We start from the raw sequence: 72,089 nt of genomic DNA on the forward strand, positions 1-72,089 counted from the left end.
GTACAAAGTGTGATTCCATAGATTAGAATCATTTTCACATTTTACCCTAAAGTAACTAAGATTGGGAATTTGTAAAAACATTGTAGTTACTTTGTATCATTCATTATACATTTAATGAGGAGAGGATTGCCCTATCATACCTGTTCGGCTAACGACCCTCCGCCAATCAAGCAAGCGATGGGTGTGAGTGTACACCCATTAAGCGCCATTTTATAGGCAGCAACCTTATACCCACCTTATAGACCGGCTTCGTGAATGAGACCTACTAACGGTAAGACTAGCACTTTAAGTTATACATACATACATACATACATACATATATATATATATATATATATATATATATATATATATATATATATATTAATTAAGCTTGTAATAATATAATAGTATAGGGTTGAGTTTTAAACTTGTAAAATTCTAAGGGTTTGAAATTTAAATTACTCAAAATTAAACTTTTAATCATAAAATTTAAATTTCAAAACTTGAGGACAAGTTTTGAACTTTTCAAAACAAAAGTGATCAAATAACAAATAATATAAATTACAATTAATTTCATAATTATCTATATTTGACCTAATTCCAATTTTAGTCATAAGATAATTACCAAATAATTTAAATAATCCATATTTATCATATAAAAAACTAATATTTAAAAGATTTGAAATTATCTATTGTTTTGGCAGGGATAATCATGCAAATATTATAAAATTCAGATTTTATACTTCAAAAATGATTTAGGCATTAATCCCATGACAAAACAACAACAAAATCACGAAATATCCTCTGCCAGACGCATAGACTTGCCGAGTCAGACCTGGACTCGCCGAGTAGGCCAACTCGCCGAGTCCAGATACTGACTCGCCGAGTTGAGTCGGGCAGAGGCAAGAAAACACGTTTTTCAGCAAGCAAACAGTTAAAGCATCACATACAACTTAAACCAATCATGGCTCTGATGCCACCGATGGGTTTCATGCATAAGAACAATCCTATGTGCTTATACAAACCTTAATGCTTAGATCTAGGTTTATCTATTGTACATGCATTGAATCCAAGACTTGCAACCCTAGATCTATCATATATAATTCGAAAATAACATCATAAAACAGATCTAAGTGTTTTACCTCTTTCAAATGGCTTAAAATCCTTGTAGTCTTCTTAATCATGAGCTTAGAGTCACAATCGTAACTCCTCTAATGGTTCACAAACCCCACAAGCAAGAAGTCAATATGAGAGAGGATGAGAGATGCTAAAATCGGCCCTAGGGTTCCCTTGGAATCAAGTGTAGCCAATTTTCATAGCCTAGGGGTCATATTTATATTGTAGGTTGTTAGGGTTAGGCTGCTAGGGTTTGAGTCTAAACCCTAATGGATAGCTTAGCCACTAAGCAGCCCAAGGAACCTTCTGGAATTGAGGCCTTGGACGAAAATATGATGATCCTTCATCATAATTTCGTTCCCCCTTAGTCCATTAGGTTTCCTAGCCTAAAACTCAACTATCACACATTTGATAGTTTATGTCCCTTTATTTAATTAATCTCTTTTAGTCCCGAAATTAATTCCTAATTAATTTATGACTAATACTAATTAAATAAACATGGTTTTTCCTTTAATATATTATTCTTATAATATATTAATAAACCATAATATTCTCTCTCTCCTTAAGTTACCTTGTCAAGTTGCTTTGGTGAAGGCAACCCAAAAGGACCATGCACAACCGGGTCAAGTACATACCAAATATAGTTACGGGCTTCGACATTAATCCAACAGAATGTGAGTCTTGTTTACTAGGCAACATGACTAAGGTACCTATCAATAGAACATTTGAAAGAGGTGAAGGATTATTGTACCTCATCCATAAGGATGTGTATGGGCAATTCTAATCCACCACAATAGATGCTAATAGATACTACGTTACATTTACAGATGATTATAACAGATATGGTTATATATACTTAATCAAACATAAATCAAAAGCCTTTCAAAAGTTGAAAGAGTTTAACAACAAGGTCGAGAATCAATTAGGCCGGAAGATAAAGATTCTCAGATCTGACAAAGGTGGTGAGTATCTTAGTATCGAGTTTCACGACTATCTTAAAGAATGTGGAATTGTTTCACAATTGACTCCTCCCAGAACAACACAATTGAATAGTGTAGCTGAGAGGCGTAATCCAACCTTACTAGATATGGTTTGTTCCATGATGAGTCGAGCTTCTCTTATTTTTCATTTCTAGGGGTAGACAGTCACCCATATCATGAATCTTGTCCCAACAAAGAAGGTTTCCAAAACACATCATGAGATGTGGACATGGAAAGTCCCATCGCTCGCACAAATCAAGGTCCGGGGTTGTGAAGCACTCGTAAGAAGAGAAACTCATGATAAACATGAACCTAGATCCAAGAAGTTTTTATTTCATTGGCTAACCACAGAATTCCTTTTGACACTTGTTTTATAAACCATTGAGAATGTGGTCTTCATTGCTCGAATAGGAGTCTTTCACAAGAGAGAGAGAGAGAGAGAGAGAGATCATATTGAAAGAGAACAGTAGGAGTGTTATTGGTCTTGAATAAATTAAAGAATCATCCAATGAAGGAACCTCACACAACAATAGCACTCGACATGAAGAAGAAATTCCAGTTGAGTCGGTTGACAACTCATTACCCCTTTATCGTTCCAGTATGGTTAGCATGTCATCTGAGTTCTATGGTTTCCATATTACTACAGATGGTGACACGTTTCTCAGTGATCATACGTTGGTAAATTTAGATGAAGCTGCTAACTACAAGGAAGCAATGGCAGGTCATGTAGCTGCTAAATGGAAGGAGGTGATGGGCAATGAGATTCAGTCCATGTATGATAACCAACTATGGAACCTAGTTTATCATGTACCTAGTTGAAATATAGTTGGGTGCAAATGGATCTTCAAGAAGAAGACCAACATTAATAGGAAAGTACACAAATGTAAAGCTAGGCAGGTTGCGAAGAGCTTTACTCAAACCCAAGGGATTGAATATGATGAGACCTTCTCGACAGCAGCTAAGATAAAGTCTATTAAGATTATGCTTTCCATAGTTGCATTTTATGAATATGAAATATGGCAGATGGATGTTAAAACTATTTTCCTTAATGGGAAGTTATCTGAGGAATTCTATATGATTCAACCAGAGGATTATGTACATGCCAAGTTTCTTGATAAAGAGTGTAAGCTAGAGAAATCCATTTGAGTATTGAAACAAGCATTTCATAACTAGAATCTTTGCTTCCATGAGAATTTTAAAGAGTTTGGATTCTCTAGAATTGATGATGAGTCTTGTGTATATATCAAAGCTAGTGGGAGTATAGTGACCTTCCTAGTCATGTATGTTGATGCCATACTGCTTATAGGAAACAACATTCCAACTTTGCAAGAAGTTAAGTATTGGCTTAGAAAGTGTATTTAAGCATTACAGGCCATTTTATAAATTAGAATTAGAGTGGAGATCATTTAAAAAAGATTGGGATATAACGGTAATACTAAACCCTGTAAATTAGGTTATGATTTATGGTGAATAGTTTAATGCAATGACTCACTCGTTAAATTTTAGTGGATCGTGTTATGCAATATCTGAATATTTGTTGATTTTGTCAAACATCACATTTCTCATTGCTAACATATATCGTATGGTTGTTCAATATTTGAGAAAAGAAGGTTCTACAATGTGGTTTCCACTTTGGTATGGCCCGCAAGACATCATAAATCATACATCTATTATGATCATTCATGTTCACAGTAACCATTATGTGATGGTTGATTTATAAGGAGCATATCCAATGCCTACTGCTTTTTCATATTGGCATACGTACAAATCAGAACATTCTGTTAAATGGGAAACCTTTTATAATACTTGATTGAATGCTTATGTTCCTCATAATACACATAATCCATCACACAATTGTAATACTCATACTTTTTACATATCTGATGATTATAAAAACAAACTTTGCTTTATTATTATTAGACAAAACTGCAATAATGGTCCCTGTGGTATACATTTTTTCTGGAAAAAGGTCCAAACACAATAATTTTGGATTGGTGGTCCTTTTTAGTAAGTTTGCTTGCGTTTTTTCGTCCATCCCCGTATTAAAAACACTATTATTCCTTTCTTCCAGTTTTAATATTTTTTTTAATATTTAGTAAATATTAAAAAAATGGGCTCACATCTCTCTCTATCTATCTATCTATCTATCTATCTCTCTTTCTCTCTCTCTCTCTCTTTCTTTCTTTCTCTCTCTCTCTCTCCCTCTCTCTTTAAAAACACACTCTAGAAACACAGACATTATCCACATATGTTATCTTGTTTCCTCCACTACCTTTTCCAACCACTCGACATTTTCAGGCTCATAACTTGAATCTTTATGGGTTAATGGGCTTAAACTTAGTGAAAAGATGGATTTGATAGAAAACATGACATTCTTGAAAGAGATTTGGTTGCATTGCAATTTGTTTTCAGGTCCATTGCTTATTTTTTGGCTTGAAAGGATTAGAGGTCTTGAATCTTGGGGACAATTCATTCACATGTCATATTCTTGTGTCTTTAACAAATCTATTTTGAAATATGTTTTGGAGGTCTTAAAATCTGTTTTAGAATTACGTGCAACAATGGCAACATCACCATTGTTAACTTTTAGAGAAAGGAGCTCACAAGTTCGAATTCCCTTAAGTTTTCTACTTTGAAATCACTTCAAAGACTCTTTCATGCTAAAAATAATCTCATTGGAATGATTACCGTAAAGCTCACCACTCTTCCTGCTCTTACGAAATTAAATCTCGCAAAGAACTATATCTTTGGAAAAATCCTAGTTTTCAATAGTAATTTGGATTTAAAAACAGCTGGAAGTCCAATTATCGGAAAGGTAATCACCAATTCCAACGATCAAAATCCACCCACTTTAGTTGACCTACATCAACTTGGACTTGATAATCATCTTTCCACCAACATCCCCATTCATTAGATCATATATACAATCTTTCTCGCTCACACACACAGACACACAATCGTTTTTTCTCTCTAGAATTATGGATGAAGTGGGGGAGATGAAGGATAAGTGAAAATTATAGAGAGAGAAAGAGAATAACATATTTATTTGAGGGTAGTGAGTTGGAAGGTATGGTCGGACATGCCCAATAACTTGACAGTGATTAAGTTGCATCGTACTCCTCGGTGGTGGCGATGGTAGCCTTTGTGTCGGCGGCAGGGTAGTTGATGGTATAGAGGTTGATATCTTTCCAACCCCCTCTATTTTTTCGATGATGTTTGGACTCCTAAATTGGTTCATGGATAAATGAGTTAAAAATGGCAGGTGGTTCGATGAGGTAGTGGAGGAAAAAAGATTACATTTGTGGGTAGCGTGTGTATTTCTAGAGTATGTTAGAGAGAGAGAGAGAGAGGAAGAGTGAGAGAGATGAGGAGCTATTTATTTTTAAAAAAAATAAAAAGTAAGAATGATATTATAGTTTTTTGAATTTGGGGAGGGACCAAAAACGCAACCAAACTTGCTAAAAATGACCACCAATCCAAAAGTTTAGTGGTTTGGACTTTTTTTCCTGAAAAATACATACTACAGGGACCACTTTTGTAGTTTTATCTTACTATTATTTATATTATTGTTATTTATAATAATAATAATAATAATAATAATAATAATAATAATAATAATAATAAATCAAATAATTCAAGTAATATTAATAAAATATAATAAAATACAACAAAATACAAAATAGACTAAAAATAAGAAATAGACAATAAAAAATAATAAATTAAATGGGGGTACAATTAAGGTATAAGGAGTGGTCCACTAGATTCTTACTCAAAAAGTATGTCACCTCATTGACACGCCAGCTCCACTATAACCTTACTCATCTTAAGAAATACTCAGCACTTCACATCAACGTTTTTATATAAGTAAAATAAATAAATTTTAAGAGAGAGAGAGAGAGAGAGAGAGAGAGAAAGGTAGACAAGGAAAGATAGAATGAGCAAGTGACAGATTGTGGAGCTCTATAGGTCCACTCACTAGAAGTCACCTACATAATTTTTTTACTCTCGTAGAGAAATGGTGTTCACTATGAGATAACATTGTCACATAAGTCATAAAGTTACTACTCTACACCTACTCATTAGCGCCTTAGTTTTATCTTACTATTATTTATATTATTGTTATTTATAATAATAATAATAATAATAATAATAATAAATCAAATAATTCAAGTAATAGTAATAAAATATAATAAAATACAACAGAATACAAAATAGACTAAAAATAAGAAATAGACAATAAAAAATAATAAATTAAATGGGGGTACAATTAAGGTATAAGAAGTGGTCTACTAGATTCTTACTCAAAAAGTATGTCACCTCATTGACACGCCAGCTCCATTATAACCTTACTCATCTTAAGAAATACTCAGCACTTCACATCAACGTTTTTATATAAGTAAAATAAATAAATTTTAAGAGAGAGAGAGAGAGAGAGAGAGAGAGAGAGAGAGAAAGGTAGACAAGGAAAGATAGAATGAGCAAGTGACAGATTGTGGAGCTCTATAGGTCCACTCACTAGAAGTCACCTACATAAATTTTTTACTCTCGTAGAGAAATGGTGTTCACTATGAGATAACATTGCCACATAAGTCATAAAGTTACTACTCTACACCTACTCATTAGCGCCTTAGTTTTATCTTACTATTATTTATATTATTGTTATTTATAATAATAATAATAATAATAATAATAATAATAATAATAATAAATCAAATAATTCAAGTAATAGTAATAAAATATAATAAAATACAACAGAATACAAAATAGACTAAAAATAAGAAATAGACAATAAAAAATAATAAATTAAATGGGGGTACAATTAAGGTATAAGAAGTGGTCTACTAGATTCTTACTCAAAAATATGTCACCTCATTGACACGCCAGCTCCATTATAACCTTACTCATCTTAAGAAATACTCAGCACTTCACATCAACGTTTTTATATAAGTAAAATAAATAAATTTTAAGAGAGAGAGAGAGAGAGAAAGGTAGACAAGGAAAGATAGAATGAGCAAGTGACAGATTGTGGAGCTCTGTAGGTCCATTCACTAGAAGTCACCAACATAAATTTTTTACTCTCGTAGAGAAATGGTGTTCACTATGAGATAACATTGCCACGTAAGTCATAAAGTTACTACTCTACACCTACTCATTAGCGCCTTAGTGATCAAAGAGGTTCATATAGACTTACCTTTAGACTAAAAGGAATGGGTGGAGGATTCTTACACATAAAGAGATGGCTACATCATCCAATATCAATTGCACTACGTTCTCACCAGCCTTAGGAAACGATGTTCCATTAGTAAGTTGCTAGTAAGTGGGGAGAAGAAAAGAGAGATAGAGATAGAAGCAGGAATAAGAGAGATTATGAGCAAGTATATCCTCACTCACAGATGGATACAAAGTTACAAGGCAGGGGTGGTGTTCCACTAGTAAATTGATAGTGAGTGGGCTTCCATGTCATCATATGTGTAAGAAATCCCTCCTCTTCGTATAGTCTTCTTAATATAAGTTTTACTTATTGTACCCCCCCCCCCCCCATTTGTTAGAATTTTGTCATTTTGCTGTTTTTTTGTATTTTATTGCCTTTATTAGTATTATTATTATTATTATTATTATTATTATTATTATTATTATTATTATAATATTTACTATTATTATTATTATTATTATTATTATTATTATTATAGTAAAATTTGGACGAATTTATCCAATGAGTTATTACCACACACAAAAGACCTTTCAAATTTATCAAATAAATCAAGGGAAATAGACTTATAAGGTAATTAACTTTTCGGTTTGTTCACATTTAGGTAACTATTTTTTTTGTACACATCTAGGTAAGGAACTTTTTAGAAGTGTTCACATATGAGCCTTATGACCGGTTGTAGCAGGTTACATCCGGTCATAACCAATCATAATGGTCATATGTGAACACTTCCAAAAAGTTTGTTACCTAGATGTGTGCCAAAAAAAAAAGATAGTTACCCAAATGTAAACAAACTAAAAATGTAAGAGTAAATTACACGAATGGTCTCTGTGGTTTCAGTAACTTATGTGTTTGGTCCCTAACTTCTTTTTTAAATCAGATGATCTCTACTGTTTATTTTGATGTGCGTTTGGTCTCTGTCTTACATCAAAAGTCTATTATGCCATTTTTAATTTATTTTTTCATTAATTTTCTTATTTATGTATTTATTTTTTATATATTTAAAAAAAATTAATAGACCCCACATATCTGTATCTCATCACCCTAAACCTGAAACTACATTTGAAAATTTTAAGTTGGGTCCCACCAGTCACCATCTCATCTCTCATCCTCATCGACTTCCATTTTCTTTCCATATGTAGTGACATATGTAGTAACATCTAGGGGTGAGCATTTGGACCGGTGGACCGGACCGGACCGGTGAACCGGACCGGACCGTTTTTTTGGACCCTCGGGCCGGTTCTCGGTTCTAAGATTTCTCTCCGGTCCGGTCCGGTTTTTTTCCCGGTTCGGTCCGGTTTTTACCGGGTTTAGAACCGGTTGGACATGTTTAAGATTTTTGTGACGTTTTTTAAACACCCATAACTCATTCGTTTTATGTCGGATTGACCTGCGGTTTTTTCCAACATTTAGTTTACAGTTTGTAGATGAATTTAGACTATAATTTTGTTTATTTTGGTATTATATTCACTGAGTTACAATCCTTCAAAGTAGAGCTATCAAAGCTGAAAAAATTCAGCATTTCAACAAGATTTTGTAATCTGTGACGTTTTTTAAACACCCATAACTCATTCGTTTTAAGTCGGATTGACCTCCGGTTTTTTCCAACATTTAGTTTACAGTTTCTAGATGAATTTAGACTAGAATTTTGTTTATTTTGGTATTATATTCACTGAGTTACAATCCTTCAAAGTAAAGCTATCAAAGCTGAAATATTTAAACTTTTTAACTATTATTTTAGACTATAATTCTGAATTTTATGTATCTTTGACAGATAAATCATATGAAAGGGATCTTGGTGAACTTGATTTTGTATGTTAGTTCCTTTTACTTGGAAAATTAATTTTGTAAGTTATAATATTATAACATCAATGTAGATTAGTTATGCATGAAACATAAATATAATCATTTTTATAAGTTGTACCGTACCAAACCCAATAACATATTCGTTTTAATGAGTTCTATCAAACCCAAAAACTTATTTTAACGATTTGTACTCTATGCAATTAAAGTTGTACCGGTCCAAATGGGTCCAAGAACCGGAAAACCCGGACCCGGACACGGACACGACTCATCCGGTCCGGTCCACGGTCCAGAATATTCTCCAAAACCGGTCCGATCCAAATGCTCACCCCTAGTAACATCGACGTCATCACCATCCGATGAACCAACACCACAACCCGATGTGTCTTCATTGACTAAAGACAAAAAAAATGATAAAAAGCAAAGTTGACTAAAGGCAAAAAAAACAGAAACAATAAAAAAAAACAATTAATATAGAGGTATAATTAGTAATCAATGATACATATAAACTCACATTTTCTTTTATTGTGTAGATATAATTTTATTTATTCCTTTCATACATGGAAATCATGACTCTACATTCTTTTAGGCTTACATTAACTACTGAAGGGAACACGGTTTTGGTATTTTGTTATACTAAGCATATACAATTTGGGGATTGGTTATGAATGTTTATTTACATTATGAAATGGTATCTCGATGATGCGCCTTCACTAGTTCTTGGACAAATGTAAGTGAAATGTATATGAAAACTTTTCAATTTCAGCAAAATGATAATTTTAGCAATTAACACGTTATGATATACTATATAAAGTAGAAAAGTCCATATTTTTGTCAATTATTTTTTTATTTTTATCAATCAAGTCCAAGTATACAAGAATTACTATCCATGTTAATTCTATTGCAAGTTGACATTAAAAAATTTTCGATCTGAGTCCTTGAGAGATTGATTTTATCTTTATGAGTGTTGAATGATCAATGGATTATGAAAGACATGGATTCTTACAAAGTCTTAAGGCTGCGTTTAATTCGTAGAATGTTGTGTTTTACTATTGTTTTATACAATTTTCGATTGTTCTTCATCTCTGTGTGTATAACATAATATATTCACATTTTGTGCTGTTGTACTAATTTCTTTGGGTAAAGTAACAAGATTTCTATTTACATGTATACGTATAAATTTTTGGTTTGAATTTCTTGTTGGGGATGTGTAATAACTGCTTTTATATATATATATATATATATATATATATATATATATATATATATATATATATATATATATATATATATATATATATATATATATATATATATACCGCCTGTTTTGTACTTTTGTCGCTGTGGTATTCTTTTTTATTTGCCTTCATATTCTTTTTTGTGTTCAATACTTTTACCGCTTATGGTTAATTTCTTGGAGATTATAAGATAAAAGTCCATAAATTGCTCTAAAAGATAATTAATAACCACTAAATGCATAAAATGAAGTTTAACAGATAGTAACTTTTATACTTTCGTGTAGATTTCTACTTGATAAATTTGCTTTTTTAAAACAACCATTTAATTCATTTTTATACTAATAGATGGTAATAACTAATTGCAACGGAACTTGCAACAAATCAAATTTGTTAATGATCCAATTTCACAATATTATCAACTACGGAGTATTATGTATTTGAAGTGTAAAATTTTCCTGGAAGATTAGCACGAAACGGCTAGACTTAATCTAACTAGAAATAAAGATAGATAAATGATAATTAAGGTACAAAATATTGTTCAAAAAAATGCTGTAATTGTATAAACTTCATCATGTTTATTAAAAAATATAATTAAGTTACAAAAAATCACTAAATGGTATTTTGTCATATTACAAAATTCATTTTCCAATTCTTTTGGTAAATTAACAAACCAAACAGAAAACATATTATATTCCGTATCAACCAAAGGCATTTAAGTTTCTAATCAATTCCTTTAAAAGTTTCATTCCTATGAAAAACATTCTACCAACCAAATGCAGCGTTATTAAGTTATTATACACACGAATAACACGAGGGTGGACTTGACATGCACACAAGTAAGAAATAGTGTGTGATTTCCACTCGCCCTCTTTAGTACTTTCTTATAAATTCCCACAGCAAATTTTCTATGCACACACTTCCCTAGTCAAAAAACTATGGCATCCGGTATCCACGAATCTCAGTCCACCACCATTGCCAATGGTGTCGAATCACTGAAGATATCCAAACGCAAAGTAGCCTTGATTACCGGAATCACTGGCCAAGATGGCTCTTACCTTACCGAATTCCTTCTTGATAAAGGATATGAAGTCCACGGTCTGATTCGTTGGTGTTCGAACTTCAACACCCAACGGATCAAACACATCTACTTCGACCCTCACAACGTTCAAAACGCACGTATGAAACTTCACTACGCGGATCTCACGGATGCCTCTTCCCTCTGCCACTGGATGAACACCATTTCCCCCGACGAGATCTACAACCTCGCTGCACAATCACACGTCGCTGTTTCCTTTGAGATCCCTGATTACACTGCTGATGTCGTCGCTACTGGATCTCTACGCCTTCTAGAAGCCCTAAGGTGTCACATCGCCACTACAGGTCGGTGTCATGTCAAGTACTATCAGGCGGGTTCGTCTGAGATGTTCGGATCAACTCCGCCACCACAGTCGGAAGATACTCCTTTTCATCCAAGATCGCCTTATGCTGCTTCCAAATGCGCTGCTCATTGGTAACAACACTTCTTCCGTTTAAATTATGTAAGAGAATTTGTAGCGTTGGACCTCATGCATGCATGATGTAGAGGTTCATAACAGTGGCACGTCATGCCACATCAGTAGATCAGCGGTACACACAATTTTCATAAACCTCCGACCTGGCTCAGGGCAATGTGGGGTGTGATATTGGACCACAGTCTCGACTTAATTATATAGAAATGGTTTTGATAACTAAATCAAAGGTTATTGCAGATGAAATGCTAAACGAGCTGCATATTATCTTGGAGCTTAGTTTTCCATTTCTCTTGCAACCGAAGCATAGTTTTGACCAACTTAATTAGGGTATGAGTCATCTTTAAATCGTCTTAAAAAAAGGTCTCATAGTTTTCTAGATCAAAAGGCATTATAGTCCAACTGTCACACACTTTGCAGTATTTATGGTTTGTGAGTTGTTCAATACCACCAAAGGCTTTAGTCTATTGTTGATGTCTTTTTTCTTTGAAGTTGAGATTTCAAAGTTCTTTAGAAGGATATTATATTTGTTTTTCAAAAAAAAGTTGTTCAGGAAAAAGGAAAAAAAAATGGTCAAATTGTTGGTTTTTGTGGATGTGGTTTAAAATGTTCTATTTTTGATAAAACTATTTTTTTAATAGTGTTTTATGTGAAATTGGTCGTATACTTAAATTCTCTTTGCTAACATGTTATCTATGTAAATGTATTAAAATAAGTAATTGTGTTTCTATGGTTTCTATTAGACTTTATTTTATATTAGTTACTAGTTTATAACCCGTGTGAATCACGAGTTATAAAATTAATTAAATTTTTATAAATATATAATTATTAATCAATTATTATAAATAAATCATTTTAAATAAATTTATTAATTAAGAGATATATATCAAAATTTTAAAGTTATTATAACTTCAAATTTAACATATAATTAGAAAACGTAAATTTGAATTTTAAAAATGAATTGTCTAATATTTCTATACGACACTTGGGAAAAAGAGATTAAAATTATTCACTTACTAGTCATAAGACTCGTGTATTACATGGGTTTATTAAAAAAAATTAATATCAACTTATGAAATTAAAAAATTATTAATGTAATATTTTTACATAAATAAGTATGTAACTGGCATCAAAGTACTAGAAATTATTAATAGCATATTCTAAATAATTATTATAAATCATAAATTGCCAAATATTTCTTAAAATAGAACATTAAATGTGTTATTGGTAATGTCACCGTCATTATCTAAAATTAATATTTTAGATAATTTTATTTTAAAAAAATGTGATATAATTTAAAATTTGAAAGACAAAACAGAAAAATATAAGTACAATATTGAAACTTGTATGCTACACGGTTGATAAATTAAAATAACATTGATAATAACATATTCAAACACAAACACACACATAAACACATTGAAAACACCAATAGTTAACATTCTATATATATATATATATATATATATATATATATATATATATATATATATATATATTTGAAGGACAAAACACAAGAATATAAGTACAATATTGAAAATAACACTTTTAAAATATGAAAGAGAAATTATAGTAACTAAACTCTCCTATTGTGATGATGCAAGAAGTCAAGTTAGTGGGGTAGCCGTGTGCCAATACATTTGAAGAAGTTTAGGCATATTTATTTAGGAATAGGACCTCTAACATAAGTCTCCATGTTTTGTGCATACAATAATCAGGAAAATTAATCATAATATACGAATTTCATATTTGATTATAAGACTCCATTACCACAAAATATACGAAGTTCATATGCCCTGCTCTTTTCAAGGGCTAAAGGATTTGAAGGCCACTACTACATTTTTTTGAAAGGCAATATATTAAAAATAAAATTAATTGACCAACTGGTGGATGGAACAATACAAAGAATTGGTACACATAAACATAAAAGGTAAAAAAGTAACAATTAATATCAACAAACCAAAGCACAAAGCACAAAAAAAAAAGACAGTGTTTGCTCATTGATCAACAAACATGAGATAAGAACTAAAGTGTTGAATCCAAACATCACAAGGAAAATCAATAAACCTTGATATCTTTGCATAACAAGTATGTAAGGTTCTTGTGAAGTCTCGGTTTGTAAACATGGGAAGCACCTGATTAATTTCACCAAAGCCACAAAGCAACACCAGGGGCAATATGGTCAAGTATAGGATCAAACAGCCTTCTCTCGTCAAGGGAACTTTTCGCTTAACAAATATGTAGAGTAACTCTGGGTCTTTAGTTAAAACCATATCAATACCAAAATTGGAGAAAAATACCATAAAAATTTAAACACAATATGTTGATATCAATTTTAAAAATACCATAAAAATTGAAACACAATAGAGAAACAATTATGTTAGGTTCGACATGCCCCTTGTAGAATTCAAACCAATTACCGATGCTTATAACCCGATTGAAGTTTATAAGAAAATCATTTTTCCCCTTAAAATCTTAGATCGAACCCATAAGAGGACTAATCAAAAATCCAAAAGTGATTCATAACCACAAAACAATATACTGACCTTGACCTAATTGGGTTCTAGGACTACATTGGCTTTGTGAGGAAGATGAAGAATCTTGATTGGAGAGAAATTGAAGTGTTAAGTGTTTGTAGATGGTGGTGGCAGAGGTGTATTAGTAATCCATTAAAAGCAGGAATTGAGCCCTACCTGTAGATTCAATTTTGGATACGATTTGGTCATTGATTTCTGGAGATGTAGAGAGAAATTGACCCAACTGCATAGACATATCAATTAAAAACTTCAAAAGTAGTATAACGATTGAGTGCCAAATTGATTACCCCCATACCACCATATCAGTAATGTGCCATCAATTTGAGGTTATTCATGGTGGGGATTAGGGTTCGATTAAAAACCCTATAAAATTCAAATACCAAAAAAATTTAAGAATCATGAGGAATGTAGAAAAAAGAGGTGGTTTCTCTTATAAGAAGGATTCATGGAAAAAAAGGATCAAAATTGGACTGATAATCAGAGATTCAGAGAGATTTCATGAATCTCAAAATCAAAAAAGTTTTATGGATAGAAAACAGAAGGAATTCCAAAATCAAAATTAATATAGATGGAGAGAAAATACATACCTACTCCTGAAGTCCATAACCAGTAGAAAGATCTACAAAAATATAAAATAAAAGAAGACTGTAGTGATCGAAGTTTGTGGTCATTGTAGAAAAAAATGAAGATTTCAAAAGAGGATGACAGCATTAATATAGCTAGCTATGGCTTGGCGTATATAATGGAGATTTGGTTTCCAAAACCGAAGGAGAAATTAGAGGAGGAAGAAGCATGATAAGGGGTGATTGAAGAATGATTTAAGTATTTTTTTTATTTGAGTTTTGAATTTCAATAGAAAGAGAAGACGAAATCAAAGTGGAATGATCAGGAAAAAAGGAAGCTAAGATGACAGAAGGATACTTTCGATCTCAAGGGTAAAGTCGGAAATTCACATTGGTTATTTGAGCGGGAAAATTAGATTGGGGTGCGGGGGTGTTTCTCAGTGATTGCGATTGTCACGTGGCAATTTTGTACTTATTTATTAAATTAGAGGATTTGAATAAGGATAGGGATTAGTTAGTGATCAATATAAACATATGTTAACATGCTAAATAACAATTTTGTTTTTCTATGTTGTTTCTGTTACACTTTATTTTATATTAATTATTGGTTATTAATGATTATTTTAATAATATAAGGCTTAAGGGAGTGGGAGGTGCTAAGCCTCAACACCACCCTCGATAGGCATGCGCTATACCGCCCCTATCTTGCGCTAAGCAGCTCGCCAAGAAGGGTAGCGAGAGGAGAGAGGAGAGAGAAAGTGGAGATATGGGTTCTTATTAGTTGTATCTTTTTTCTTTTCTTTTTTTAATTTTTTTTTTCAAAATAAATTTTATTAAAATAACACACCATCGCTCCCTATCTTTTTACAACATGGATATTGCCACTTCATTCGGTATATGTGCATATGTTGCTTCAAAAAATCTCAAATGGCTTCAAAAAATCTTATGTGGTAATGTGCTAAGAGTGATACCAGTATGGATGGCAATGAGTACGGGTATACTGGGTTTCGTGTTCATCATCCACATACTCGAATCCCCATCCTCATACCCACCGCATCCCCATCGGGGGATTAAAAGTCTATCATTATCCACATCCCCAATGGGGAACGAGGATCCCCAACGGGGAACGGGGATCCCCAACGGGTAATCGGGGATTTTTCTCCGTTACAAAGTTTTGAACTTTTATGAAAACTAACTCATAATTATATATTAACCAACAATACATGAACTAATAAAATTAATATAAAGCACTAGAATCACAGAATGTCTTCAAACACGAGCAATAACATTCAAGTTTACAAATTAAACCATTTTTTTGCAAAAAACAAAAACAAAAACAAAAAACAAAAAACAAAAAAAGTCTTCCCAAAATTAAACGTTTGATTGTTATAAAACTTTACTTTGTCTAGTGAACTTTTTCTTATATATTATTAAAAATAAAAACATATATATATATATATATATATATATATATATATATATATATATATATATATATATATATATATCGGGTACCCATCGGGGCAATTTTGGGTACAGGTATGGGTACCCAACAGGTAAAACCATCTCCATCCTCATCTCCGCTTTATACATTCGGGTAATACCCATCCCCGTCCCCGTGTTTAGTCAACTCGGGGATTTACCCAGTCAACTCGGGTTAGGGTTTCGGGTACCCATCAGGTACGGGTTTTTATTCCATCTCTGGATACCACTCTCACCAACCTAACAACTTTTATGCTACCATTCTTTTTTATCATGTGTGCCTTCAAAAAATTCTAGGTGGTATCATGTTAAGCATTTTATCACTCCATCCAGCCTAATAATTAACCCTAAAAAGAATTGCAAACTCACACCTATCCCATTTTTTCACCCGGCGACGATAACCCTAACTCCGATAATTATCATTGCTACCCATCCCATGGACCTCTCAATTCAACTACCATTTCATCATCACAACTACAATCGGCCGCTATGAAAAAACAAACACCATAGATATTTCCATCTCTACTCCACCAGAAAACTCAAACTTTTTTCACTAAGGAAATACAATTGGAGATCATCTTGGTCGCGATACTAAAGTTGTAAATCTCTTCACTGTATATATATTTAATACATGTGATACATGGTGTATGTATATTTAGACAAAAAATACACTAAACCTTATGGCTTATAACCCATGTATATCATAAGGCATGGTCCATCTACACTAGTTTTATAGGCTGCTGCTAGCAGGGGCGGAGCTTCAATATATGATTTTGGGGCAGAAAATATAATATGTATAAAAATCGGTGATCAGGGGGGGCCACCGCCAAAATTCTATATTTTTTGGTTTAATATGTATAAAATAAAAGTATAGGGGCTATTTGTAACAAAAACAATCAAGGCGGGCCACCCCCCCCCCCCCAATTGCCCTAATAAAGCTATGCCCATGGCTGTTAGCGAAGGGTGGGAACAACTAAGTGCAGGCATCAAAAGTCACCGCAATTACCGCGTAGCTTATCTCTAAAAATGTCGTTATTAGTGTCATCGTTATTGCTTGTCGTCACTAATACTCCAACGTCGCCGATAATGAGTCATCAACGTAATCCGATCACCAGTAACACCATCTTCAACGATGAAGACGTTGTTGATAATGCTCTCTTGTCGCCCCTAGCTATTGATGTTGTTAATGTCTATTTTTTTTTAAAAAAAAAATTATGCATGCAAATGAATTGTTTATATAAATGCTATAAATAATACTAATCTCGAAACTGCATTACATACATATAATAACTATAAAATCAACAAAATCTATAATATGTATTTTAATCCATGTTTACATAATACTCCATCCATCCCATATTAATAGTCTATGTTTTATTTTTGGTTTCTCCCAAAATAATAGCCTACTTCTAAAAATAAATATTCATTTTATCAAAATACCCAGCATTATTAGTTAAACTATCATTAAAGTAAATACAACTATCATAAAGTTAAATGTAACAAAATGGTACAACTGTCATTCAATTTAATAAAATTGGTGGTAATTCCCACCATGTCATTTTGGTTGGCTTGACTAGTAAAAGATTAAATCAAATATCCCAATGTTGCTAGAAACGTCGGGTTTTAAAGATAAATATTAACGTCCCAAAATTCAAACCAAACTTTTCATTTTCAAATATGATATAAAGTCAACATCGTCTCCAAAAGTAATATAAAAGACCCATTTTTCAACACTATAAAGATGTGGTTTCCAAATGATATGGTCCAACCATAGTCTTTCATATAAGTGTTGTGGTCCAACCGTAGTCTTTCATACAAAAGTCACAAAGACAATTTAACATACTATGATACCTAGTGTCCTACAATGTATAGTGAGAAGACTTAGCTAAATCAAAGAACCGAATCCAACTACTCAAAGTCACACATGATTAGCTATACGAACTGCCTAAACCAATCATAGGCTAAACCTTAGTCTATAGCTCAAAACCCTAAATTTGACCAAAAGTCAAATTGGTAGAAAATTCAACTGTTAAGTCAACGGTTATCACGCCGTGACCAACCCTTGGTCGCGTCGTGAACACACATCAACAAAATAGTCACAATCACATTTATCCATGATGGTGCAATCTGTCCAAGGTCGCATTGCAATTTTCGCCCAAAGTCTCGTTTTTCTATTAAGCACTTAATCCTTCCATATCAAGGCTCATAACTTCATATATGAATCTCTCAGGGGAATTAATGGATAAATTTTCCAACTTTATCCATTTAGACAACTCCAAAATGCAATATCTTAAACCCTAGGTCCATTAATCTCTATAAAGGTCATAGCTTTGTACATTTGCTCAAGAAAACTCATGCATGGTCCTTTTCTCACTTAACAAAATTCGAACAAGCTAAAAAGTGCCACAATAAGCTTTAGAGTTCCTAAAAATCCAAGAGCATCCATTAAAAGGGACCAAATCCACCTATTAAGCCAATATCGAACAGAAGATGCATAAAGATAGGGACTTTATGACTTACCCAACTCTAGAATCCCAAGAGCACTCTTTCCTTCCTTCTTCACCAAGAAAAAGAGAACACACTCATATATACACACGCAAGGGGACTAGGGTTAGGGTAAGTGATGAATTCTGAGGATGGAGGCTATCAAATGAGGCAAACCCTATAGGGCCTAAAGGCCAAGAATTAGGGTTTCTCAACTCAGCGAGGTCTCACCGCAAGGAAGAGTCATCTCATCGCGACATGCATTAAAGTGTAGCATCACGAAAAGCCCTAGGTTGTGTTGTGCATCCGTCAAACCCTTAAAACTTAAGCATTTTTTAAAATTGGATGTTACACTACAAAGTAAGTAAATACATTAAAACAACAAACTAAGAATAACCAAAGTAGTACTTAACAATTAAGTCACAAATGCATTAAGTCCTTAACAATTTAACAAACTATGAAATGACCAAATTCATAACAAATGAATTAAGTCATTAACAATTTAAAACAACAAACTAAGAATAACCAAAGTAGTACTTAACAATTTAGTCCTTAACAATTTAACAAACTATCAAATGAGCAAACTCATAACAAGTGAATTAAGTCATTAACAATTTAACAAAGTACCAAACTACCAAATTTATAAAAAATGCGTTAAGTGTTTAACAAGTTAGCAAAGTACCAAATTACCAAATTCACAAAAAATAAACTAAGTCCTTAACAAATTAGCAAAACACCAAACTACCAAATTCATAATAAAATTCATTCTCCTTAAAAATTTAGCAAAATACCAAACTACCAAATTTATAACAAATGGATTAATCTCTTAACCAGTTAGCAAAGTACCAAACTAGCACACTTATAACAAAGGTATTAAGCCTTTTACAATTTAGCAAAGTAACAAGCTATAAAATTCAAAATAAAATGCATTAAGTCCTTAATAATTTAGCAAAGTATCAAACTACCAAGATCATACAGAATGAGTTAACCCCTTAACAATGGAGCAAATTACCAAAGTATTCAATTACCAAATTAATATAGTAAGTACCTAAGCGATGCTTGTGACTATAACTGCCACTAAGAGGGAGCACTAGTACCCGCTGCGGAAGGATGTTTACACCAGATGCCTCTCACGTGTCCTTTTCAAGGACCGAAGATCTTCCCAAATGTGGCTATGACTTTAAGCTGGGTTGGATTAATAGAGGTGGCTAAGATTTGAGTTTGTATAGCAAGCTCATAAACTAAAGCATTTTGTATTTTACAAGGATCATTAATATACTTCTAATTTAAAGCTAAAAAAATAGTAATCTAATTCACTTTTAAGTAATAAAAAACTTATATGTTGGTCTTGAACTAATGAGTCAACGAATGTCCCTTGGCATTATGATATGCTTTGAGTCTACTCACATGTTATTTAACATTACAAATTATATACTTTAATAAACACTTATATATATATATATATATATATATATATATATATATATATATATATATATATATATATATATATATATATATATATATGGTCCGGTTTCAGTGAGAACTCGTAAAGAAATTATAAAATTTAGAAAAAAAATTGAAAAAAGATATACAACTCATAAGATCGAGCATAATGCTATATCGGAGAGAAAAGAATTTTCCAATATTTTTTTTCTCTCTGATATAGTACTATGCTCGATCTTATGATTTTTATTTTTATTTTTTTTCAATATTTTTAAGATGTCCTCACCAAAAAAAGAGTCCTCTCTCTCTCTCTCTCTCTCTCTCTCTCTCTCTCTCTCTCTCTCTCTCTCTCTCTCTCTCTCTCTCTCTCTCTATATATATATATATATATATATATATATATATATATATATATATATATATATATATATATATATATATATATATATATATATATATATACTCTTTATCGTAACATACTTCCTTGAAACAAGCCCTACTATAGGTGCTCGTCCCTAAGTGATCTATATTATTTTCTTTTTACAACATTCTATCTTTTCGTTAGAACTTTTATTATGTTTCTCCATTAATAAATGGTCAACAGAAACATTCAAATTTCAAGGATCCATATGCTTAATCGGTTGAGCAATTTCTCTCTCCACATTTGCATACCCTTTTATCTCATTAAAAAAGGCGTTTGCATTAATTTTGCGTCTTCTATACCACATACATGTTTGAGCGTTAAGGGACGCCCATAACTGTGGGGCCTCGGGATCATCTGAAAGACTGAAACTTGTTAAACTCAAATCAATGCTAAAAAAATAGAAAGTGATGACTAAAGCATTGTCCTAATCGAAAGCAATGTCCCGCCATAAATAGTTGTCAACCTCATGAATGAAATACTCATATACAAAACCAACTGTAAGTAGCAGCCCTTTGAAACACAAGCTGGAGAGGATACTTCTTGTTTTCATTTTATTCCTTGTGCAATTTCTGGTTTTTTTTTCTCTCCCTCTTCATTTTATCGGTACAAAGGCATTAGTAAACATAGGTCACGATAATTTATAATAAATAAATAATTACAGTAAATAAATGTATCGGAATATATGTTAATTACTTTCAAGCTTACAGGCACTAGGACCTTTACTAAATGGACGTAATGATTCCTCATCATTGTCACCGCCATGGCCTTGACCCACCACAACAGCCATGAGGTGCAACAGAACAATCCAACAAAAGGGCATACCTGAAAACAATATATATATATATATATATATATATATATATATATATATATATATATATATATATATATATATATATATATATATATATATATATGATACAATAAAATTTTAGTTATAAAACTTTCTATTTTAACGAGTCTAAAATGATTATTATAAATACAACCCTTATATTAAAAGTCAAATGTAAGGATTTGTTAATCGTTCTCGCTCTGGGACACTTTAGTGTCGGCTTCAGACACAACTCTAGACACATCACTATGATAATCATGATCATCATCATCATAATTGGTCTCACCCTTAGACACATTACTCATGATACCCGTTGGCAGACTAACTTCAATTTTGTCAACCAATTCGGAATTTGAAAGTATTATCTAATTCAATTACATGTTTTTCATTTTCGTTGGCAACCACCACCACAACCGCTATTCTCATTGGAAACCATTGCCATAAACTGTCATTCTCTTTCTCTCCACTACATTTCTCTTTTTCTCCACCGTCTCTCTCCTTCTCTGGTGTCGCCTACCAAAAACCACATCCACAAACACCATTCTTTCTCTGACCAAGCCATTTATTTGTTTGTAGATCTGGAGCGCCACCATCATTAAGTCGCCACGGGAACTCGGCTTTCAGAGTCACGACTACTAGGTTTTTCATATTCTGCTTGAACACAACAAAACTATGGTTTAGATCTAGAGAGAATAAGAAACAAGATCCCCAAATTTTATCTCCAGAAACCCCTTGGTGTCAATCTCGATTAATGATTTCACCGTCAGTATTGTTTGAAGATTACATCGTAGATTTGAAACATCGTCTCCATTGTCGTAAATCGAAAACCTAACCCTAGCGTCGTTGTTTAAAAACCCTAGATCTCTAGCAACACCGTCGGTGAGATCTGAAACCCTAGCTCGTGGTTTTAAATATGTGTGTGTGTGAAAGATATATATATATATATATATATATATATATATATATATATATATATATATATATATATATATATATAGAGAGAGAGAGAGAGAGATAGATAGATAGATAAATAGATAGATAGGTAGACATATAAAGATAATGAGAGAAAGTGAGTGAGATATATATATATATATATATATATATATATATATATATATATATATATATATATATATATAGAGAGAGAGAGAGAGAGAGAGAGAGAAAAGGATATGGGTTTCATTCTTTCAAGGAAGTGGTGTTCCAAAGAGGAAGGCGACGTTTCCACGAGGTGGGCGACGGCTTTGACCGGTCTAGTGGTGTTAACTAATGGTGGTGATATCTTCTATGTGTGAAAAGAAAATGAGACAGATAATATATATATATAGGATCAAAAATATTTTATAGCTTATCTTATATCGAAAAAAACATCTAAAAATATGTAAATTCATCATTTTTCAACCTTTTTTCATATTAGTATTTGAAAAAATATATATGAAAAATATGCACCATATGCATATTTTTCGTCAAAAAACTCATTTTTAAAAAAAAAAAAAAGTCAATGAATCACCTTCAATATTAATATCTTAGACAATTAAGACATTTTGAAAAACAAAATATTTAGAAAAAGTTTAAAAAAAATGTGCATATACGCACAAACTCAGATGTGCATGATTTTTCAACCTTGGTTTTAGAACTTATCTTATATAAAAAAAAATAACTAAAAATACGTAAATTTATCATTTATTAACATCTTTCAATATTGATATTTGGAAGAAAAAAATTACATAAAATGTGCACCATATGCACATATACACAAAATAAAAATACGCATATATCAAGATCTGCATATATGCACACTAATGTACAAATGAGAAAACAACTTAATAAGTTAAGACACTGCTATAGAAAGTGATTTTTTGAAGAAAAAAAAACAAAATCAAAACAAACGGTTTTCTACTTATTTGCACATATGTGCATATGATGCACATTTTACATCATATGCAACAAAAAAAATCAAATATAAGTATGGGTAGAAGTTTAAATATGATAAATTTACAAATTTTAGTTTCTTTTTAATAGAAAATAAGCTCTAAAAAATATTTTTACAGCATATGCATGTGATACATAGGGAATGTGATGCACATGTTATAGATTTTTTTTTGGAAGTTCAATATAAAAAAAGGTTAAAAATGATGAGTATATATATATATATATATATATATATATATATATATATATATATATATATATATATATAAAATAAGTTTAAAATGAGGGTTAAAATAGTGATCATAATAAATCCAACCTATATATATATATATATATATATATATATATATATATATATATATATATATATATAGACATCTTATCGTATTTTTTAATGTATTTCTAATGATTTTCTAGGGTTACTAGGTTTATACGTTTTCTATTGAACTTCACACTATATATATATATATATATATATATATATATATATATATATATATATATATATATATATATATATATCCATTTTTATGTTTCTAAAGTAAAAAAAATAAATATCTCAAAGTATTTTTTTTTTTTTTTTTCTATATACTTCTATTGATTTTCTATGTTTCTAAGGTTTATGCATTTTCTGTTGAACCCTCTCATATATATATATATATATATATATATATATATATATATATATATATATATATATATATATATATATATATATATAATTTTTTACTAAAATGTTATAGAATATTATACATGAAATACACATAAAATAGAATAAAAACATGTAATATGACTTCGCTAAAATTGTATAATATAAAAAAAACAAATAATAAATAGCAGTAATAATGATATGAAAAACACATAAAAATGTATAACAAAAATATTATTGCATAATAGATTTCAATTTGTTATACGATTATATATGGAAAATAAAATATGTATAATAAGATGCTAGGATTTAAGTATATTAATACTAAATAATACATATATGTACTAATGGTATAAAAATTCTATAAAATGGTATGAAAAAAAATGTCTAAAGTCCTTAGGTTGTACAAGAAAATCGAGTTTTAACCAAAATGAAACACAAAATGTTGACATGGCTGTAGTAAATCTTATATGGATCACAAGACCTGATTGGAACAAAATCGGAGTCTTATAAAACCTTTTTTCTTATCTCAAACAGGTATACAATTAATTATAGGGAAGCATACGGGATCTTTGCTTGCAATGGCATTCTCTTCAACCACGAGTCACCTCGAAGAGGTGAAAACTTTGTGACTAGGAAGATCACAAGGGCAGTGGCCCGGATCAAGATTGGTCTTCAGAGAAAACTGTTCTTAGGTAATTTACATGCTTCAAGAGACTGGGGGTTTGCAGGAGACTACGTGGAGGCAATGTGGCTTATGCTACAACAAGAAAAGCCAGATGACTACGTTGTGGCAACTGAGGAATCACACACAGTGGAGGAATTTATTGAGAAGGCATTTGTGTGTGTAGGTTTGAACTGGAAAGATCATGTTGTAATTGATAAGCAGTATTTTAGGCCTGCAGAAGTTGATAATTTGAAAGGTGATTCCAGTAAGGCAAGAAAGGTTCTTGGATGGAAACCTAAAGTTGGGTTTGAGCAGTTGGTGAAGATGATGGTTGATGAAGATGTCCAGTTGGCAAAAAGGGAAAAAGTTCTTGTTGATGCAGGGTACATGGATGTCAGCCTTGATCTTGATTTGGTATGAAATGAAATCTACTAGCTATACCCCATCTTTTGTTGTTGGTTTTTGCTTGACATTTTTTGTTATAGTTATTCAATTGTAATTCTTGTTTTCATTACTTTTAGATGTTGGTTTAATGTGGGGGTTGTGAGCATGATCTCTTATTTATAGTTAAAAACCCCATAGATTTGATGAGGATTTATAGAGAAAGAAATCAATAGATGTGGTGGTTGTGGGTCATGTAATGTTATGCAAAACAATATACGCTTTAGTATTCAAAATAAATAGTATTTTTTGAACATTTTAGTTTGTAGTAATTAGGATGACAATTGATTTATTCACTAAAATGGTCATAAAACCACTTTTTTCTAGAATTTAAGAAAATGACTACCATATTGGCAAAATGTGCATTGTGCATTACCAATAACATAAAACAAATCTGTTAAATGTTGGCGTTAACATCGTGAGACACATTTATAGGCAATACAATTTTATAAAAATTACGGGAAATTAACCTACCTGATTTATATTTTTTCACGAGTGTTAGCAGTGAGTTTTACTTACGGTTTGTCTATTTAGTCCCTAAAAAATTTTTGATGCTTTATAGGGGAACAAAATAGATTTTGACATGTTCATTTGGTCACCTAACCTAATACAACCGTTTATGTATGCCACGTAACCATTTCTGTTTGTTGAACAGCCTAATCACATGATGATGTGATTTTTTTTAATAAAAAAAATTAAAGAAAAATCAAATAAACCCACCCTACTTATTATTCTTCTCCACCCACAAGCTATTCCATCATGTTTTTAAAACCTTCACGAATTCTCTTGGATTTAATTATTCCATCATAGTTGTTTGTATATCGATAATTTTTGAGTCTCTTGGATTGAAGTCATCTTCTTCCCCCAATCTCACCGTCAACACACCGTCACCGGAAAACCATAATTGCAGCAACAAAGGGGAAGACAATGATTACAAACATACATTTCAAATAAAGCAATACCCACAAAATCTTAGCTTTAATTGAAACATCAGTGTGTATTGTTAATCAGAATCGAACCCGTTAAACACATGATTTCATCACCATAACCAAATTCAACAAATTAGGTATGCTATGTTTATCAGAAAATTCCTATTTCTTAGAAATGGCTACTTATATGTGACAGTGAAGGAGCTCTAATCAGCAATCATTCATTTTATTGATTGATTTAGATGCTACAATGGTGTCCTGAATATATACATTAGGGATGAAATTGCATCCAACTTTTAACCAAAATCTACGTTTATTCTACTTATCCAGCACCACCGCTACAAATTCTGACGAGAGAAACTGAAAAGCGACAAAGAGAACAAACAAAGGTCATCCCTTCATCACCATTAGAGGACAATGGTTGTGGTGGTGGTAAAACCCTACCATCAGCGAAATTATCATCCGTATTCATCAGTGTTTCACCATCAAACAATGCCTATTCCCCAAACCGTTGTTCGACCTCCAGAAATTCCCCTAGCGACAACGGGTTTAAATGCTCACCACTGCACAACCATCACCACTGAAATCTTCATCAACATCACGGACGTTATCCTTATCCCAATCTAAGACCGTATCTTATGTTATGACAAAAAGTAATCAAAACACAAAATCTAAAAAACAGACACAATTAAATAAAAAATATATAAAAGAATCATAACAGAAAACATACTTGGATGTTGATGGTTACAACAGAAACACAAATACGAAATTATGTAGACTGAGGCATGCGAATTGCAATGTCCTAAGAAAGAAATTTCCCTGGTAGGGATCTGTCTAGAGGATACAACAATCAATCCAAGAAGTGATCTTGAATCTATCGAAATTTCTATGTTCCCTTCATCTTCAAGAAAAAACGGATTTGCAAGAGAATTTGTGGTGTAATATGAATTTTGTAACCCTCCACAAATGACTGAAAGCATGTATATATAGGTATTGATTATGACAGTTGGAAACTGCCAAAACCGAAAATAACTGCCATAATACCTGTCATTCAATAATTACGAATTTAATAAAAATAAAAATTAATTTCGTAATTAAAAATATTTAAATAACAAGGAAGACTCCAAGAGCCCCAAGGCCCAATGCCCATCTTTTGACCATTAAATATTCTGTTGATATTAGCCTATTTTGAGTCCAATTAGGCTAGTCCAACACTACAAACCAAGCCCGTCAATCTTAGCCCAATGCTTTATACATATTGATAAACTTATGAGGCTTAGGGCGCATTTGGTAAGGGGTAATTAAGGCAGGAAAAGAATAAAGCATTCAAATGGAATGGCAAGACGTGTGTTTGGTTGGAGTAAGGAAAGGATATCTTCATTCAAAAGAGAATCCCATTCCCTCTGAACACGGTGTTTTCATTCAAGGGGGTACCCCTGATTTTTTTTCATTCCATTCAAGCGCTATTACACATCTTCCCATTTTGCCCCTGGAATATATCATGAACGCAGAAAAATCAGCTAGATATCAATCGATTTCCCTCCAAATCTGAAACAAATTAGCAACCAAAATCTCATAAAATCAGCCACGAATGGCAGCATATCGTCTCTATATAGGGTTTCATCCGACCATTCTTATTACTGGTAATCCCCTTTTTAAGATTTCTTTCAAGTTGGTCTGAAGTTATACTCATCAAGAAATATCATTTGTGAAGGTTAGCATCTCTCTGCATTTATTTTTGTTTATCTAATTTTTGTTCTATTCATTGTGTGTTCTTCTTTCTGTGTGCTAATTATATCATATAATCAGAGTTGTAAATTATTGTTTGTTTGCTGTATAAATATGATAAGAAAACTTGATTTTTGTAAAAGGGGGGATGAACATATGTTGTGTATATGATAAGCCCCCATCCTTGTTCTTCTATCAAAGGAGGACCAAGAAAGGCAAAAAGAATCAGGAACCATGAAGTTGTACGTTATTTATATGGCTTTTTATGATATTGCAGTTTTTTAAGTTATGAAAAGTATGATAATTTTTATTTTTTAGGGTTGGTTAGACATTGATATGGTTTTATGAGATAGATTTTTTAATTATAAATAAAAGTTCTTATTTATATAAACCATTTAGAATAGAAACTATAATTTCCAGATAGATAATGTTGAATTTTATTGAATTCTATGAATTTTGTGTTGTAAGGGTATTTTTGTCATTGAAAATTATTTTTATTCCATTACCTTCTCTTTTTTGTACATACCAAACAACATAGATGAATGAGTCATTTCATTCCATCACATAACCAAACATGACAATGGAAAGGTAATGAAGCATTCCATTAGCTCATCCATTCCATTACTTAGTCAATTCCATTCCTTTGTCATTCCATTCCACCCAACCAAACACATCCTTAGACTTATAAGGATGAGCTTTCTCTTTCTTGCTTCTAATGTGGGACAAGTCCCACAAAGTAAATTAATAAACAAAGTTCCAACAATACCCCACATTTTCTATAACTCAAAGAATACCCCACATTTGAATAGAGAATAAGTGAATTTTGATATTAAAATAAGGGAAGTAAGATATGACATGCATCTGAATAGGTTTTGTAAAACTTGAATATTTCATAGTGAGTACTACTTGGATCTACTTGGTGGGTAGTGAACTCGAGTCTTGAACTAACCACTTTGTATAGTAGAATAAAAAAAAAGCATCACACATATCATATTTAAACATAGATCATTTCTTACCATTGTGTTCATTTCGGTCGTGAACAATCCTTTCTTCATGAGACTTTTAGAGAGCTTTGACATATCAGCTCCCAAAGACGCGACCTCACATCCATCTCACATAAGTAATGCTAATCTGGAACAATACGTACTATTCCACTATAAAAGCTATCAGCATTACTAAGAATAAAGAATTCATCCCTATATCATCAATGGAAAACAGAAGATAAATATCATAGGAGTGAGCATACCTTTGTATTGGTGCTTCTTTGAGTCTTCCCCAACTAGTTGTCCTATTAAACCTAGACCATTGGATCTCCAATGTTGCTAGGTTAGGTTTCCGCCAGGTGGTGACTCATTATGTTGGCTTTAAGCCCATTCCCCTCGATGTGAAGAGAACTTGCTCTCTAATAAGGCCTTTTGTCAATGGATCAGCTATATTTTCCTTTGACTTTATGTAACTAATGGAAATGATTCCATTCTTCAACAAGTCTCTTGTTGTAATATATATGCGCCTAATGTGTCTCGACTTGCCATTGTATATCTAACTTTGTGTTCTAGTAAGAGCAGTCATACTATCACAATGTATGCCAATGGCAGTAACAGGTTGAGGCCACAGAGGAATACCTTCTAGAAAGCTTTTAAGCCATTCAGCTTCTTCGGCAGCTTTGTCTAAAGCAACAAACTCTGCTTCCATTGTACAATGAGTATTCATAGTTTGCTTAGATGATTTCCAAGAGATAGTAGCTCCACCAATAGTGAACACATATCCACTTGTGGATTTTGCCTCTAAAATATTGGAAATCTAATTTGCATCAGAATACCCTTCAAGAACAGGAGGATATCTCATGTAATGCAATCCATAATTCATTATATGCTTTAAATATCTAAGCACTCTCACTAATGCATACCAATGATCTGTCCCAGGATTGTGGGAGTAACGGCTCAATCTACTTACACTATAAGCCAAGTCCAATCTAGTACAATTCATAATATACATTATGATGGATTTTAGCCATAAGAACATCCTATGTGCTCATACAAACCCTAATGCTTGGATCTAGGTTACTCTATTGTACATGCAATTCATCCAAGACTATAAACCCTAGATCTAGTATATGATAATCAATATAACATATAAATTAGGGTTTAGATCATACCTTGATTGTTATGTAGCAATAACAATCCCAAATCCTTCTTGTATTGACTTTAGAAAGCTTAGAGTCACAAATGTCACTCCTCTAATGGTTCACAAACACCAAGAGCAAGAGGATGAAGAAGAGAAGAGAAGTAGGCTCTCAAAAACATGTGGAAACCCTAGAGAACAAGTTCACCCCGTTTTTGGAGCATAAGGGTTCTATATATAGGGAGGCTATTAGGGTTATCTAACAAGGAAACCCTAATTTGGATGCTTAAGCCCTAAGCAACCCATGGACTCCTTTCCTTAAAGGCCTAGGACGATTTCTAATGGGTTTCCCCATAGAATTCGTCCAACCTTATAATATAAGGCAATCCATAGCCCAATTGCAATTATCTTATAATTACAATTCCAGTCCCTTAAGTTTAATTAATCTCTTTTAGTCATAAACTTAATTCTTATTAATTCTTGACTAATATTAATTAACCAATATGATTTCTCCTTTAATATATTATTCTCATAATATATTAATAAATCATATTTAATCCTTTCTCTCCATAATTCATCCTATCAAGTTGCTTTGGTGAAGGCAACCCAAAAGGACCATGCACCATCGGGTCAAGTACATACCAAAATAGTTATGGACTTAGACACTAATCCAACACATTAAGCTACCAAGAACTTGAGTATAGTCTAATTGAGCTACACTATCACCTTTATTCTTCTTAAGATGACTTGAAGGATTAAAGGGGGTGACTACCGGCTTGTCATCATAGTGTCCAAACTTCTTGAGTAAACTCTCGATATAATGGGATTGAGTAAGAGTATAACCATCTGGTCTTCTTTGAACTCTTACACCAATGATCGCATCTACTACTCCCAATTCCTTCATGGAAAAGGAAGAGTGTAGCATTTTCTTGGTTTGATTGACCATATCCAAATTAGTACCAATTATAAGCATATCATCCACATACAACCATATGATGACACATGCATTCTTGTATTGTTTGACATAAACACATTTATCACATTCATTAATTCTAAATCCATTACAAAGTAATGTGTTGTCAAACTTCTCATACCATTGCTTTGGAGCCTATTTTAGTCCATAAAGTGATCTAACTGACTTATAGACTTTGTTTTCTTGACCTTTAACCACAAACCCTTCAGGTTAATTCATATATATCTCTTCATCTAGTTCACCATACAAGAAGGCAGTTTTCACATCCATTTGGTGTATTTCCAAATTGTCAATGGCTGCAATTGCTACTAATGTGTGAATTGATTTGATTCTTGTAACAGGTTAATAGGTGTCAAAGAAGTCTTGGCCCTCCTTTTGACGATACCCTTTAGCTACTAAACGAGCTTTCTACTTCTCAATGGTACCATCAGGTCTAAACTACTTCTTGAATATCCATTTGTGCCCAATTGGTTTTTACCTAGGTGGAAAATCTACCAATTTCCCAGTATTATTCTGCACAATGGACTCAATCCCACTTTTGATTGCCTCTTTCCAAAAGGGAGCTTCAGAAGAATCCATAGCATCCTTATAAGTTTGTGGCTCTTTATTCACTACATAGGTCATGTAATCAGGTCCAAAATCTTTGGCTATTTTGCCCCGTTTGCTTCTTCTAGGTTCTAATTTATCTTCTTTAACCTTTGAAGAACTCTCCTCATTTGATTGCAAACTTTTGTCAAGAATGGTCTCATTCAGTCCATCATCTAGAGGTCTTTTCCTAGAGAAGTTAACCTCTTTCCCTTTATCATTAAAAGAAAAATTATTTTCAAAGAATTCAGCCTCTGCTGATTCCATGATGGTTTGGTTATGGATATCATCAACATGTGATTTATACACAAGAAACCTATATGCTGCACTATTCATGGAAGGGCCAAGATAGATGCAATCTATGGTTTTTGGTCCAAGTTTAGTTCTCTTAGGAAGAGGTACTTGTACCATAAGAAGGCAACCCCACACTTTCATCCTTTTATAAGAGGGTAACCTCCCTTTCCACAAATGATAGGGTGATTTATCACTCTTTTTATGAGGAATTCTATTAAGTATTGAATTTGCTGCAAGACATGCTTCTCCCCACATATTATGTGGTGCTCCAAAAGTAATTAGCATTGAATTAATCATGTTTTTCAATGTTCTATTCTTTCTTTATGCCACTCCATTTTGTTGAGGAGTATATGGAGCAGTTTTTTGATGTATAATACTATTATAAAGAACAAAATTCAGCAAAGTCTTTGGATTCATATTCTCCTCCTCGATCAGACCTTAGAATTTTGATCTTTTTGTCAAGTTGATTTTCAACTTCGGCCTTGAAATTCTTAAAAGGATTCAAGGCTTCATCCTTGTATTTAACAAATAAATATAGCAATACTTGTTGCAATCATCAATAAAAGAAATATAATAATTCTTTCCTCCTCTTGTAGGTGTTGCTCTAAAATCACATAAATCAGAGTGGATTAAGCCAAGTATTTCATTAGATTTGTCAACAGATTTATGAGGATGTTGTGAAAATTTTCATTCAACACAAACTTCACATTTTTTTGTTTTTATCTAATGAACATTTTGGTAACATGCCAAGTTTTTTCATTCTTTGAATATAACTAAAATTGACATGTCCTAACGAGAATGCCACAAAAATGAAGGATCATGCATGTACATAGAAAAGGGGCTAGTAGTGCCTATTATTGCATTAGCATTAACATTGGTTACATCATTGTTTGGTGTTTCAACACCATAGTACAAAGGTAAGATACTGAGTTTGAAGAGACCCTCACTAAGGTATCCCTTTACAATATACATCCCACCTTTGGTGAGAACAAACTTATCAGACTGAAATACAAGTTTGAATCCCTTGTTACTAAGAATAGGACTAGAAATCAGATTCTTAGTAATTTCAGGAACATGCAAGACATCACTTAAAACAAGTTCTTTTTCAGAAGTCAGTTGTAGCTTCACTTTTCCCTTTCCTTCAACTTTTGCAGTAGATCCATTCCCCCATAAACATTGGTTCAGAATCCAAGACTTTCTGGTATGTAAAAAAAACATGGTTCGGGGGTTGGAAATGTGCCTTGTGGCTCAAGTATCAATCCACTAATCCATACAATTGCTAGCCATGTTGGTTTGAATCATAGCAACAAACTGATTTGGTGATTCAACAATGTTGGCTTGACCATAATTTCCTCCACCAGAATTACCACCATTTTTTCCATTGTTTCCTCCTTGACCCCTCCTGAATCTTCCATCTTTGGCCTTGTGTCTAGTTTTACCACAAACATAGCATGGACCAGAATTCTTCTTGAAATTCTTCTTGTCTAGGCCATGATTTTTGCCATCTTTGGAAGAGTTTTTAAAGCCTTGCTTCCCTTTCTTGTTGTTGTGCTTTGTCCTTGAGGTACTTGCTTCTCCAACAGAGTTTGCACTTGGTTACAAGGAATTTGAATCTGCATTCTCATTCAATTTGTTATCTTCTTCCACACGAATTCTCAACACAAGTTGCTCAAAACTCGTGTCATCAGTTAAGTGCTTAAGATATAGTTTGAAATTCTTCCAAGAAGGAGGACGTTTTTCAATGATCAAACCAACAAGAAAGTTAGAGTTTATACACATACCTTCAACTTCAAGATCATGTGCAATGACTTGAATTTCCTCCACTTGCTTTCAGACAAATTTGGTATCCACCATCTTGAAATTCATGAACTTTCCAATCACGGATTTCTTGGAACATGCCACTTCTATTTTGTATTTCTTTTCTAGTGATTCCCATATCTCTCTTGCAGTAGTGATGGTAGAGTAGATATCATAGAGGGAATCATCCAAGGCATTTAGAATATAATCTTTGCAATTATATTCATTTGTGTTCCAAGTTTCCACAGCCCTTTGTTGTTCTGCCAATTGGGCTGCAATGGGTGGTGTTGTTCCTTCTGCAGTGGTTGCACCTGTAGGATGAGAGGGAGAATCATCGGTGAGAACATTGGAAACATGAAGAGTTGTTAGATAAAACAACATCTTCTGTTGCCATCTCCAAAAATCTGAGCCTTTGAATTTCTCAAGCTTTTCCACATGTTTTGATGATGGAATTTTGATCCATTCTTCACCTTTTAATTTATGTCTTAGATTGTTATGACAAAGTAATCAAAACACAAAATCTAACAAACGGACACAGTTAAATCAAAAATATATAAAAGAATCATAACAGAAAACATACTTAAATGTTGATGTTTACAACAGAAACACAAATACGAAATTATGTAGATTGAGGCCTGCAAATTGCAGTGTCCTAAGACAGAAATTTCCCTAGTAGGGATCTATCTAGAGGATACAACAATCAATCAAAGAAGTGATCTTGAATCTGTCAAAATTTCTATGTTCCCTTCATCTACAAGAAAAAATGGATTTGCAAGAGAATTTGTGGTGTAATATGATTTCTATAACCCTCCACAAATGACTGAAAGCATGTATATATAGGTATTGATCATGACAGTTGGAAACTGTCAAAACCGGAAATAACTGCCATAATATTTGTCATTCAGTAATTACGAATTTAATAAAAACAAAAATTAATTAATCAGGAAGACTCCAAGAGCCCCAAGGCCCATCTTTTGACCATTAAATATTCTCTTGATATTAGCTTATTTTGAGTCCAATTAGGCTAGTCCAATACCACAAACCAAGACCATCAATCTTAGCCCAATGCTTTATCCATATTGATAAACTTATGAGGCTTAGACTTATAAGGAGGTGTTTTTTCTTTCTTGCTTCCAATGTGGGACAAGTCCCACAAAGTAAATTAGTAAAGAAAGTTCCAACATCTTAGTCCATCTTGCTGGATCCATCACCAGAAAACCCTCCTGCATCACAATGCTTCAAAGAATTAGAACCGGAATCATCATTTTAGCAATTGTCGGGTCAAACAATTGAAAACCATAGAGGAATATAACTTATTAGATAACACTAGAAACCGTTCCAATGAAAATTTAGTGGATATTATCTCAATATTTTTTTACCAGAGGTGCTGATGTGTTCACGATTGGTGGATTTATAAGAGTTCTTCTATGATCAGGTGCCGACAGAGTCAAATGAGTCAACATGTCTATGTGGCAAGGGGTAATCGGTTTACCCCTTCATTTTGTGCAAAGTTACATAATAGACCCGACAAAAACAAGTTTGTTGCCCCATAAAGCACCAAAAACAATTTAGGGACTAAATGGACCAACCCTAGAAAGTTCATAGGGCATTATTGTCATTTTCCCAACTCCAATTGCATATCCGTCAACTCTACATGCATTTCAATGAGAAAATCGTTATAGATTTGTAGAGTTAGTTCCTCGTCTATCTGTTTAAAATGTTTACAGCCTTTTCTCTCATCTTGTCCAACAAACCATATTTATAAATTCAGCGAAAAAAAGTTCCAACACTACTTACGTGGACATTTAGAGAAAAACCTTGAAATTAGGACATCACAAAATCCTTACCCGAGTTCATGACGTAAACAATGATGAAGATGCCGTTAAGGCAATAAGAAAAAGAGGATAAGAAATAGCCAACTAGGTATAAAAATTGTGAATGGTGAAAACACCTATGAGGGTCTAATTACTTGAATTTATTGAACATTAACGAATTGCTTGTATCGAGTGAGTATATTTGAGGTATCACCATTTTCACATGCATTATTGGTTATTTCTAAAACTTTATTATCATACATACTTATAAAGCTAGCATTTTTTCTTGAATCTCATGCATTTGAAACCCTCATTCTTTTTTCCTTTCACCACATTCATTTGAAACTCTCATGACTTTTCAATTTCTTTATAATAATAATTATAATTTGGTAATTAGGTTAAATAAATATCAAATCTAAAGGGTAATCATATATAAACTAAATTTCAATATTAAAATAATATCTTTAATTCTTCTTATAAAATTATAGATTTTTAACTTTTAACATATCATACTTAATTTATTAGTTTTAATATATTGTTGGATGTAAACCATTATCATTTTAAATGTATAATTTTTGAACAATTTGTATAAGATACTTAAATTACTAATTAAAATATAACATTATAGGCTCAACTTAAATATAAATTTTATTTAATTTAACAACCCAAAGATTATTTTATAAATAGTTAAAAGTGATAAATTGTAGTGTCTTTCTAATAATGATTGTAAGTTGGTCAATAAGGTTAAATAAATATCAAACCTAAAGTGTAATCATAAATAGACTAAATTTCAATTTTAAAATAATATATTTACTTCTATTTATAAAGTTATTTCTTTAAATTTTAACATATTATACTTAATTTATTATATTTAATATGTTGTTGCATGTAAACCATTATCAGTTTAAAGCTACAACTTTTGAACAGTTTGGACAAAATACTTCAATTGTTAATTTAAATATAACATTACAGTGTCAACTTAAATATAAATTTCAGTTCCACTAAAAAAACCAAATAATATTTTGTAAATAGTTAAAAGTGATAAATTATAGTGATAAATGCAAAAACCAAATTGTAATATCAGTTTAACTAAAATATTTCCTAAATATATTTATATAATCGTTAAGAATTTTCAAATAAATAGCTTAAAATAACTTATAATAACAATATTTAAAAATAACTCTATATAAATGATTATATTGTTACCTTTAAAATCAAAAAATAATGTTTGATGTTTTAAATAATTATAATGATAGAAATTAAAACATTGAACAAATAAATTTTAAAAAATTAGTTAAAAATAACAACAACTATAAATAGTATTAAACCATATATAATATTTAATTTATTGATGTCTAACTCGCGAGTAGAAGTCATTCAAACAATTGAGATTATGACGTTATAATAGATGTATATTCATATAATTCAAAATAATCAATATATTATATCAAATTAATATACGAATTATTATATCAAATTTAACAACAATGTTAGTGTTATATTTTAAAAAATATATATATATATATATATATATATATATATATATATATATATATATATATTTGTAAAGACTTCAACTATATAAGTGTTTCTGCGCATTATAATATCAACTCAAATATAAATTTCAGTTCCATTTAAAAAAAAACTAAAGAATATTTTGTAAATAGTTAAAATTGATAAATTGTAGTGATAAAAGCACAAACTAAATTGTAATCTCAATTTAACTAAAATATTTTTTAAATATATTTTTATAATCGTTAAAAGTTTTCAAATAAGTAGCTTAAAATAACTTACAATAACAATAGTTAAAAACAACTCTATATAAATAATTATATTGTTAGCTTTAAAATAAAAATACAATGTTTGATGTTTTAAATAATTATAATGATAGAAATTAAAACATTAAGCAAATAAATTTTAAAAAATTAACTAACAATAAAAACAACTATAAATAACATCAAATCATATATTATATTTAATTTTATTCATGTGTAACTCACGGGTAGAAGTCATTCAAACGATTGAGATTATGAAGTTATAATAAATGTATACATTATCATATAATTCAAAATAATGAATATATTATATCAATTTAGTATATACAAATTAATTATTATATCAAATTTAACAACAACGTTATTGTTATATTTAAAAAATTATATTTTATAAAAACTTCAACTATATAGGTGTTTCTGCGCAACGCGCGGGCATTCGCCTAGTTTGATCAATAAAAAAAACAAATAGAGATTGGTTGATAAATCTTCAACTTTTTTGGAAACAGCGAATATTCATTCAAAGGGCAGTGCTAGCAAGTAGCTGAGAGAGCAAAGGAACAGTACACAGGAAATAAGAGAAAGAACCAAAAATTATAGCAGAAAATGAGAGAATGGTGAAATACTCCGTTTGACCCAATCTTCGCATCCAAGATTACCATGGTGTTACACAAGATATATGATAAAGAAATGATGTTAGTAATTTTCGACAAGGGCACACCAATTTTTTTGAAAACCTTGTTATTCATTTTCATCCAAATGTTTCGGATAAAATAGTAGAACACCATATTTAGGATCAATTTCTTCCTAGGTAGTTTTCCCAAGCAGCCACGTAATCAATGAATTCTTAATTAATATTTGAGAAATTCATGTTTTAAATACCACACCATTTAAATATCCAATCTCTTACAACCCGAGTATACCCACATGTAATGAGTAGATTAATGGTTGTTTTTACCCATTGAGGCTCTCCAAATAATTACTTTTAGAGGGATCAACTTTAACCAACAAATTGATTGCCCATTGTATAAAATCAATTTTGACTCAATTATCTTTCTCATGGATTGGACAGTGTATTGCCCATTGGAGTTTAGATTGAATGTAACCTCAAACTTGGAATTTCTCGCATTTGTCAATTCACCAATATCATTGTACAATTGTAGAAGCTCACTTAGTTCAGCTGTTGCACCTTTATGTTCAAACTTCCACATCCACGAGAAACCATTGGTTGAAAACCGATCCTCTAATGTTGCACCACACGTCATTTGCAGTTTTCCTAGCTATGTAGAATATCGGTTTGTTGTTCAAGTTGTGTATGCTCGTAATGACAGCTTTCCATAAACTTTCTTTCTAATTCATCAATTGTCACTGCCATTTAACTATGAGTGATGTATTTTGAGCTAGAAGAGTTCCCACTCCAAGACCACCAACAGATTTTGGGGCGATGACTTTCGACCAATCCACCCAGTGGATTTTCTTTTTAAGTTCTCCATCCCAATTTGGCCACAACTTTATACATACACCGTATGAGACTAATTGGGTGATAATAACCCAATTTGAGCACGTTGGATACTTTCGATACAAGGGTGATAAACAATGAGTTGCATCCAGATGTGAGAGAATCTGTTGCTTTAAAGTGCTTGTAAAATCTTATGATATCACCTTTAAATGTTTCCCATTTCGCTTTAATGAGTTTGAAAGTGTAACCATCGGGGCCCAACGCTTTCTCCCCACCACAACTCTAAACAGCACTTTTAGTTTCTTGAATTGTAAAAGAAGATTCCATGAAGGAAGATTGGTCCAAGAAGAGTTGCTTATAGTGGGGTTAATAAATTTAGGTCTACTGGGCCATTGCTCTTGAAATTTGGCAGCATAAAAATCGTAAGCTCGTGAATTCTATTTTCTCAATTCTTGTTATTGAGATCTAGTGCCATGAAAAAACCGGGTGTTTTCATGACCCATTGATTTTAGCCTTCTGTTGCAAGTCGATCTTAGGGAAGCCCTCAAGCTAAGTGATTTTAAGTTTATTATCCTACTTACAAATCCGTTCTGAATCCGAGAGCACTTGAGATTCAACAATTTTATCCAAGTTCACAACCTTACTTTTGAGTTATATCAGTTCTGCTTGTTCCTTGATTAATTCCTTTTGTCTCGATTCTCTAATAGTGTTTTTTACAAATTTACTTTTGGCTGCAAGGTAACTGTCTGGTGCACCAAACCCATGAAAAGACTCCGAAGCATTGTAGAAAATCTCGTTTAAGTCGTCTCTCATTAACCATGAATTAAAGAAACGAAATGGGGAGTGGCCAAAATCCTCATAGGATAGTTTTAGGATTAATGTAAGCCAATGAAATAAATTTTGTGTACTCGTTTTAACTTCCCAATCCAGACGACTTTGTGATACAATGGCCACATTTACCTTGGTGATACAATGGCCACATCTCACACGATTTAAAGAGTTTAATAGCACCTGAACATATTTTACGCCTTCATATTTGATGAAGGAAAAGTATGAGCCCCCTTTGTCTTTCCTCCCTGGTATATAGATATTCACAAGCCTTCCTAATTTTTGAAAAGCATCGTTTAGCATGGCATTGGTAGTGTCTGGTTGTATGTTTGATAATAAAATGATGTGATTGTCTTCTCTGTGTGTTGCTTATTCCAGTAAACCTTCGTCCATTCGCCAGCCTTGCACTCCTGACCATCCGTCTCCCTAGAGAGCATCCTCACGCCTACACACTTTTTTTATAAATCTTCAACTTGTTCCATTATATATAGTCTAAAGATTTAATATGCATCATGAACTTACGCCTTGTTCTTAGCTAAGTCTCTGGTCAAGATAGACATAAAGCATGTCAAAAATTGTCAAGATTTAGCAAGCTAACTTTATTGGAAAATCTGTCATCATGGTTCGCAGACTGAGTTTAGACTGAACGGTGTGGGCAACCCCCACATGTTGTTGTTCTGACGTGGCGGCCCCTCAACACTGTTACCACGCCCCCCCCCCCCCCCCCCCCTCCCCCCTGCTATTCGTTTTCGTCCGTTATGAGGCTACTCGTTGCCATCGTAACATTTCATGACGCGTTTAACGATCAAAATTTCGACTAATATGTTAAAAAAAATTAACCTTTTTTATTTTATCTATACATCCAAACATAAAATTTTACCAAAAAAACTTTTCTCATCTTCTATCTACTTTCAACTTTCAAAAAAAACTCATTTTTCCTTTCAACCAACTATGGAGCAAAACCCGAACACCCCGTCTCCAAACACAAACACATCCATCCCAATGGGTTTCGCACAATACGGAAGTTATATGAACCTGCTCACCTCAAACTCACCCCCAATGCAATTTCCTACATCCCCTTACATGCAGCAAAACCCAAATCTTCAACAAAACATTTTTAGTGCTTTCAGTTCCATGCAACCACCACCCACACAACCACCACCAGAAATTGTTCCGAAAACACAAGCGGGAGGCCGTCAGAAAGGGAAAGGGAAAGGGAAAGGGAAAGGAAAAGGAAAGCAGTCGCGGATACGGAAGAAGAGCCTCCACTTTGGTTGACACCGAAGGAGGAGTATGCTTTGGTTGTGGCGTGGTGCGGGACTTCAAAGAATCCAACCATAGGAAATGATATGTGGAGAGTTGGGTTTTTGGAAGTCGTGCTCGGCAAATTCCACATGATTATGAAGAAACAACTATATCGGAATATCGACATGCTTAGCAGCAAATAGACTCCGATCAGTCACTGCTGCATAAAGTTTAATGGGATTTTCATGAGACTAGAATCGCAAAGGCAAAGTGGTGCGAATGATTTTGATGTTTACAAAGTCGTGAGGAAACAATATCAAGTGGAAATGGGGCATGCTTTTAAGTTTCAAAAAATATGGGAGATTGTTAGGCTAGACCCAAAATGGAATAAGACGCTGACATCGGGGGAGGCACAATCAAAGAGGTCCCGCAATTCTAGTTCGTTTGACGTTTTCGACGCACAAACGAACGTCGACCTTAACACAGACACGGATGATATCCCTGATGACATCGAAGAGATCTCCCCCCACGTCAATCGGTCGGACGCAACAAAGCGAAACGTGTTCAACGTCACGCAGACGAAATTGATAGAAGAGCACAAGAGTTGGCGGAAATAAAAGCAAAGTTCGACCAACACAATCTGATTGTCCAACAAAAGGTTGATGTACAATGTGAGCACTTGAAGTTTCTTCGTAAGCAGACTGAGAAAGATCAAATGGTGAAGGATTTAGCAATTCTCCAGACCAGTTAAGCAAATATGGGACCACGAGAAGCGCTAGTGCTCCGGAAGATAAAGGAGAAAATCAAAAGACAATATTTGGATGACTAGTTGATCGGTTTTTAGTTTTTAGGACGATTGGGTTTTTTTTTCGTTCAACGTTGTGTTTTTTTTTGGTGTGTGATGTTTTTTTTAGTTTTTAATGTTATGGTTAATCTAGGAGTTAATTAAATTGCATGTTTTTTTTTATTAATCCAATATGATTAAAAAAATATAATGAAAAAAAAAATCAAAAATAAATAAATTGGAAAAAACAAAAAAAACAAAAAAAAAACAGAAAAAATAAATATAGAAATGATGGCAAAATATAATGAAAAAAAATCAAAAATAAATAAATTGGAAAAGACAAAAAAAAATAAAATATAAAAATAAAAATAAAAATAATGACATGAAAAGTTAAAGATGTTATAACAAATTATCCATTTCCTTCATTTGGTGTTATAACACCATTTTGACATGACATGTGAGGTGGCACGTTTTGGGTGTGATAACACCCCTTAAATAGTTTCTCACACTCACTAGTCTTAGTGAGGATGGTGGTTTTTTTCATAAAAGATGAAATTGTCCCTCATTGATTTATTGTCTTTTGAACTCATTTAAGACCAGCGAACCCAAAACTTCAGGAACCGTATATGGGAGCTTATCTAAAACAAATTGCACGTTAGGGATGGATATAATAGTATTTATGGTTATACATGTCTGATTACTCAATCAATATTCGGTCTCTAAGAGGTCTTGGATTCAATCTCGCAAATACTAACATGGCTGTTAAAAAAAAAAATACTCGGTCTCATTTACTCGTTCCCCAATAATTTCTATTTTAATAATTATTATATTATATATATATATATATATATATATATATATATATATATATATATATATATATATATATAAACACACTAGGTGGATACCCGCGTGATGACGTGACGTTGATCAAGTAATCTAACCACATTTTAAATTGTATGTGAAGATAATAACAAAAAGAATTTGTTTTTGGCAAAAACAACCACTTAGTCCGGAATGGGTATTCCGAAAAAAAAAACAAAAACAAAAAAAAACAAAAAAAAAAAACTTTTTTTTTCTGAAAAAAAATATACATTTCAAACTGACATTTTGGAACTACGGACTCCTGACTGAAATTTAGAAATTCGAAAAAAAAAAAAAAATTGGTATTTCCGAAACATGTCCGAAATCGGATGAATAGTTCTGGAATTTGAGAAAAAAATATTTTTTTTACTTAAATCTAATAAAAAGTTAAACAAACATAGTAAATGTGAACATATACGATATTATGACATAAAATCAAACATTTTATTGAAAAACAGTAAATTAAACACTTCGATATTTGCATTTGGGATTGGGACATAAATATAATAAATATAGAGATTTCATTGGAAAAAGATAAATTGGAAAGAAAATTTAAAAAAAAAAAAATTGAAACATCCCCAAAATACTCCTAAAATTTTCATTTTCGAAACACTCAAAATGATACAAACAATTGTTCCAAAACCAATCACAGTATAAATATTCTCAACATCAGAGTAATCAAACAAACAATGCAGAATAAAAATCAAGGAGATGTTATGCGATCAAGTCGGGCCCTTCCCTTCGGAACCAAAAGTACCTGAAACATTTAAACCATAAAACCGTAAGCACAAAGTTTAATGAGTTCCCCAAAATATCACATACCATATATATCACTGGGCCCAACCCTAGGGGTATATTTTAACCCATGTGAAAGCTGCGATCCAACCATAGTCTTACAATCACATTCGTTGCTACAACCTAGTTACATTCATTCCTGCCATGATCCAACCATGATCTTACATACAAGTGTTGTGATCCAACCACAGTCTCTAATACAAGTAATGTGTAACATCTAAAAGATTGCAAATAAAAATTGTGTTTTTAATTCATACAAAAGCATTTAATAGTCATATCAAATCAACCAAAAGTATATTATAGTGAAAATAAGATCATAGTACAAAATTCCAAAATCACATAATGCGGAAAACATGGGCGGATACGGTTCAATCATGTCGGACCCTTCCCTTTCGAGCTGGAAGTACCAAAAACATAACATAAATTGTAAGCACAAAGCTTAATGAGTTCCCCAAAATACAACATACCATACAGATCATAACAGCCAAAAACATAAATGGGTCTATTTCACCCCCCCCCCCCCCTTTCGGTCTCTTTCAACCAGTATTTGGTCTATTTCACCCCCTTTCGGTATCTTTCAACCAGTACTTTCGGTATCTTTCAACCAGTACTGGGTCTATTTCACCCCCTTCAACCTTTTTTAACCGGTATTGGGTCTATTTTACCCCCTTCGGTCTCTTTCAACTGGTATTAGGTCTATTTCTCCCTTTTCGGCCTCTTTCAAATGATATTGGGTCTATTTTACCCCCCCCCCCCCCTTTCGTCTCATTTAACCGGTATCGAGTCTATTTCACCCCTATAGCTAAGCATACAATCATATCATCAAGAGTCACAAAGACAACAAGCATATACAGGCATAACAGTAAGTATCACAAAGACAGCTATCATCCTACACACATAATCCAGTAGGCTAAAATTGGTACCTTCGACCCACGAGTACAGTGAGGAGACTTACCTCTCAGTCTGAAAGATCGCTAATCAGGACAATTCTCTAAATATCAGCTCTACCGGTCACCTATTCATTGGAACATGACCAAACTTAACTTATAATCAAAATACCTAAAATACCTCTAAGTCAACTTGGTCAAAAACAAGTCAATTTCGAAAAGTCAAAAAGTCAACCAAGTCAACTCAACTGAGTACTGATGGGTTTTTAGCATAACATCATTCATATGGTGTACATGCAACCCTAATTGCTTTAATCTATGTTTTTCTACATTGAACATACAACATTGAATACCAAAGCAATAAACCCTAGATCTAGCATACAATAATCGATATTAACATATAAACTAGGGTTTAGATCTTACCTTGATTTTTGAAAGCTTAGTGTCTCAAGTGTTGCACCTCTAATGGAGTCACAAACACCATAAGCAACAAGATGACTTAGGAGAGGGAGGAGGAGCACCAAAAACGTCCAAGATCTTCTAGAGAAAGCTTAGTGATGTTTTTGGAGCCTAAAGGGTTCCTTTTATATTTAGGCTTTCAGGGTTATCAACTAGGAAACCCTAATCCATTTGCTTAGGCCTTAAGCAGCCCATAGGATCCTTCCAGAAGGACCTTGGACGATTTCTATATGGACTTTCATATAGAATTTATCCATGCTTCCTTTATGGATCCTAAGCCCAAATTTGTAACTATCATAAAATTACAATATCAATGCCCTTTATTTAATTAATCTCTTTTAGCCACAAAATTAATTCTTGACCAATATTAATTAAATAATATGATTTCTCTTTTAATATATTATTCACATAATATGTTAATAAATCATAATTAATCCTCTTTATCCTTAATCCATCATATCAGTTGCTATGGTGAAGGCAACCCAAAAGGACCATGCTCATAATCGGGTCAAGTACATACCAAAATAGTTATGGACATAGACACCTAATCCAACAGTCTCCCACTTGGATAAGTCTAATAATTATTTTAAAAGTACGACTTCGGAACCTGATCAGCAATCGTAGCTTTCAAAAGCCGTTGTCAACTCTGATCTTATCAGTAACGCGTCCTTTAGATAAGGGATCATATATTCCTCCATTCTAGATATCGTATAGACTGAGACATGGATTTTAATCATTCTCTCTATCTATATGTTGTTTCCCGATTTCCGATTTATGACGACTGCCAACAGACTACAATTGAACACATCAACTTAGTCCCGGCTTGGCCAAGCGCTTTAGGGTGTCATTACTAAATCATCGAGGGGCCCACAGATATCGCTTTTATCCACTTTGGATAAAAGGAACGGATAAAATTCGAATCATATGATTGCTCTATTTACTCATCAAATCACACACAACAATATGTTTTATAACACCAAGTTACTGGTGCGTTTACGTATTATCGATGAGCAGCCGACTCGTAAACTGTAACTCATATCTCTCTGTTTCAAGAATATAAGATTTTATCTTCTCACTAATCACTCGTGATAAAATCCATGAAGTGATTCAAGTGAGCTTGGGTTTAATCCAATACTCTAATCTTATTACATAAGTACTCATGAACTTTGCAGCAAACTTGTGCTATGTCTAAACACTTTAGACAATCTACAGACAGATTCATGACAATCTTCATTCAAACCTACTTCCAAAGTATTATCGATTATGTAAGTTTTGAATAATCTTATAATTCAGGAAGTCAAAACATGCAAAGTGAAACACAAGAATAATATAATTCAATATGATCTCAAACTTTTGAGTATAAATAAAACCCCTTTTATTTAGTCACCATATTGGTTACACATTATTCATTGTATAATGTTTCAGATAATCAACTTAATACTTGAATTATAACATTATCTATCCCATGCTCTAAGCATGCATACTATGTTTACATATAGTCCTTACTTTGTGAAATAGATCAATTGAATAACATTTCCAATTTGTCTCATTTCACAATTCCCAATCCTTATCACAAGTGTAAGAATACCAAATTCTTGCCACTTTTAGAATATGTTCGATTCTAACATTTTATGCAATAATCCTTTTGTAATGTCACAGCACAAAATCACAAACATTTTGCCAATGATATTACAAAGTGCTCTATTGGAGACTGTTACAAGACAATTCCACAGATATGAAGTCTCACATTCAAAGTATATTTTTTGAACATTTCCATATTTATGGAAACATTTCCATATTTACCATACGACAACTCATTCTTAATAGATACATATCTATTCATAATAATGTTGATACGGTCCATCCTTTATTATACTTCCAACTGCTCACAAGTGACCAATCATTGGTGAACCTTAGATTGTTCCTGACAGTTGTTTAATTATTTTAGTCACATCTGGTTCTGGTCCTTTTCCCTCTTAATGCCCTAGGCATTTGGAAAAATTAGAACGGTTGAATATTACAGCTTATGCAATTGATCTCATACCCGAAGCGTATTAGATACGATTCTTAACAAAGACATGATACTTTACCAGTCTCCTGCTATAATATTTCCATATATAGAATTCCCTTATGTTGAATCTTTTCAACATAAATTTTATACATGTACTTATGACTAATTATAATTTCTCGATCTAAACTTTTATATTTGAAATGAAGTATAATATTCTCTCCCTTAATTATAGCAAAACAACTTTTCGCCCTCTGCAACTTTGCAAATTTGAAACTTTTGTTTTCTATAATTAATATTGCTACCTTGTAATACTTAAAATAATAACCATGCTCCCACTAACATGATGATTATATCCTTACCAGCATAACACTTATGCTCCCACTAGCTTCGACATGTATTCAGAAAACAACTGAACTTCTAGAATTCAATACTTGTTGACTTTCTTAACTAAAGTTCATATATTTGATACGAGATGCTTCGATAAGCCTTTATCTAACCTTCTTAACCTCATACACATTTCCTTAGATAACTCATGTGTATGTCTAAACAATTCTAGAACTTTATAGAAATAAGTCTCGAATGTTCAAACTAATTGTCAAATCTCACAATTCAAACTATGAAGAGGGATGCTGTACTCATAATCGAATTTGAGAATGCAATTTACACAATTGCTATCTCCTTAAAATCTTCCTAATGAAAGCGTTTTCTCACGATCATTTTCATGAAGCGGAGAGAAACCTTATGACAGTTAGATTTTATGGTGTATGTGTTCCTATCCATGTGAATTTGTCATAATCATAATCAAAAGACAATGTTTGTGTCAAAACTCATATGGACCGAACCTTGTTTAATCTTAATTTCTGGCCTCATGGCAGCACGGGTGCCCACCATTGCTTCCAAGTTGTTCAGAAGCTCACCTATACCAGTCAATGCACTTTCATTTATCAAGGTGATTTGCCTTATGCAATCAAATGAGAACTCATAGAACCCACATGCATAGTTAAGTTAACTGGAATGGCACAGAAACAAGAATGTGTCAACACGATATGTTATAAACCTCAAGTTGTAGTAATTAATAATAGGTTTACTCTTGATTAGTTCTTGAAACCTTTCAAGATCTTCAAGACTCCCACTAACCTCTTGACATATAAGATTCTCTTGTCAAGAAACATTCCTCGACAAACAAATATTCAAGAGTTAGTGTAGGTTTTTATCAAGACAAACACTTCACACAATTAGTCTTAGTTGGTCTTTGTCTTATCCAAGACATCACAACTTAACAATTTTAAATGTACATGAGTGAGAAACTTTTCCACTCTACAGTTGATGAGTGTTATAAACCTACTAAAGGTGTATTACTTACTTAAGACATGTCACTCAATACACAATCTTGGAGTACAACTCTAAGACTTGATTTTGGAACGAAGTATGATTCACCTTTTGATTTAAACATTTTAACAATTTCTGATTCCTCTGCTTAGAGGATCAATTTGTGATATGGTTCAATAATCACTAAGACGATCATAAAACATGATACAAAAGTACCCTCTCTTCTTTTCAGATTGGAGAAACTTTTATCTTTCTGCCTAATTGATTTTTCTTATTCGTTCTGTTATCCATTAAAACTTTTCCAATGTTTCAGAATTACACTTAATCTTGTAAGCATAACCATATATACTAAACCCTTAGTAGAATATGACGAATATCCTTTATCGTTATTTGTGGTGGACTTGACCAATACACACAATGTGTACTAGATTTCCCAGTCCTTCACTTGACTCTTTGTCAAAGAATTAGTCTTAATTTCCCAGATACAAAGTTTCTCATTCATCACACAAAGCAAGTTGTATGATTCCAAGTTTATGTCCAATTGAAACTTGGGCGATGAGAATATTTCCTTATTTGGAGAAAATCTCGACACTACCACAAATAGCATAATTAAGAATCACATCCATATTGCTAAAAATAGAAAACATTCAAACATCAATTTTCACATTTGCCATTGCAAGGAAATATAAATAAGACAAAATCAAAATTTATTTTATTTATAAAAATTGCGGAAAAACTTTTCCTTACAATGCAAAAACAAATGAAAACTACGCTATTACATAATCCTAAGCAATCTATCATAACTCTAAGTATCAGCTCAAAAATCCGATCTTCGAATCCATGCGATCAAAATCCATTTCTTCACGATCAGACTCAGCTCACTCTTCCTTTAAGCTTTGTTTCTTTTCTTTGATCCTACAAAACATCAAAATGCAATCTTATCACATCATGTATTAAGGAATCTACGAATAGGAACTTAGTAGAGTTAGATAGTGGATTTCACCTGAAGTAGAGTCATACATCTTGACTCTCCCATCTTCACGATCTTTCAGGTAGACACAAAAGCTTCGTAACTAATGCCCCCATCTCTTGGCAATAGAAACAAGTGGACTTCTTTGGAATAGCACATGGACAATCTCAGACTTATCCTTTCTCTTGCGTAGAGAAAACTTTTCTGGACTTCCAATGTCGCCATTGTCAATGTCCATGGAAGCATGGGAGGTTGATTTACCAGACAAATTCGCTTTACCATTGTGTCAAATCATTGTTGATTCAGCATCAATAAGTAAATAAGTCAAATCAATGAGGGTCACGTCGTGATCCATCATATATTACTCTCTAATTAACTCACTATATGAGTCAGGAAGTGACTGAAGAACCTAGTCAATAGCCAACTTCCTTGGGAACACAACACCCAACATTTCCAACTTGTCAATGTGTGACTTCATCTTCAAGATGTGTGCACACACAGACTTCCCATCTTCATGTCTTTTTGCCAATAGGGCTTGAGTGATTTTGAACTTTCTATGCCTTCGAACTTGTGGGTCAGGGAGAACTATTGGAGGAGTTAGAGGAAGTGAAGCATAATTCTCATTTCCATGATCTAATCGTGGAACATCATCTTCACGTGGAAAGCTTTTTTCAAAAGGTTTTGGAAGACCATAGTTGTTAGATTTTGACATCTGCAAAACGGGAGAAATTCAAGTTTAGTTGATCGGGTCCTTAATAAAACACCCAAATGATATATTAAGGCTAGGACCCAACACAATATTCTACTAATTGGAAGTGGGATGTCGTAATCTAATTTGCAGAACATTTGAAGGTAGGTAAATGACGATTTACCGGTTTCCACCATAAAAAACAAAAAGGAAATTTAAGTTTTAAATGAACTAAAACTCCTAGATATTTTAAGATTCATTGAACTTTTCAATTGCATGTTTAATCTCGATTGTGTCCTTCATGTTTGTGACTGGGATGCCGAGGATCACAAACAAGGTGTGGATAACCATGCAAAGTAGATTGGTACTCTCAAAGATGTCATCACCTAATCAATGTACCGGTTAACCACACACGGTCCATTGATCTATGATAATCTACGAGATACCCATTGCCATCCTTAATTGGTCCCATTTTAGTGTGTGAGAACAAGGACGATCTGATGCGCAGGGACAGGGTTTGAAAACTCAAACCTTGAATGAATGCTTAAGATCAATGTCTGCTTACCGATTAATGTTCTAGTCAAGACTGGAAAGACCATTCAAGTATGAGTTAATGCAATCAACAAAGTATTCAAGATATTTAATGAAGAGAGAAGATAATGATCAAGGAAAAGTTAATAAATGAAGAACAAGAAAAATGTTTGAGAGAATATTCATAAAAAATGAAGTAACTTGGATATTGCTAAAATGAGTGAATGATATGTCTCTTGATTTAACATTGAAATCTCCTATAAATAGGAGTACATGAAACATGGTACTAACCAATTACAATGAAAGAACTGGATAAAAGAGTTACATCTAACACTCTGGATATTACATATGACAAGTTAAATCAAACAAAAGACAAATACAATTAATGCAAGAGACAAAACATAGATTCCGGATCAACAAACATTCCAGACATAAAGTCCATTCCGGAATGCCTTCACTTCCAATCTTCACATTACAAACAAATCTTCACGTCCGGGCCAAAACAGATCCCGGACCAATCTTCACTTCGGAACACCAGCTGACTTCGTAATTAACATAGGAACTTAGGATTGCTAGACGTTCACTTTCAGGTTCCAACAATCTCCCCCTAAGTGAACTTAGCAATCAAGTCAGCTTAGATAGCTTCTTCCTTGATGAAAGTGTAGGCTCTGAACAACCATTCTCGGACTTCAATGTACCAGGTCAGCTGACTTACAAACTTTTCTTTGACCTGTTTCGGAGCTTCAGACTTGGATGCACGATTGATGAACTTCTGAAGAGCTTTGGTAGGAACCAGGTGTTTGTCAAGGACTCTGAAAAAGTCCTTCTTTTTTGTCTTCTTTGTTGTGTAAACAAACCCTAGAACCGGTTCCTCAATTGGACCATCTGCAAGCAGTTCAGCCTCAGGAAGCACAAAGTTGGTTTCCGCAACAAAGTCTTCAGTTCCGTATAAGTGAGCCAACTAGAAGTCGTATCTACAAAATTTCGGGACATAGTCTTTGAGGAAGCTCAGAGCAGCATGGTAAGCTCCCATACTAATATCATCGTTTTGGAGTCGTCAAAAGTGAGCAACTAATGTGAGAATGTCATTCGGATTTGTCACACCCCCAAACCAGAACGGCGGAATCGTTCGAAGGCAGATGACTTCATGTAGTATCATAACAACTGAATATTTGTAAAGAAAGTAAACACAACCATCATAAATATAATTTAAAAAGTTACATAATTTCATGTAGTACATGTTTCAAAATAAATTACAATGTGATGTCAAAATGAGTTTTGAACTTGACGTCTTAGCGTCCCTTCCACAAAAGTTGTTGTTTACCTGTATTAATGAATCCCTGAGAAACACAAGTAGTTTTGAAAAAGTGTCAACAATTAAGTTGGTGAGTTCATAAGCGTTTTTTTATTAGAATTGTATGTCTTTCTGTATAACTGAGTTTGTTTCTAGAAAATCCAATATTTTCCATAAATATGTAGTAGTTGAAAGTTCCAAAGAGTGAAATGCATAAGTATTATCCATAGATAAAATAGTGTAGTAGATTTATATATATATATATATATATATATATATATATATATATATGTATATATATATATACATATATATACACATATATATATATATATATATATATATATATATATATATATCACTAAGGCATTTGATAGCCCCGTAAATCAAAATGTTTTAACACTCCATGTGAGTTTTATAATCGTGCTATTGACCCGGACTGCCTGTAACAACGTTCTTCGGGCGTTGGAGTGTTATGACGTTTGTCTCTTTTTGGGGATGCCAAATTTTGAAGAAATAAGTTCTTATTCTCCTTATTTCTCTTTCATTTGATACTAGACAAAATTCTTTTAGTTGCTTCACCTGAGAATATATATTTCTAAGGCTTATGAACAACTAATACAAGAATATACTAGTATGTTTTGATGGTTCTACTCTTACTTGGTGGATACTTATAGAGAGCTCTTAATTTAGGCTTAATGTCATCTTCATCAACTTCCAGCCTCCCATGAGGATCAAAGTCTTCAAAGGTTGTTATGCTTTTCTCTTTTATGGTTGTTTTAATCTTGCTAAGTCTTGCAAAATGATCCTTGGTGGGAATAAAACTAGTTTTATTTTTGCTCAAATCTTAAGTCTTCCGTTGCATTGTTTATGTTTCTGAAACACTTTTTGAATAAAAACCCAACAATTTGTATCAGAGCCATTTTTGCAAGATTAGTTAGATTATTTGTTAAGTTGATGAAATCTTTGTTTTTGGAAAACATGGATGGTTTTCTCTTTGCAGGAAAAATCCATATATATTTCCTTTGACAACTTTAAAATGTTTATAATTTTTATTTTTGACAAAAAGCTTACATGCATCTTTTTAGTCATAAAATTTGTCTTAGAAAAACAAAGAGTTGTTGTATATAATTTAAGTATATAATTTTGTATGATGTGCATAAACTAGCCATGGACCTTTGTGTTGTTGAATGTGTTGATTTGTTTAAAATTGTCGTAATTATTTATTTATTCATATGGTATGTAATAGTTAAATATATAGTTTTCATTTGTTAATATTTGTAAGTAATATATTAGTTTTAGAAATAGTTTATTTTTATAAAAATATAACAAGAATGAAGATAGTGACCATTTTGAAGATAAATAGTTTATAAACTTGATTTTATTAAAGTTTCTTAAATTTATAAAATTATTTTTATAAACTTGTTACAAAGTGTTAAAGCAAGTGGGAGCACATGAAGATTACACAAGATGAAGGTCCCTTATGTCCCTTTAGGAATGGACTTAATATTTTTTGTGATGGCTCACAAAAATATTATTAGTTTATGGCTTGGTTATGCACATATGTTATAATTGTTATGCATGCTTATGTTGTCTAATGTTTATGTTAGTATTATTATGTTATGGTTGATAAATTAGTTTTTCAAATGCAAAATAATATTTTGAACATAAATAAACAACACAAAGGAGTTTGTTTTTAATGAAATTTACCTTTTAACATAAGATGGTAAAATTAGTTTTAAAAATAAAACAAGTTTTATCAATAAAACTAGTAACCGCTAAAATTTCGGGATTAAAATTGTATAAGATTGAAATAGAGATTTGTAAAGTTATCAAACTCCAAACCTTAATTTATAAAAGGAAGTTTTATTAAAAGGTTTACAAATGCTCTAAAGCGCTCAAACATCGACTTAATACGTCAATTTTATAAAATCGGGTTTTATAAAGGAACATTGTTAAAATGTGATTTTTTTCATAAAATAAGATTTTTAAAGTATACCATGGTTTATTGGATGCATACAATAACCATGATATAATATGTTTTTCAAAACTAGAATTATTAAAACATCAAAGACCTCTTACAAACCTCAAATTTATGCAATATTTTTTTAAGAAAACTCGTACATCTCTTGTATGCACTAGTGGGATAAAGGTCACCTAACCGCTTAGTGTTATCTTTTGATGTCTGGGGTGTCTAGCGAAAACATCTATTTACATGACTGGTCGATTATACTGTAAGGCAAAACTGGGGTGTTACATGCTTGATGAATGTTTGATTTTGATTCTTGTTGGTCTGATCATCTAGCTAGGGTTTAATCATTCTAGTTAATCAGTTTTTGAAATCTGTAATTGTTTTGTCAGCCTAGTAATAAGTGACAAGTAATAAATCGATCCTATGTTTGGATTTGAATTTATTATAAACTGAAATTTCATATCTTTAAGCTTCCGAGCTTGTGAGAAGTATTAGATATTGCTAGGAATTTTACATAGATCTTAATGCAGCTTTTCTGATTTGATTAAGAGCATGTTTAATTAAATTAGTAAAAGTTAGGGTTAACTGAAGAGCTTGTTTTGGTTAATTAGTTAGGTAAAATAGAATTTACTAGAGCTTGTTATTTCTTCTCAGTACCAGCTTAAATTGAACGCATTTGAAATAATCGAGTCTGGGTTGATTGCATGATTAGGAAAGTCGTAGCATAATTGAATTCATTTTTATTACTGAATTTTATTTTAGGTTATTTCACTGTATTTTTAGTCTTTAGTTAATAATTAAAAAAAAAAACCCCATTTTTATATTTTCTGTTTTATGACTAGAATGTGTCTTATGCAAAGAGGCATTGACTGTTAGGTTGTGTCTCTGAGGATTCGACCATGCTTCCCTGTGTTACCCAATAGTGCAACAAAGCAGTGAAATTTTATTTGCTTAAATCGTGCATGAAATTGGTTTAACAGTGTGTTTTTTGGTGACATTGTACCACAGGGAAAAAAACCCAATGGATTCAGAGATTGAGAGAGAGTGAAAGAAGAAAATAGTGGTGGTTGAGGGATTGTTATCTCTTGGCTTCGTTTCTTGAATCGGAAAAACCAGTTTTTGAATCAAATAATCTGAAAGAAAACATTAGTAATAAACATAGTGGTTGAGGCTCGAGTTGGACTCGATTCCCTTAAACGCAGTGTACTGCCGGATATGGCTACTTGCCTGAAATAATCGTCGGAAATAGTTGCAGAGAAGAGGAGGAAGAAGATGAGTATATGCATTTGTGTGTCAAATGAGGTAGCAGTTGTCCGCTTTTATACTGGTTTGTTGGAATTGAGTGTGTCAATAAATGCTATTAATTGCACAATGGATGCGCAATAAATGCACCAGTTACCAAAATTCAAAACCAAGGACCAAAACTGTAAAGTTTATCAAAAACGAGGGTTGCGTATTCCCGATTTTTCGGAGCTGCATTCGTATCCGCAGGTTGCACCTACGCACAAGTTCGGTGAATTTAGCCTACGAAATCCAAGATCCCTCCCCCCCCTGCACGCGGTTAGGAGTTGGAGTAAAACCATAGACACAAGCTTGTAAGCCTATCATACATTCAAGCTTATAAACTTACTTGAGTTTAGTCTTTCTACCAATGTGGAAATCATTCCCACATCCACTTCACTTGCTAACTTTTATTATCAAATACCCAACTTTGAGTATCGATATCTCATTCACATATAATCCATTTTGGACGTACGACATATCATTTCGAAGTTCTTACAGTGTAGAACACAAACCCACTTTAAGTTAATTATATATACAACATATGTATATATTTATATATGTCCTTAGTAAAAATATAAATATTTATACTAAAATTTCCAATAATCCCCCACATCAATGGAGATCTATCTCTACATATCAAATTTCCAAACGAAATTTTCAACAGTTGAATCCTGCATAGGATAGGTAGGTGTTATCTTTTGAACCCTCGCTTAAGAATTATACTTAATCTCCTAGCAGTCAGTAGATCTCGTTGTCTTTGAACTGAGCTGCCATTTGTGTAGACAAAAATATAATTCTCACAAGACTCTCCCTGACAATGGTGTATCCTCTAGACGTGTTCGTTTTGGTCATGAACACTAACCTGGTTCTCCAAGAGCTTTAGGAATTATACCCCCATAATTCCCTTAGAAGCGACCTCACTTCTCTCTCACATAGGTGATTCCAAAATCATTAAAACCTTTTGTTTAGCCTCATTTTTTACTACATATAGGAATGGACTAGGAAGTAATGTTAACTCCCCCCACAGTGACCTGCCTCACTCATACAACTAGGTTGTCCTTTTGAACCCACATCTTGGGATCTGCAGTCTTCTAGGTAAGGTTTCTTTCGTATGAATTTATTCATTCAAGGGCTTTAGTCTCATTCCTCTTGACGACTTATAAACTACATCTCTACTCAAGCCTTTTGTATGCGCATCCACAATGTTATCCTTTGACTTAACCCAATCAACTGTGATAACACCCCTAGAGATTAGTTGTCATATCGTTTTATGTCTGTCTAATGTGCCTTGATTTCCCATTATACATTGTACTTTGAGCTCTACCAATTTCCGATTGATTATCACAATGTATACATATGGCCGTTACCAGCTTTAGCCATTCTGGAATGTCCTCTACATATTGACGTAGCCACGCCGCCTCTTCAGCCGAATATCTAAGGCGATAAATTTAGATTCCATTGTAGATCTGGATATAACCATTTTCTTGGACGATTTCCAAGCTATAGCAGCACCTCCAAGTGAAAACACATATCCACTTGTAGATCTGGAATCTTTTATGTCAGATATCCAATTTGCATTAGTGTACCCTTCGATAACTGTTGGATGTCTACCATAATGTAGTCCATATTCTAGTGTGTATCTCACATACCTTAGCAACCTAGTAATACTCTTCCAGTGTTCATAACTGGGTTTACTAGTATATCCACTTAGTCAGCTCACAACATATGTTAAGTTAGGTCTGGTACAACTCATTAGATACATCAGATTGTCAATAATTCTTGAATATTCCACTTGATTAACACTCTCAGCTCTATTTTGACGTAGATTTTAACTAGTGTCAATTGGAGTTCTAGCTATTTTAGTATCTCCCTTAGCAAATTTTTCAAGAATCTTATCCATATAGTGTGTTTGACTTAAAATCAAACCATTATGGGTTCTTGTGATCTTGAATCCAAGAATCACATCCGCTAAACCCATATCTTTCATGTCGAACTTGGATTTCAACATATCATTCGTGGATATTATCATCCTGTTATCACTACCAATGATAAGAATATCATCAACATATAAACACAAGATGACATAACCATGAGTGGTGTTTTTCACATAGATACACTTATCACACTCATTGATTCTAAAACCACTTTCTATCATGACTAGATTAAACTTTTGATGCCATTGTTTTGGAGCTTGTTTTAATCTATATAGAAACTTAACAAGTTTACAAACCTTGTTCTCCTATCCCAAGGCAAAGAATCCTTCAAGTTGCTCCATATAAATTTTTTATTCCAACTCCCCATTTAGAAAGCAATTTTCACATCCATTTGATGAACTTGCAAGTTTCTAATGGTTGCAATGGAAAGAACTAATCTAATGGATGTTGTTCATGTTACCGGCGAATACGTATCAAAGTAATCTAGACCTTCCTTTTGTGTATAACCTTTTATTACTAGTTTTGCCTTGTATTTATTAATATTGCCATCAGGTTTCATCTTTATATTAAAAATCCAACGGTAACCAAGTGGCTTGCTACCTGGAGGTAGATCCACTAGTTCCCACGTATGATTTTGTAAGATAGATTCTACCTTATTTTTGATGGCTTCTTTCCATTGAGTTCCCTCAGAAAAAGTAACCGCCACTTGGTAAGTTTTGGGTTCACTTTCCACCACATAGGTATAAAAATCGTCACCAAACGATTTCAACTCTATCCCTCTTACTTCTTCTGAGTTCTATCTCTTCTTCCTCGGATTAAGCTTGTTCGTCCTCTCGAACAGCTTCGTTGTTTGGTAAAAATGGGCTTTCAACCTCCTTGTTCAAACAAGGAGATACATCTTTAAAGAATGAAGCATTCCTTGATTCCATTATTGTATTCTTGTGTATCTCAGGATTCTTAGAATCATGCACAAGAAACAGATATGCACTACTGTTTTGTGCATATCCAATGAATACACAATCCACTGTTTTAGGACCTAACTTTGTACCTTAGGCAATGGTACAACAACTTCGGCTAGGCACCCCCACACTCATAAGTACTTATATGATGTCTTTCTTCCTATCTAAAGTTCATACGGTGTTTCATCCTTTTCTTTGTGAGGTATCTTATTTAAAAGATAGTTAGCCGACAAAATAGATTCCCCCCACATTGACTGGTTTACACCATAACTAATTAGCATGGCATTAACCATCTCTTTCAAGGTACAATTCTTTCTTTCAGCAATGCCATTAGATTGAGGTGAATAGGGTGATGTGAATTCATGACAAATTCCATTTTGGGCACAAAATTCAGCATATGGAGAAACATATTATCTACCCCTATCACTTCTAACTACTTTGATTTTCTTGTTGAGTTGATTCTCAACTTCCTTTTTGTACAAGACAAACGTGTCCATTTCTTCATCTTTACTCTTAGTAGCAATATTTCGTGAAAACGTAATGAAGTATTTGTTCCTACCTAGAGTAGAAATTGATTTCAAATCACACACATCAGTGTGAATTAAATCAAGAGGTTCGGCGTTTCTTTTGATTGTTTGGATAGATAATCTAGTTTGTTTGGCTTCAACACATATGGGACATTTGTGATTTGAGTCAATATTAAATTTTGGTATGTAGTCTAGTTTAACTAGACGTTTAATAGAATTATAATTTACATGTCCTAAACAACCATGTCAGACATTTGAACACTCAAGCATATAATCTTTATTCATTTCATTTTAACACCATTACATTCATTTTGTACATGCCATTCACGGCATATCCTTTTCCCACAAACATACCATTCTTGGACAAAACAAACTTGTCCGACTCAAACACAAGCTTAAATCCAAACTAATTCAACAAACCACCCGACACTAGATTCTTACGAAGTTGTGGAAGATACAAAACATCCCTAATCTTCACATATTTCCCCGATGTCATTTTGAGAACGACATCACCAACACCTTTGATATCCACGGTAGCTGCATTTCCCATGTTGAGTTTTTCACCATCTTCAACTTCCTTGTAGGTGTTGAAAATACTCTTTTCATGAAACACATGAGAGTAGCCCCCGTTTCAATCCTCCACTCCTTTGAATTAGTATTCATGAGATTCACCTCCGAGACCATGGCCGTGAGATCAGTTATCAAGGCCACCAACTCCATGTCGTTATTCACCATGTTTGTTTCACGGTTCTCCCATTTGGGTTGTGGGCACTCCAAAGCCTTATGACCTGGTTGGCTGCATTTGTAGCACTTGAACTTCTTCTTGAAAGTTCCTGCCTTGGGGCCTAGGTTCTTGCCCTTTCCTTTCCCTTTGGGATCTCCCTTGCCTTTGTTCTTGGAAGTTTGACCAGCTTCCACCACATGAACCTTAGATGGTTCAACATCACCACCTTTCTTCAAAGCCATTCAATTGTCTTCTTCAATGCGAAGACGCACCACCAGTTTCCTCCACAGTAAACGAAATGATATTAAAGAAGAAATTGACACACACTCGATTCAGAAAAAACAAAAGAACAGAAAGAAACGAAAATAAAGATGAAAATATGTTTAAGATTGTTATCTCTTGGCTCCGTATCTTGAATCGGAAAAACCAGTTTCGGAATCGAATAATTTGAAAGAAAAATGTTAGTAATAAACACAGTGGATGAGGCTCGATTTGGACTCGATTCCCTTTAAATAGATTCGTCGTCTGTTCGCAGGGTACAACAACCGAAACAGTGTTTACTGCCGGATATGGCTACTTGTCTAAAAGAATCATCAAAAATAGTTGCAAAGAAGAAGAGGAAGAAGATGATTATATGCATACGTGTGTCAAATGAGATAGCAATGGTCCACTTTTATACTGGTTTGTAATGGCAAAAAATCAATCCGTAAAAAGGTCAAACCCCTTGCACTGGTACTATAATCCGTGCAGTAAATGGATCTTATTTTAATGTATTTATACTTTAAGACTATTATTAAATGGTAATACTTTAAAACTATTATTAAGTGGTACTGGAGTATGTAATAAATTAATTGGTGAGTTTACGACAGAATGAAGAGTTTGATAAGTTAAGCACCGGATATCTCTCTTTAACTCCTCCAGAGCATCAAATTTTGGGTAATGTTATTTTTCAAAAATATAATACCTTTGATTTTTTAGTAATCATGATACATTTTGTCGGCATAGATTGGTCACTAGAAACTTATTGTAAGCACATTGATTTTATGGGTAAAAGTACATTGCATTTATTTGTAAAGTAAGTAAAGTATGTTGTTATTTTTTGCCCTTTGACATTGATAAATTAAAATAAAGTTAAGTATGTTGGTATTACTTGCACTTAGGTATTTATTTTTACAATATTATTTACATTTTCCGTTTTTATATATTTTGCATTCCTTATCGATTGATTTCTTGCGTTTTTTATGGAAGGCTCATGGTTGTTCTTTTTAACCAAAAAAAAAAACACCGTCACAAGGGAAGTCCGGGCATATCTCCTAGTTACAACTAAAAAACACATTCGCCTACATTGTAGAAGGTATCACCGAAGAACGAGTAAACCCTTCCTACTTTGGCACTGTCTCGTGTCGCACTGTCTCACTCTCGCACACTCGCCAAATTACCGCTGCCCAGTCTTCTTGTCACCATTCACACTTGCATTCTCCATTCCAAAATGCAAAAAATTCACTGGTGGTAGAGTCAAGAGAGTTTTCTTTATTCTCTTCTAAGGTAAAAAAAGAAAGAGAAATTGAGTAACCCCTTTGATTTTAAAAGAAGCTAATCATGCTGCTTATGATTTTCGATATTTGTGCTCTTGTATTTTCTAGGGGTGTAAGTGAGTCGAGCTACTCGTGAGCTACTCGGGATCGACTCGTTAAAAGCTCGACTCGAGATCGAATTAAACGAGCCCGAGCCAAGCTCGAGCCTAGATTTGAGGTTCGTTTACTAAACGAACTCGAGCCGAGCTTCAATTAATGGGGCTCGCGAGCTTAAACAAGTCTCTCTCTCTCTCTCTCTCTCTCTCTATATATATATATATATATATATATATATATATATATATATATATATATATATATATATGTGTGTGTGTGTGTGTGTGTGTGTGTGTGTATATATACATAGAGGCTCATTTAGGCTCGATTAGGCTCGCGAGCCCACTAAATTGTTCATGAGCCGAGCTCGAGCTTCATTTTAAGGCTCGAATCGAGCTCGAGCTTCCTCAAATTAAACGAGCCGAGCTCGAGCTTGGTCAAGCTCAGGCTCGGCTCGGCTCGTTTACACCCCTAGTATTTTCAAGACATTTTGCGTGATGCTGTCCATTTACTTGAGTTCTTTGTTTTCTTTAGTTGCTTCAATAGTTAATATAATTGTTAAGAAATTGAAACATGTATCAAATTATTTTAATTATATGGTTTGTATTCATCATAGGTATAATACTGAATATATATTGACCGCATATTCTTTTGTTTTTTAGATACGCTACTATTTTTGAATTCCATAATTAAGCAAATTGTTGCGCTCTGCAAATCTATGATCCAAGAATTAAAAACAATGTAATTCTTAACTCTTTGTTATATACTAGTTTATAACATGTGGAAACCACGGTTAAAAAATTAATTAAACTTTCATAGTAAATATTTAAAATTATTAATCAATTATTTTAAATAAATTATTAACTAAGACATATTTTTTTAGTTATATAAAATTATAATAGTTGGTTTAAATAAATATGTGACATTATATCACTTTATAACCTGTATTAGTTTTATTTTAATTTTTATTCTAATGTTATTAATTTAATGTAATTAGAATGGGAAATTTAAAATTTGAACTCGAGAATCAATAGGGTGACAAGTGACATAACATTAATTATGAAGTCTAATAAGATGACACACGGTAAAAAAAAAAGAATAAAACTATTTTTTATTAGAATAAGAAGATTTAACTTTTGTGTAACGTGTAGTGGTTATTTGGCTTCTCATAACCAAAAGAACATATTTGTGACCTTCATTGTATTAATGTGTAATGGTTATTTGGCTTCTCATAGCCAAAAGAAGATATTTATGACCATCATTGTATTAATGATACTATTATTGAAGGTTTTAATAATACATGCTTACAACTGTAAATGAATAGTAATATCAAAAGGCAATTAACAATCGAACCAACAATATTAATTCTAGGTTTGCCCTCATTATTCTAAAATCCTCACTCTCCCCGAGACTAAATATGTATACTACAAAAATATAACAATAATAGAAAAACAATTAATAGGTTCATATTTTATAACTAACTAGGGTTTAGACCATCCGTGCGTTGCTGCGGAAGATCCGGTATGTTAAAAAATGTAGTTTGACACCATATATACCATTGAGATAATTAAATCATGTAAAGTGGAACACAAAAATATCAAAATAAAATATGGATACAAACAATTGACTTGAAAGTGTATCTTTAAGAAATTAATAAAAAAATGATTATTAAAAAATTATATAAGGGGCCAAATTGTAACTTTAAAATATAGTAAGGAATCAAATTATAATGTATAAAATACTAATAATTTAATTTTAAAATTATAATGGGTGAAAACTGTTGAATAAAAATTAATTAAGGAGAAAGAATATAAATATATATAAATTTTAAAACTATAAGGATAAAAATTGTTATATCAAAATTAGTTCAGGGTACAAAATATAAAAGCAAATAAAAGTAAAGGGTGAAAAATGTAAAAAGAACCGTAAGTATGAAAACTTAAAAAATGAGTATGCTTACGGGAATGAACAGTGAATTGTCTCACATACCTATTTTGGTAATTAATATATATATATATATATATATATATAATATGAAATCTATACTTTTATGAAATTTCTACATTATGTATTACTAACTTTAAGTTTTTCGTATTTATATTTTTATAAAATTAATTAAGCTTTATATTTTATTGTTACAAAGTTGCTAATTATTTATCCATCAATTTTCTATATGTTATTACAATTTATTTAAATAGCATATAAAATTATGGTTAATGTCACTTTTATACAACAAAGTCAATACGTCGTTGTTTAAGCCATTTATTTTATACTAAATTACACATTCCATCCATGTGTTCTATTATAAGTTAGAGCTCTAGTCAAGGATGTTTCTTATTTACCTTGATGGGAGTGTTGTTTGTATTAAACATTAGCATTTGTTAGGTTATGCGAAGTGGTCTTCATTTGCCTAGTTGGCATTTGGCACACCGTGCCATGTCCTCCACATGGCAAAAATGGCAAGTATTTCGGCAATAAGTTATCAAGCATTCTCCCCCATTTCACCCATTTGACTTTTTGACCAACCAATCACAATGCTTTTTTTATTTTTTATTTTTTTCAATTTTTTTTAACATGGCAAAAATGGCAACCCACGCCCAGTAAATTGCAAAATTTTGAAGAAGTGTGGTAAATCCTACGTGGATCATGACAAACTTGACACCACTACCTACAGCCTTAAACACCATCATAATCTTTACCGTCCTTTAATGTTAAATGAGATTGTTGATTGGAATAGAAAGAAAAGTAAAAAGCTCACAATCTTTATAGCGGATTTTGAAATAGCGCACAACTCTCTAAGGTGCGGACATTTGGAGATTGTTTTGGGGTTTTTTCTTTTTTTTTTTGGCAGGGTGGGGGTGTTTTGCCGAATTAGATTGCTTGGGTGTATGGATGTTTGAATTCGGCTAAGTCGGCTTTGTTTGTGGTGGTTAATGGTAGTCCGACTTGTGGTAGTCCGATTAGAAATGAGTTTAAGACAACGAGATCTTCTTTCTTGTTTTCTTTTCACTATGGCCATGGAAGGTATACATGTTGCAATTAAAGATGTGGTTGTTAATGGGTGCATTCAAAGAGCTTTGGTTCTAAAGGATAACTTTACTATTTGTCACCTTTTTTTATGAAGGTGGAGCATTGTTTCTTGGCGAGTGCCATAAAAGAACACGAGGAATGGTGTGCGTCTTTTGAGATGCTTTTACTTGGTGTGCAGGTTGAAGATTCGTATTCCAAAGTCTAACGTGCATAGCATAGGGGTTAATTGAGAGACGAAATCATGAACGAGGTGTTGATCATAGGATGTTCCCAACAAAATTAGCATTTGCTTATTTAGTATTGTTGTTTGGGGTTAAGATGTATAGGGTTGAAGGTCGGAAGAATATTATTGACAAATTCAATAACAAATTGTCTAAAGGGGAAGTAAAAATGCTCTTGATTGGTGGTCGCACTACCCTTTGAAAAGTATGTTGGGTAGTCTTGGGATTTACTTTATGTAATTTTTTAAGATACCGATAAAGTGCTCAAATTAAATGGGACAATATAAAAACATGGGAAAATGTCTTAAAATGACAACCAATAAAACTTAATTTGCTCTTTAAGTCACTAAACTTTTAATTGTATCCAATTGACTAACAAACTTTTCATTTTGGTTTTATTATATCATTGATACCGGTGATAGTCTGTTACAAACCTGCGTGGACTCCATGTCACCAATTTTGTTGTAACATCCGGTCCAGGTATGACTTAGCTTTGTTGTATTTATTTTAAAAGGGACGACCACGACGTGGAGGTCTGAGAAGGATCGTGGGATTTTAATGACCCGCCACAACGTGGTCATGAGGCACCACGACGTGGCAAGTGTTTTTTAGTAAAAACCCTAATTTTTAGGTCTTAGACCTTATATAAGGAACATTAAGGCCAGGGTTTCAGCCTCCATCTTTCTCCCAACCTCAGAAACTCTAACCCTAGCCTCCATTCAAGTTGTGACCTCATTCTTGGTTCTTTTTGGTGATTTTATAAGTAGAATGAAACTTTTGGTGAGGTGGTTACTTGGCAATCTTCATTCTTCAGCTAAGCTTATCTCTTGGACCTTGGTGAGTGCCCAAGACTCAACCTTTTCATGCCATGTTGCTAGATTTATTGTTTTTGTCCCCTTTTTCCCATGCTTTTAGATGGACTTATGTGATGGGATCTCATAAAGTTTGCAACTTTATGAATCTCCAGATCAAGTTGAGCATTAAGTGTCTTGGATCTGATTTATAATCAAGTATTGATGTCATGCATGGGATTTTAGTCATTAAACCCTATTTGTGACCTAAAATGGAAAATACATATATTGGACATGCAAGTCCATAAAGTCGAGGTTTTTAAGGTCACTTTGGAGTGTGAAACCATTCTGGAAACTTTAGTTGTAACATCCATAAAAATCAAGTCAATTTAAAACTTTTTCAAACATTCAAAACCATGAGTTATTACAAAAAAGTTTCCAGAATAGTTTCATATCAACCCAGAAATCCAAATCATAAAATGTGAGGTGTGTACGGTCACGCCTTTGTCTTCCCGCTGTCTTCCGTTGTACCTGAAACAATAATCGATAAATGTAAGATCGAAGGCTTAGTGAGTTACCCTCAAAATACCCATACACACAACAATACATATATAATAACAAACATACTATGGGTCCAACAACCATCGGGTTGGAATACCCCAGACCCACAACCATCGGGTTAGAATGCCAACATACTATGGGTCCAATCAACCATCGATTTGGAATACCCCAGACCCTCAACCATCGGGTTGAAATGCCAACATACTATGAGTCCAATCATCATCGGGATAGAATACTCTCGACCCACAACCATCGGGTTGGAATGATCACATACTGTGAGTCCAATCATCATCGGGATGGAATACTCACAGCCCATAACCATCGGGTTGGAATGCCCACAAACTATGAGTCCAATCATCCTCGGGATGGAATACTCTCAGCCCACAACCATCGGGTTGGAATGCCCACAAACTATGAGTCCAATCATCCTCGAGATGGAATACTCTCAGCCCACAACCATCAGGTTGGAATTCCCACACACAATACATATATAACAGACTAGTTGTGAAACCCGTATATTATACGGGTTAATTAAAACATAATGTTAAACAGGAGCGATTAGATGAAAAGTTTATTTTGAATTTGAAATATGAAATAAGTGAAAATTATGGAAAAAAAAAACGTGTAAAAAATAAATTAATTAAAATTATGTGTTTAATTGTTAGACCTGTGTACTAAACGAGTTATTATAATAAAATGTTAAATACAAATGTTTAAAGTGTAAATTTATTTGAAATTGAAATTGAAATTTGAAATTTGAAATTAATAGTTATTATAATAGGTTTAATTTATGGAAACTAAATTAATGATATAGTGGAAATGAATAATGAAGTAATTGACAAGTGGAAAATAAATATATTTCAAAATTATGACAAAATGACATGTGGCCAAATAAATGAGAGAATGACTAGTGGCAATAACATTTTCATTTATTAGGGTAGATAATCACATATAACGAGTCCAGTCATCCTCGGGATGGAATACGCTCCACTATCAATCAAACATGTGCACCTATATCAAAGAATCATCTACAGTCTAGAGAGACAACATGCTAGGGTCCAATCATCCACAGGATGGAATACCCTCAACTACCAATCAAGCATGTGCACATATAACAAGTAATCGCATAACAGTCTACAGACAATCAGACCAACTATAGGTCACTAAGCATATCATCATCCTACTACCAGGATATCGATCTAACAGATCATAATAGCATATAACCATCCTATCTATCAAGATACCGATCTACCAAATCATACCAGTAACAAATCTGAATAACAATTCAAAGGTTTGGCCTTGGTGTCGTAGACCCTTGAGTATAGTGAGGATAACTCACCTCGCAAGTAGTGTTGAAATGAACTAAAAGTCTCTGATCGCTGTCTCACCAAAATCCTGAATTATCCAAATAATAAACACTAATTCAATACATGGGATATCAATCTTGACTAAAGGTCTACATAGTCCATTTTATCTTTTCTCTTTACTGCGCCAAGGCCTAATTGCCAAATCCATGATCTTAAAAGTCCACATATCCAAAGCCCATTAATGGCCCAATTTTCCCAATTGGGTCTAACTTCCTAATTGGACCTTAATCTAAGATCCATCATCAAAGTTGGCCCAAACTAAATTATTCAGAGAGACCAGCAAGGCCCAAGTCTAATTAGTCCAAAGGCAGCCCAACTCGTCAAAAGTCCATCAGAGGGTGTATGCGAGGAGTACTCCTCTAGTACGTTGGGCGTACTTCCCTTGTGCGTTGACCACCGTCGGGGTGGTTGACTCGGTACACTGGGTGTACAAAAACTACGTGGGGGCATACCTAGGTTTTGCCAAAACCCTAATAAGTGCTTAATGGTTTAAGCACTTAAGCCCAAACTTCAGATCCATCGACTAAATGTGCCTAAGACTCATAAAGTCTCAAACTTTAACACTTTGGACGTCTAGAAAGTTCTTAATACATGGTCTTAATCCATTAAGACCTTCCTACTCTATGTATACGACACATTTAGCTATTGGGACATCATTTTTATCACTTAGGACCTCTTCAAGGGTCTGAAAGCACACCTTATCTCGTCCAAATCATATGATGCACCAACTTGGGACTTTTTGGAACAAGAATGGTTCCATAAAGCTAGCATGGCAAGATCTATATTATACAAGCATAAAGTTTGAAGCTTTTTACCTTCTAGAGCTTCTAGAGCACAGGGAAACCTTAGATCTACAAGCTTATCCTCCTTCTCCAACTTCTTGATGAAACACCTTCTTCTCCAACTACTCAAAGCACACTCTTTTAGCTTACACACTCAAGAAAGAGATTAGGGTTTGGGGAAAACGGCTCAAATCTATGGAGGCTAAGGCGAGGGAGGGTTATGAGCTTATAAGGACGTTTACATAGCACCCAAACCCTAAATATTTGGGTTTCTTTCTGACATGAGTACACCAGCGTACTAGGGCACGCCTAGTAGGCTTAGCGTACCCTTATGTACGCTCAGCGTACTCCTCCTGGTCCCAAAATTGCAATTTAGCCCTTAGGCTTCTTATGGCTTCACGCATCCATCCCCAGGGACTATAAATGAAAATTCTTGGGATGTTACAACTGTCCCCCACTTGAACTAGGCTTCGTCCTTGAAGCCTGCTATAGCGAACAATTCAGGATAATGCTCCCGCATCTCAGACTCCGGCTCCCAAGTCTACTCATATCCTTTCTGATGTTGCCCCTGGTCTCCCTACATAGTTCAAGTGCTCTCTGACTTGAACATCACCCAGCGATACAACTGCCTTCGCATCCAATATGTGCCTTTGCAGCTGCTATATGTGAAAAGTGTCGTGAATCTGACTGAGCTTCTTCGGAAGGTCTAACCTATATGCCACCTTGCCAAACCTGACAATAACCCTGATGATCCAAAGCATCCGAGACCCCACTTTCCCTTCCTGAAACGAATCCTTTTGTGCTGACAGGATAATACATCCTTCAGCTCCCGAAACAACCCACATAAACAACCAGCTAACAAGCATGAACACTCACACCTGGCCCAATCAGCCTCGGGCTGGAATACCATGCATGCCTACGACGGGTCCGATCATTCCTTGGATGGAATACCCTCGTTTCACACACATGTTTGGCCCAATCAACCCTCGGGTTGGAATACCAAACACGTCAGGTCCAGTCAATCATAGGGTCCGATCATCCCTAGGATGGAATACCACTATATACATAACAAGGGTCTACACCCATAACTTGAGATCCAAGGATCTATCCTCGCATCTCTTCCAGAATTCTCTGAATCGTCGCCACTAAGTATATCGCATCTGAATCTCGTTCAATCTGAACACGCACCAACAGGAGAAATAGTTCTCCGCAATTCTCTATTCCCACTGCCTATGACTGGAATGCTCCCGCTAATTTATTGTCACTGATGCTGACACCTCACTTTCCCAACTCTCCAACCTGAAGATACTCACATCCTTCCATTGTCCCAAAGGCCTAATCAATGTCCTTCACATCATTGAACAAGTGTCACCATACTGAAACCCTACCATACACGATTCCCTTATAACATAAGTTGTTGCCCACAAATTTCCAGGTTCTTTTATATGACCAACGACAGTCTCTAAAGGTATTCCATGAAAGGTAACCAACCAGTGCATAAAATGCAATTCACCAGACTATAATCACCTAACGTCCGGCTCAATACCAGGAAATGGACATCCTGATTGCTGTAACATAACAACATACTCAACACCTGCTCACAGATCTAACAGAATCCATACAGAGTCTTCAGCACGACTGGACCACCCGCACCGGGGCTTCAGTCTGTCTGGCCTACTCTTAGAACCTTCAGCATGTCTGGTCTGCCCTACTGGGCCTATATCCTGTCTGTACCGTTCTTCGGGCCTTCGGCCTGACTAGTTCGCCTCGCAGGGCACTCAGTCTATCCGGGCCGCCCTGGGTCTGTTGAGCAAAATCCTGAACCCGTCCTGGTGCCCTTCCCTAAATAGCCAGTCCTCCCCCACTTAGAACACTAACCACTACCCGCTGATGGAGAGACCAATCCACTACTTACCCGTCCCTACTAGTTGTTACCACCCTTAACTGTGGAACGATTAACCCTGGAGTGAATAACCTCCGCAGAACAACCCTCCCAACACGGAGCAACCAAACTTCAAGAGAAACCTGAATCCCCAGCTGAAAACTCCTGAATCTCCAAATCTCAACCACTAACCCTCCAATAATGATCTTTTATCCTAACTTCTCATCCTCAATGCATCCTTAGGTCTGAGCCATCTACAACCCTTTGATACTAAATTTCCCTGACACCTCCTATGTCCTAACGTCATTGAGCAGGCAAACGAAAGCTCATAATACAATCATAAACAATAAAACATGAGAAGACATACCCGTCTTCGCATGTGGTGCTGTCCTGGCCTCCTCAGTAGTGAGCTGAAAAGCACGCCCCTAAACCCTCGGGGGCTCTGCTCTACCCTACCTCCCGTCTGTAACCTTAGCCGGCGCTGGAACCGGCGCTGGTCTGGTAGCTAGCAAGGGACATTGGGCCTTTCATGTAGCCCACCTGATCACATTGGTAACAAAGTCGGGTGCTAGAAGTTGAAGTCTGCTGCCTGCAGTCCTTCGCGATGTGACCCTCCTTGCCACACTTGTGGTATCCTGAAGAAGATCGGCAACCCCCATCATGAACCTTGTCGCACTTCCCAGAAGTGTGACTCCTCTGACTCTCCTGCCTGTAATCAGCGGTCCTAAATCGCTTTGGCCCGGGCTGTGATTGCGCCAGGACCCGCCCCTGTTCCCTCAACTGAAGCTCGATATTTATCTCGCGCCGCCTGGCGGCCTCCTGTAGCTCTAGCAAGATATCATATCTCTGCGTGGACACGAACTGTCTGATGTCCGACTTGATCATGCTCAGATATCGGGTCATTTGAGCATGCTCAGAAGCAAACTCAGGGAAAGACATTGCCCTCTCAGTAAACATGCGGGTGATCTCCGTCACCGACTCAATACCCTGTCTCAACTCCAAAAACTCCTGTGACAACCTCTCCCGCTCCAACTCGGAATATAACGAGTACGGAACATCTTATTGAACTGATCCCAGTAACCGCCTCTCGCTGCTCATCAGAATATGACCCCATAATCAACCTCCACCAATCCTTTGCTCCGGACCTCAGCAGGTTCAAAGCACCTAACCTTCTGGCCCACAGGACACGAGTAGGTGAAGAAACATCCCTACATGTCTGATAGCCACCTCATGGCTATGATTGGGTCCTGAATCCCATCGAAACTCAGGGGCTTCGTGTTATCGAAGTCCCGATACTAAAAAGCCCGACTGACTCCACCCCATGCCACTGTTACAACTGCAGTTGCTGCTGCGGCAGCCGACTTAGTAAGGGCTACATAGCGCTCACCAAAGTACTCGACCATGGTGGTCTTGATAGACCCAAACATCTCTGGTAACTCCGCCCGGAACGGTGCAGCAACCTCGCCAGGCAGGATCTCTCAGATCCTGGCATCCATCTCATTTGGCCTCATCTGGCCGATAGTCTCGGGCACTGCGGGTGTCTCCTATCCGCCGTCTCCTGATCCTGACCCGAATCCTGTCGCAAATTGCCTCGTGACCATCATGCTGAAAATATACCAGGAGTATATCAAACACTCCCTATAATAACAGGAACTAACTCCCAACGAAACCCTAGGGGTTGTGACCTCCTTGCTACGCGTATAGGTCTTGTGCTTTCAATAGTACGAGATCATACTACCTTCCACACCGACCCATATTTGTCTCAAGTATCACCACAACACCCTAACAATATACATAAACATAACGAGCGCTCAATCCTCACTCCTAGAGGAATACTAAATATCTCCTACAGGCCTACCGACCTCACACAACCCACCCATCCATTAAACTTCCACCAACCCTGCAGCACTAGTGTATGTTAATCATACATAACGATGGACCCCATAGACTTTCGAACTATGGGTCCAATCAACCATTAGGTTGGAATACCCCAGGCCCACAACCATCGGGTTAGAATGCCAACATACTATGGGTCCAATCAACCATCGGGTTGGAATACCCCAGACCCTCAACCATCGGGTTGGAATGCCTACTATGAGTCCAATCATCCTCGGGATGGAATACTCTCGGCCCACAACCAACTTGGGACTTTTTGGGACAAGAATGGTTCCATAAAGCTAGCATGGCAAAATCTATATTATACAAGCATAAAGTTTGAAGCTTTTTACCTTCTAGAGCTTCTAGAGCACAGGGAAACCTTAGATCTACAAGCTTATCCTCCTTCTCCAACTTCATGATGGAACACCTTCTTCTCCAACTACTCAAAGCACACTCTTTTAGCTTACACACTCAAGAAAGAGGTTAGGGTTTAAGGAAAACGGCTCAAATCTATGGAGGCTAAGGCGAGGGAGGGTTATGAGCTTATAAGGACGTTTATATAGCACTCAAACCCTAAATATTAGGGTTTCCTTCTGACATGAGTACGCCCAGCGTACACAAGTGTACGCCCAACGTACTAGGGCGTGCCTAGTACGCTTATCGTACCATTATGTACGCTCAGCGTACTCCTCCTGATCCCTAAATTGCAATTGATCTCTTAGGCTTCTGATGGCTTCACCCATCCATCCCCAGGGACTATAAATGAAAACTCTTGGGATGTTAAGTGGTGCAACTCTATGAATTTGGTGCTTAATGAGAATCTTGATGCATTAAGTCACCATTAGTGGTTGGGTTTGGGATTTTGGATTATGGAAGGGTTTAAGTGATAAAGTTGGAAACTTTATCCATCAATACCATAGGGAGGACCAGATCTGAGCCTTGGAGTTTTATGTAGTTGAAGGAAAATAACTTAATGGTTTAAGTTGTCTAGACGCACCACCACTGCATGGTTGAGTTTGCCACGACGTGGTGACTTGGTCTAGACCCACCTGTTTTGTCGGGTTGCGTTCACGGTGTGGCCAAGGAGGCCATGACG

The 72,089-nt window shown here is 33.9% G+C and overlaps 2 protein-coding genes across 3 annotated transcripts in view; one reads left to right on the top strand and one right to left on the bottom strand.

The window, feature by feature from the left end:
* The first annotated feature begins 11,263 nt into the window (after positions 1 to 11,263).
* On the top strand, positions 11,264 to 25,289 carry LOC145100683 (GDP-mannose 4,6 dehydratase 1-like). The gene is made up of 2 exons (XM_079037862.1): positions 11,264 to 11,838; positions 24,723 to 25,289. Exons 1-2 carry the CDS (start codon positions 11,264 to 11,266, stop codon positions 25,270 to 25,272), a joined length of 1,125 nt encoding a protein of 374 aa, XP_078893988.1. The 3' UTR covers positions 25,273 to 25,289.
* Positions 25,290 to 64,898: 39,609 nt separating this feature from the next.
* LOC145097272 (uncharacterized) overlaps positions 64,899 to 72,089 on the bottom strand; it is a 19,783-nt gene continuing 12,592 nt past the window's right edge. For both annotated transcript variants that reach the window (XM_079034809.1, XM_079034810.1), the window contains exon 7: positions 64,899 to 65,054. The gene's annotated coding sequence lies outside the window, so the exon portion shown is untranslated. The remainder of the gene's footprint in view (positions 65,055 to 72,089) is intronic.

Source organism: Lactuca serriola, chromosome 4 (assembly GCF_051521515.1).
Source record: "Lactuca serriola cultivar US96UC23 chromosome 4, Lser_US96UC23_V15, whole genome shotgun sequence".
NCBI lineage: Eukaryota > Viridiplantae > Streptophyta > Magnoliopsida > Asterales > Asteraceae > Lactuca > Lactuca serriola.

Bases quoted from the DNA above. Each gene is read 5' to 3' on its own strand.
- LOC145100683 (XM_079037862.1), top strand. From the start codon at position 11,264: ATGGCATCCGGTATCCACGAATCTCAGTCCACCACCATTGCCAATGGT. The intron at 11,839-24,722 runs GTAACAACACTT...TATCTCAAACAG, and splicing joins TCCAAATGCGCTGCTCATTG to GTATACAATTAATTATAGGG.